Source organism: Hyalella azteca, unplaced genomic scaffold (genome assembly GCF_000764305.2).
Source record: "Hyalella azteca isolate HAZT.00-mixed unplaced genomic scaffold, Hazt_2.0.2 contig6845, whole genome shotgun sequence".
NCBI classification, from domain to species: Eukaryota; Metazoa; Arthropoda; class Malacostraca; order Amphipoda; family Hyalellidae; genus Hyalella; species Hyalella azteca.
In genome coordinates this window covers 117,644-189,732 of record NW_025936987.1, presented here as the reverse complement: position 1 = coordinate 189,732, position 72,089 = coordinate 117,644, and the positions used below count along the sequence as shown (strand labels likewise).

The window sequence follows — 72,089 nt, the reverse complement described above, 5'->3', positions numbered from 1 at the left end:
TGGCACTGCAAGAAGAGTATTCTACTGTGTCGTCTTATTGTTATTTCAACTGTGATCATTAAACGTTTTAGGATTGAGAAAAATTTGTCAATTATCATTTATCTTATTTAAATTTATCTTATACTTGGGTGCTTGTTTGATCAGTACGAGATATATAAAAAAATTATCATAGTATGATAATTTTAAAGAAAAAGTATTCTTTATTAATTTATACTGGAAATATTGATAAGATCTGAATCAAAAATAGCACAGCCGAGTTAAATTAAAATAGGCAAACTTATATTTAAAAAAAGCTTTTGCTAAGATTCTAAACTGACATGCCCATTGTTCAAAGTTCTGATTTATTATCATTTGATTTAGTTAATTAACGGATTGCATTGTCAAAAATGGTATATCATTAGATTTTATTCGAGGTTTCTATAACCTAACACTAATTTTCTGAACCGGTCTGAATCGTTCTCCATTATTCAGACACTTTTATTAACGTTCAACCTAATAACTTCGAGACTATTTTCCCATTATAAGACAAATCTTTACCACTTGTATTCATAGATGAGATTTTTATAATATATAAATAGATCAACATAATAATATTGCAGTAAAGAAGAAGAGCAATATAATTGTCTTCATTACCACAACGAAGAGCATTATTAACTATCGCAAACATGCGTTCTACACGAGTGCGCGCACCGATTAAATTAATGTATTTAAAATTCATCTGGTTCATTTGTAATTAAATTTTCTTTCGTAATTCGCACTCAATAGTATTCAGCTTGAACAATCTTACAGTTAATACCTGAACTTGTGCATTATTTTCATCGAATTTATTCCTATTTTAAACAAAATCTTGTTTTAGGAATTCTCAAAAAAAATCTTCATAATTGTTTTAGGATTGGTAATGTTTTGGTTCTGTGTTTCCTTTGCTTTATAACATTTTCTCTTCAAATTCTCACTGTTGGTTTTTACTCGCATATCATTAATACCAAACTGTGTGTTTTTTTCAAATACACATATTTAATAAACACAACTGTGATCTTTTCATCACACACACATATTTGTACACAAAACAATAATTTCATCTTCAGATACACATCTTTTACACACAAGACTATAATTTTCATATATATTGCATGTTGAATGTTAAAATTTTCTTCGAATTCACATGTTATTCGCCCAGAATCACTACTTAGAATACTACAATATAGTTAAAGTTTTGTAAAGCGCCCGCAGTATTGTCGGCTCGAGACCGCGTCTCACGCGACGCGCGCGCGAGGCCCAAGAGAGTGCTGACCTACAGCGCCCTGAACCCCTACAGCTGTACGCAGCACCTGCTGCAGCTGTACGCAGCACCTGCTGCAGCTGTACGCAGCACCTGCTGCAGCTGTACGCAGCACCTGCTGCAACTGTACGCAGCTGCAGCATTAACTAGTGCAAAAAAGTATCGCAGCAAAAGCAAGTATAGCAGCAACAACAGCAAGTATAGCAGCAACAACAGCAAGTTTAGCAGCAGCAGCAACAGCAAGTATAGCAGCAGTAATAGCAAGTATAGCAGCAACAACAGCAAGTATAGCAGCAGCAACAGCAAGTATAGCAGCAGCAACAGCAACAGGAAGCTAGCTAGTTCTGCTGCATGCAAGACGGCTGCCAACTGCTGAGAGTGAGCGTCTTTACTAAACATACCTAATTTCCTTTAGTTTATAAAAGCCATATGTCTGGGTATGGTGTTAAAACTATTACGTTGCCATCATCGACAGTCCCAGAATTTTTTTTCGCTAATCGAATCATGTTAACCCGAATCCTTCCATTCCGCATCCAGTAAAAACAATAAAGCCAATATATGCTAATTAAAGAAATATCAGTTCAAAGTAATATTTAATATACAACATTGAACTATCAAAGTTTGATATCGATTTAAATACGAATATAAATCTTTTGAGTATAGCATGTTTGACTCGCTGTGATTTGTTTGACTCGCTGTGATTTGGGCTTATTGAAGTCAGGCTTCGACTTCAATAACAAACTTTGACGAATATAGATATATAAGAAGCGAGAATATATAAGGACTACATGCAAATGTAAATTATGCAATATTGATCTTCACCCAGATTGCATGAATAATTACGACACGAAAGAGTGACATGTATAATGAAATTATTCTTCTAAGCTGAAACTGTAATCGATAATGATCACTAACTTCTCATGACTTCATCAATAATTTGTATACTGAACAGATATATCATTAATCACTTCAAAATATTTATTTTATTCGTTCATTAGTCATCCCATTTGCGTTTGAGCAATTCTAAACATTGCCAACATTTCAAACAAAACAACAATGAAAGATGTGCGTCAAAGCACGACTTGCAATGAGCCTGTCTTTGCCAACATTATTTGGCTCCGACCCAGAAATGTGTAGCAACTCTGTGTATGAACTTAAATATTGGTAGCAAACTCCGTAGACTTTTAGGACCGATATGAGACAGAAAGTTTTTAATATCTCGATATTCATAAACTATTTATTCTATGACGAAAAGGGACATGTTTATCTTGTACACAAAAGTTCATCATGAAATTTCAGGACTAATACAATCAATAATAGATGGTCAAGATATTAATCGTGATGACTTTATTTAAATTAGTCAACTTGTCGAGCCTTGTCGAGGAAATAAAAAACGTTACTTAAAACTCACCTCATTTTCTGACTCAGGAGTTTCGGCACGACCTCGTTCATTTGTTTCTACTTCTCTTCTTCTCCTACATTGAGATTTTTTGCTTTCTTTGTCGTCAACTATCACTTTTGAATCATCATTTTCCTGCCTGACTTCCTCTCTAGGAGTTTCACCTATAACTATTTCCTCCCTAGAGGTTTCACTTTCAACTATTTCATGAGCGATGTTAGCGGTAGAGATGGAAGTTCTCGGGCGTCTTCTCCTTAGCACGACGGTCACATCCGTAGAGTTTTGGTCGTTTTCTGCGTCCTGCGTTTCACGTACTCTACGTCGACGCACTCTAGTTCTACTTGAAGTTGTTACAACATCACTCTGTGATGAAGGATTTTGTGCTGTGTGCAATGAATCTTTTTCAGAATTTATAGGAACCACTATTTCATTCTTCAATTCAGCGGCTGATGTTTTTTCGGTATCATTACATGTTAAAGACGGCGATCGTTTTCTATGAATTTTAGCTTCAACAATCCCAGATTCAGATGCTTCATTTGAAGGGGCGATTGCTTCTCTGACTCTTCGCCTTCGTCTTATACCAGATTCCGATTCTGGTGCTTCTTGGTTCTGAATTTGTCTTGAACGACAACGACGTGTTGAGAAGCTTTCATTTTCTTCTTCCTTTTTCGAAACAAATGATGTTCTGTCATTAGGAGACAACACTTCGTTTCCTGACTCGTCATTTGTTCTGCCTTCTTTCGAATTCTGTTCTGATTGAATTCCTACCACTTCTCTGCGTCTTCGTCCAATCACTATATTTCCAGCATCTGTTTCTTCAATCACAATATTTTCGGCTCCTTTTTCCTTCGTTGGAACTTCTCTTTGCCTTCTTCGTGTTCTTGTATTAGGAGCAACAGTTTCATCTTTTTCTACCATTTCTTGTGATCCAATCCCTATAGGTATATACGGGACTGCAGATGTCGTTCCAATGACATCGACTTTGTTCGAAGTTTCATCGGTTTCTTTTTTAATATTGAGTTCTTCGAAATTATTTGCCTCTAGGTCAACGGATGGATAAATTTCTTGCAAATAGGACTTAGGCTCTGCAATGTTAACTCTTTCCGGAAACGGTGATTCATTTTTGAGTGAAAACGCATCACTTTCATGAATTTTTCCCTTTGAATCCGATATTTCATGAGTCGATTTATGCCTATTTTTTGATCCAACTACAACTTTTATTTTACAAGAATCAGAAATGTTCAGTGAACCGCACTCAATTAAATCACGATCATCTACAGATTTGGCATCACTTTCATATTCTTCCCTCACTTCACTTTTTGAAGCACCGGTATTTTCTGCACTAAACTTGTCATTCACAAACAAATCACGTTTCGTTTCACAGGCTTCTAAGCCGGGACAGCAATCGATACCCCGAAAATTATGCTCATTATTTTCAAATAGGTTTCCTAACTCAATGACTGTAATCTGCTCTTCACTGTCATTTCCTTCACTACCTTCTGGGCTTTCGTCGTCACTTTCAGAACTCAGATGCTGACCTACGATTGAAGAATCCTTGTCTCCAGTAGAATCTAAACGAGGGGACAGATCTACGGGGCCAGTTTGAAGAAGAGCAACATTGAGCGTTTGTTCCTTTACTTCCTTATGAATAGTGGTAGAATCATGCTTCTTTTCATCGTGCTCTGAGTTTTTCCCAAGGCTGTTTAAGCAGTTTACGGGAGATCCACGGTTCTCCGCACGGTCACTTTGCAAGTCACATTCAGACACAAATTCTACCAAGCATCGAGCCTGATGCTCCTCTTCCTGCGCTTTGATGCTTGAAGCTACTAAAACACCCTCTCCAATTTTACCATCTTCTGCAATAGTTACAATAGTTTTTCTCTCGGTTTTTAATATCGATCCGTTATTAGATTTAGTAGAGGCAGAAGATGTGTCACAACAAACACCTGTAAAACTTGAAAGAATCTCGGGTTCTTCATCCAACGAGCGTCTGTCGCTCTCTGAAACAATCGCTGCCGAATGAACGCACGTATCCGGATTCACAACTCTGTCGCAATGAGAAAAATTAGCGTTTTTTACTCTTGGAAGTACAGAATCTCTGCAAACTTCATCACAGTCTTGTTTCGAGGCTCGAGAAGTAGTTTCACTGCTGTTATCATCAAGTGGAGTCGAGCTGCTGAAGGCAGCGAGTTTATTTTTACGCGACCAAGTGTCGCCAGAGGATTGCCGATCATCTGATGCTCGAGCCTTGGCCGTAGCTCCACTGCCCTGCGCCTCCCTTCCTTCTTTTGTTTCCTCTTCGACCACTTGCCCTCCGGCGTCGTGTACTAAACTGCTGCTGTTCATTATTTCTTCAGGGTTCAGTGAGTGGTTGTCTACATTGGTTTCAGCTGGCTTTGAGGAATCTGATTTATTATCTGTATTATTTGGCCACTCTTTTGCGGTTGTTTCGTGGTTCTGCGAACGATTTTGTGAAATAATTACAGTTCGAGAAGAATTTTTTATTATTCTATGTAATTTAGTTAGTCGGCCGTTATTTAAGTCATTTTCTACTAGGATTTCATTTGTCGATTCGTTTATTCTGGGACTTTTTACCCCATCTGCACAGTTTAATGTAATAACCGTCCGATTTTCTTCATCATTTGTCACTAATTGCTGAAAATTAGATGCGGCTCCTTGAACTATATTACATGCAATGAATTTTTCAACTTCCTGAGCGCTTGTTTCGTCATCAGCTGAATTTTCTTCAGCTTCGATGCTGAAGTTCACATCGGCCTCTACTGAGGCGTCATCGAACGGCACGAGCATGCGACGTTCTTCATTGCTGACCGCACGGGCCAACCGGCCAACATCGAGTTCTGTAAATCTACGGTCGCTTCCCTCCCAATCTTTCACGCAATCGGACTTTGCATTGGCATTACATTTCATATTCAAATTTAATTTTTTTTCCGACTCGCTGTGATTTGGCACAGTGATCATTTCGATTTCAAATTTTACATCCGTCGATGTTTTGATGTTATTTTCCAATAACTCCTCATTCATTTTGTTGTAACGTTCATCGTCCAACTTCATGCCTAAATCATGGTGGAGATTATTTTCAGGATTGACAATATAGCTACTTGCAAGCTCATCTCCAGAAATGTTTAAGACATTCTTCACTGTTGTTATACTCGAGTCTGGCGGCTTATCACGTTGATTTTTGGCACCGATTTCAAGGTCTGACTGTCTCTCTACATCCAAATGATCATTAATCCTTCCATGACAAGCCAACGCACTAGACTCCGAGGCTCCCAAGTTCTCAACGATGACCGAAATTTTATCTGCCGGTTCCGGTTTAGTGGTGAAAACGTCTTCTCCATTCAAGTCGTGGGTGCTACCGAAACATTTGGTCTCTGCTTCAGCATCCATGATTGTTTCAGCAGGCTGATATCCGTCTATTTTGGAAAGATGCGCTGCGGTCTCATGCCTTGTCACAGGAGCATTTTCATTGCAAACGCTCAATGTTGTATTACGAATTATTTCCAGCTCGCCGGTTCCTTTTTTCGTGTCAAATATCTTACGTCCGTCTATTAATTTTGTTAAGACGGGTCGTTTCTTACTTCGACCAACGCAGTGATCCTTCGACGAGATGGCGCTCGTTCTAATGTGAGGTGATATAGAAAGTCCTTTAGATTGATCTATTATGACTTTTAAAATATCAGGTGGTGGTGCGGGGGTTTTACCTCTAGTTCCAGCTCGACCTTCTTGGGAAGAACTAGCTGAACTAGACCTACAGACACTTTTGGTTCGGTTTATTCCATCTGAAACTGTTCTTCGTCTCACTGAAACTCCACCGTCGTCCGCGGTTTTATTTTTATCTTCGCAATCCTGAAGGATTTCTCGCCTTGTCCGAATTGATTTTCTGTTAGTATTTCCAGTCTTTTCGACCTCAAGTATTGTAGATGGAAGCAAGGGGGCTATTTTTATCTTCGTTTTCTTCTTCTGACAGGAATTATCCACTGTCATCTGGACATTTTTTTCGCGTGAAGGCTCTTTTTGAGTTTCATGAAGGTTCGGTTTTTCGGTAGGTTTTATTTTCATTCTCTTAATTGAATTTTTCCTGTCCCTCTCCATCAACATTACTTCAGACTCAGGAGAAGAATAAGCGAGGAGACGGACGTAATTTTCGAGCTTCATCGAAGCACAATGATCAATGACAACTGATAAATCTCTTTTTGATGATTTCTGTTCCGTGCGTTCACTTTTTAAGGCTATTATGTCTGAAGATGATTCGCTACAGGCAGGAGCTTCATTATGATCATTCAAAAAAATGCATGACATTCTAGGATGCGTTGCCTTCAATGAACTGAGTTTTGCTGCTTGAGCCATTGTTTCATTATTAAGGTTGTGTGGAATATTCAAATTGCTTTTTCCGAGAACAATATTTCGTTTACTCGGGGCATTTATCTCTAATTGACTTAGGCTGTTCTTAGCATTCTCCGGAGATTCCTGGAGGCTTGCACTTGAAGATGTACGGCCGCGAAGAGGGAGCGCCAAGCTCGCTTTGGATAAGGAGGAAGTCGAATGAGCGTTTGCAATGGACCGAAACTGTGGTCCTAATTCTAATTCCATCTGGACTCCCAACGTAGATCGGCCTGTGGAAGTAATACCAGGATTAAAAGTACCTGAAGGCTGCCAACTTGGTACATGAGTGCTTTCCGGATGAACTAGATGTTCATTTGACGCGGGAAAAGGTGGTTGGCTTGGTAACTTTTCAGCTGAATCTAAGTAATGCACAGTCGTTCGAAATGGAATACATCTGGTTTCCTCGCTGCCGGGCTTATTATTTTGGGGTACTCTAACTTCATTCGCTGGAAGACGAGACGATTGTACTCGAGGCGTTCTGGATGACTGACGTAAGTGAAGCTGATTTGGTTCGGTTACTTGATTACATGAGACATATGCGGGAGCCGACTTTTGATAAAATGATTCAGTATTAAGACATTGGCCAGAAGGAACATTATCACTATAGTTTTTACGACTCGAACATTGCCGTTCTTGAGATTGACTCATGTGTAGTTGGTAAACCTTGGTTTGCGAAGAAGCCGATACACCAACATCATCAACCGCATTTGATGAATTCAGGGCAGAAGTTGAAGTTACGCCATTTACTAACGCTCCACCTTCCGGATTTCCGGATTTGAAAGATTGATTACATTTTGGTAGCTCTACATTTCTGTCATTTTGTCCCTGGAACTTTTTGGATTGTACTTTAGGATCATTTTCATTGCACTCCGTAACTCGTACTCGGGAACTTACATCCAAACTTCTTTGCTCATTTTCTCGTACACTGATTGGTGTTGCTGGTTGTTCATGAAGTTTTGGCTTTGGCCACTGTTGGTTGCCTTGACGCGGCAGCTTTCGTTGTTGTTGCGAAATTGCCTGCTCTTTCTTTGGATGCTGATTTCGTTGATGCTGTGGTGGCTGTTGCTCCTGCTGTTTCTGTTGCTGACATTTTTGCTTTTGCTGCTGCTGTTTCTGAGGTATAAACTTTAGTTGCTTTTGTTCCTGCAACTGCGAATGTTGAGGTTGTTGCTGCGATTGTAACAGCTGTTGTAACTCTGCCTGTTGCTGGGATTGTAACGCGAGCTGTGTTTGTTTTTGCTTGGGTTGTTGGTCTTGGTATTGTTGGGGAAGATGTATTTGTTGTTCCAGTCGTTGCTGCAGTTGTTGTTGTTGCTGATGGAGTTGTTTTTGTTCCTGTTTCTTGGATTGCTGTTGTCTCTGTTGCTTGGGCTGTTGTGGTCGCAGTTGCTGAAGTAGTTGTTGTCGTTTTTGCGAGGGTTGTTGTTGCTGTTGTTGGGGTTGTTTTTGTCGTTGATTCTGGGGTTGTTTATGGGGCTGTAAATCATCGCCGCGTTGCGGCAGCTCTTCATCCCCTCTCCCCGCCACCCAAGTGCGGGCGGTGTCACTAAGAGTTCTCCACAGCTCCCTCATAGCGCTTCGTCCGCGTATTTATTTATAGAAGTACGGACGTTGGCAGCTGTAGCAGGATTTCCGCTCCGACTGTTACCAGGTTCTCGGTGGCTGCTCCGCTAGTTTCCATTGATTCTTTATTTATTTAGCGGTTGTCATATAACACATCATATTCTATAGCGATGGTCTCATTATATGTAGAGATTTCAATGAAGTAATCCTTAACTTAGTTCGGTGTGCATCTCGCACTTACACGCATCGTAAATCAAATTGAATACGATTCCATTCAATGATTTTTAAATGCATATTCAAGCTAATTGTTTTCACACCACAATTCCTCCGTCCGTATTTAAATTAACTTATGAATTGATACTCATGTGTGTGCCGTTTCTATAGATTCTTTATTCAGTTCGGATCATCATGCCTAGTTTTAATTCCAATTATAAACTGCGTAACACAATTTTTCCACGCATAATATTCTATGATTTCCATATGGTGCCTTAGATCAGTATCTTTTCCGAAATTCAGAAAAATACGAATTACCAGTATTTATATGGTTCCAAAAACACCTAATTCATTTCAGGCTAAAGATTTTTTCTTGTTGTTAAAAAATTTATGAAATTACCACCCAATCTTTGAGGAAAACAACTTCATCAATTCAGTCTCACTTAACAATCAAACAGTCAACTGAGAAAAGCGATAAAGTGAATAAGTACAATAGAATTGGTCAACAGTTATTAATTCGTTGCAGCTTTTGTTTATACAGAAATGCATCACAAGCATGATGGAGGATATTATTGTTGAGTTATGCATGATGTAGGATATCATTGTTTAGTTATGTATGATGGAGGATATTATTGTTGAGTTATGCATGATGCAGGATATTATTGTTGAGTTATGCATGATGGAGGATATTAGTGTTGAGTTATGCATGATGGAGGATATTATTGATTAGTTATGCATGATGGAGGACATTATTGCTGAGTTATGCATGATGGAGGACATTATTGTTGAGTTATGCATGATGGAGGACATTATTGTTGAGTTATGCATGATGGATGACATTTATTTTCAGCACATTACTACCTAGCGAATAAAATTTTCAATGGTCAACTGTGTAAGAAAAATTTTGATTTTTTCAAAAGGTCTCCGCAAAGATTTTGTAGACAAAGAAAACACGAAGCTTAGCTCTGAGTCACAGCTCGCTCTGCACCTGAACATCTATTTTCATTGTCACTTCTTACATTTGCAAGCTAATTTTTATTAGTTAACTTAATTTCAATCATCCGCTTTGCATTAAACTTTTGTCAAGTTCGTTGATAGATTATTTATTAGATTGATCAAGTAAGCTCGTAACTTGAAAATCATAGTGTATTGTACAATATACATACTATTTAAACTTTGTTCCTAAAGTATTTTTATTGTAATTAATCATAAAATTCTAATTTAAAACCAGCCGCGCTGTCAGCATAAAACGTGAGCTAACAAAATCAAAGAAATTCCACGCGTCTCTGAAATGTATGACCGCAATCGTAATTAATTTCTTTACATATTTTACACTAGTATTTTTCCCACAAAAGCTAATTTTCTTCATTCTTTCATATAATGAAAGAATGTTTTTGGTTTACTGTTTTTGGTTTACTGAAAGCCCTATTGTTATCGATCTTCCACGATGCACAATAATTTTTGATTTACAGAAATCAGTATTGTTCCCAATTTTCCAAAATTTAATATTGCTCTCGATCTTCCACGATGCACAATAGTTTTTGATTTACATAGAGCACAATTGTTCTCAATTTTCCAAAATTTCATATTGTTCTCGATCTTCCACGATGCACAATAGTTTTTGACTTTCATAAAGCACACAATAGTTCTTAATTTTCCACAGTGCATTACTTTTCTAGCTGTTTCTCGTTCATAAAAGTTGCCGATGTTCGAGTGGCACTACACTACACCCACTCTAGACGGCGGCACCAGCGTCATGGCACGCAGTGCGTGTAGAGCAGCAGTGCCACATTGGTGCCACCGCCTCACGCCGCTGCCGCTGTAATGTCGCCAGAATGAGCCGTATAACCTTGGTCAGGGTGGCCCTCTACATCGTTCACTCATACCCCCTCTACCCTTTCTTCAACATTCATGCTAACATTTGTTTGTCCGTTTACCCTCAGTTCAACCCTCTCGCTAATATTCGTTCGCACCGTCTACCCTCAGTTCTACCCTCTCGCTGACATTCGTTCTTACTCTCTCTACCCTCAGTTCAAACTTCTCGCTAATATTTCGCTTGTGTTCGCTCGTACCCTCGGTTCTACCCTCTCGCCAGCATTCGCCTGTACCCTCAGTTATACCCTTTCGTCAGCATTCGTCTGTACCCTCAGTTATACCCTTTCGCCAGCATTCGCCTCTACCCTCAGTTCTACCCTCTCGCCAGCAATTGTTCTCACCCTCTCTGCCCACTCGGCCCTCTATGATATTCACTCATAATCTCTCTGACCACTCTGGCTCTCTCCAAATCGTCTCATGCCCTCTCTGCCCACTCGGCCTTCAACATTCACTATTACCCTCTCTCCCCACACTGCCCTCCCTAAAATTCGCTAGTATCCTTTTTTAACCCCCTCTAAAACCTCTCTGCCCACTTAGACCTTGGCATTCACTCGTACTGCCCCTACTGTACTCAGCCACTCAATTAATCTCTTACATTATTGTTACCTTCAATACTTAATTTTTACCATCTCAATGGTTTCCTGTGTAGCGGGTAAACAATGCTACTACCAGGAACCTTATAGTACTATATCTTAGTTTGTCACACTCTTGAGCTAACGGCTCCAATTAAGGGGAGCGTCTACCCTAAAATTGAAAATTTTTACTTTTTCGGTTTTCATACTAATTTTAAAGCTGACTTTGTGGTGCGCGCGGGACTTTGTCGCGCTCTCCTCAACATTCACACTTATTGTCACGGAAAACCTATCTCCTCCTAGAGTTTTGAAGCTACAACAATGAGACATATACCATTCGATTCGCAAAGAATAGATCTACAAAACGACTTAGCCGTTTTTTCAATTTCGTCATAGTTTGAATTTTATTCCTGAAAAAGGGGGGGTGGAAAGGGGTAAAATCGAAAAATTTCCGAAAACTTTACGAAAAATGCTCCCACACCCGCAAAAATTAGAAATTCAAAAAACGGCTAGGTAGTTTTATAGATAAAGATTTTACGCATCGAATGATATGTGTCTCGATGTTGTAGCTTGAAAATCCTAGGAGGAGATAGATTTCAAATGTACCCCCTTTTTTGACCGTTTTCTATGAATTTCACGTTTTCTTTCCTTTTTTTCGAAAAATTCACACGAACAAAATGTGAGTTTTTTTCCATTTTACATATGTGTACCAAGTTTCAGAGTGATCCGTTTGTAAATAGCCGAGATAATTTTTGGGGTAGACGCTCCCCTTAAGTTACTTACCATAAATTATACAAATGTCATTTGATACATTGTTAGAGAAGACCACGCAGAGCTAAGAGTAGCTGGTCGTAATGTACATCTATGAAGTAACATTTGGATATTCGATATTATAAGGTGGATCTTTAACCCGGTATTTTTCAACTTAATCTCAATGCTGATCATCTGGACCGCATATAAATGATGTATATACTCTGTGAAAATTCCACTGAAATTAAAAATGATTTTCCTGTTCGGTTTTGTGGTTTCCCTGTATTGAACACTTATACTACGATTTATTAGCTGCAACACATCTAAATGCAACTACTAAATTTTCACATAATATACGCAGTGCGCCTTAATTTAGTACTTGCACCAGATCTTCCATTTAAGCAACACTACACGCTCTTTTTCTTTGTATTTGCACTGAGCGATTCCTAAAACTTAATATTTATGAAATAAGGATGAGAAAACTATTCGTAGGTTGAATCACATTATTTTTATCAAGTTCTCTACATTTCTCCATCCTTTTTCAATTCTTCATGGCCTCTTCCGGTCATAGACTATATATTATCAAAACTCATCACATTCCTCGAAAATGGAAACCTTAATAATTTGCTCCTGTACAAAAATAGTGTCTTGCGTGATATTATTTTTGTAATTTGAGATTTAACTTTTTTATGCTAACAATCCGTTATTTTTAGACAATCAGAATTTATTTTATTAAATCTGAAAGTAACTAGCATAATCAGAGAATAAACACGGAATAAATATTTGCATTTCGCTAAAAAAGCATTATTTTCTTTCAAAGGAAGCAAATTTAATTTCGTTGGTCTTGATATCATCCTTCCGCTTCGTTCAATTCCAGTCACATGTAAAATTCTCTTTCTTGCCTCTTACTCAATCATAATATTTTATTAGGAAATAAAATTGAATGCTTATTCAATGCCCGGATGTTATGACACCTCGAGTGACAAACAACTTGCGGTTAATAGGGCTAACCTTTTAGCGCCCGCCATGACAAAGAAAAATTACACTTCTGCTCTAATTGACGATTATTTGCAATATTGTTAAAGTATATTAAGTTCCGGCTATAACGTGTAATCTAAACATGATTTAATTTATCGTAAAAATATGCTCAACGTCTTTGAAATCATATGTATTATGAGCGAAACCGTTATAGGTTATACCAGCAACTCCCGAGATACCCCTTTAATGAGCACACATATACAGAGCGCCATCTAGTGTTCAGCACTTCACATGTGGTGGCCACAATGGCCGCTTTCACTCGGATGCTGTAATGAAATATCACGCTCAGTTAAAAAGATTTATTGTCGAGTTACTGCATCGTCTTTACGTGTATTTTTTCATGCTAAATGAGGGATTAGAAAGCGCAAAATCTGAAAAGGTAAACGTTCATGTAGCGCATCGTTCTAGAAATATAATATACGAGATAAAACTTAAACGGCAATGATTGGTCCTCGACTTTGAGATTATTACTCATTATGCAGCGATGTGGGGAGGCCAATTTTGCCTCCTAATACACATATATATAAGGTAGGCATCTGGACAGTGTCAAGCCACAGCAGCAGCAGCATATGTACACTGTAAGTGCAGGTTGCCTTCTCAGCATGAGAGGCGGGCTTTGTCTCGGGTCGTGCTGCAAATGCCGCGTCTCTTATGAACTTATTAGTGGTGGTAGAACAATGTTGTTGTCAATGATGACTTAAAACACTGAGTATGAAGCCTTAATAATTAAGGGTTAAAAGCTATGTCGATTTTAGGATTCATAAAGCGTTAAGCGAATTTTTATTGTAGACAAGTCCACAAAGTGGAAATGTGTCTCGCCAAAAAAGAAATGAATGCTTTACCGTAGAATGCGGTTAAGTACTATAAAATGAGTTTAACGAATATGGTGTATTTACTAAACTAAATTAAAAAATCAGTACGTTGGTGTTAACAATAAGTACAAAACACTCACGTAAATAAGTGAGATTAGTCCACATTATGATGCACTTCATACCGCTACGTGGGTCACCATATAGCTCAGTTTGGCTCGGCAAAAAAGGATGTTTCAGAACTACGATCGCTCTCTGCTTTTGATGTGGATAAAAAAAGTGTGTCTATTTTAACAATATGAACCATTAATTTTTTTAGTGAACGATCAAATCGCCAATAATAAACAGGCAAAGATAACATCATTGCCAGTAACTTTCGGTGTAAGCTAAGTTCTAATGAGGTTGAGGGTAAAGTCTAAATGGGCTTGTAAACGACAAGAGTAAGAAATAAAGTTGGCCGAGATGGCGCTAACACTCCTGGCAATGATACTGAATGATACTAAGCGTATAATGACGTTACGCGGGGCATAATATGTAATCAAAAATGAAAATAATTTCTGTATTAAATTATTTTAGATTTATAAAATTTTTGAATTAGAAAATCTTTGAATTATAAAATTTTTGAATTATAAAACTTTTTAATTATAAAATCGTTGAATTATAAAATTTTAATATTATAAAATTCTTGAATTATAAAATTTTCGAATTATAAAATGGTTGTATTCATTTTTTAGATTGTCGAACTGATGATGGAGCTGGACTTCGAAACGTTCTCAATATCGATATGGTGAATTTGCTTATCGTTTTCTTTGCTTTCAAATTCCTTGTGAACTTACGATTTAAGCAGACTGATAATTTATAAGCAATAAATAATAATCTGATTTGTTAAGTGGAAAAGAAGTGGACAACACTTTATATAAGAATAAAATATTTATTACAAGAGGAAGAAAATGATCCATGAATATTACAATTATAACTAAAAAATTATTGTTCGAAGCAACAAATGTAAATCTCAATTACAACTGGTGCATCTATTAAATGATCTATTATTGCTTTCACAGCGGAAGGGATCAAAGATTTCATGAACTTAAACTCTGATTACACTGCTGACGTACGTACGACATCGTAAACTTAAACGCTGATTACACCNCCTGTCTCTTATACACATCTAGATGTGTATAAGAGACAGATCATTGACGGTCTTTCGAGCAAAATCCACCAATCATAGACAAGAAATTAGAGCGTAAGCACTTACGTTCACTTAGCGAATTTTGAAAGTCAATCATTAACGGTCTTTCGAGCAAAATCCACCAATCATAGACAAGAAAATAGAACGTAAGCACTTACCGTTCACTTAGCAAATTTTGAAATCATGGCCCCTATGTGCATACGACAACTTAAACTTAAACGCTGATTACACTGCTGACATACGTACGAAAGCGTAAATATAATAAAAATATATATGTACCTACGTTTTTAATAGTATTAATATTCTATTCTCAATTTATTGAGCATTGTTGATCAATAGTTATAGATATTTGGATGATAGGTGATTATAAGATCTATCTTGCTCACTAATTAGTAGCAGCAAACTTATTAATTATTTGTCTTATTCATATTACTCCAAAACATAATAAAAATTTATTCATTTATTTGTTTTTATATAAATATAAAAATATTTATTCTTATATACGTATATACTGTCGAAATACATATATCAACTGAATATATTAATCACGTTGTCACTTGGATACCACAGAAATGACGGGTTAAAAAATTATCACGTGACTCATGTTATTTAATTAAAGCAATGACCAAATTTCCTTCAATAAATGCCCTGATGTCGGTTCAAACCCTGTCATGCATTCGTGTGATATTTTTGTAAATGACGCACTACGTTAAAGTGAGTCTTAATGACGCATATTTTTGCCCCAGGCGTCATGCGACGTTATAAGCTACTCGTTCTCATTAAACGCTTTTCTTCATTCAATTCGTCATTATAATTTTATTTATTTTCATTTAATTCATTTAAAAAACTCTCCATATATTCAGATCTAAAAAAATGTTCGTTACGAAGGATGACTTACAAATTTTAAATATAATTTAACGTTCGTCCGATTTTGATGTTAAATTTTTATTTTTACGAAATAAATCCAGGTACTTACCGGTATATGGCAGGCACTTTATATTATGTGTAAAAAAATACGATAATCCGACGATTAGCCGCCGATGTTACTGGTGTAATGCAATTTATAAATTATATGAGCGTTTTACGGTTTCCGATAATTAAATTTCTCGCTTGTGCTGCGAGAAGCCTTAGGAAATACATAATAGATTTAATTTTAATAAAAGTATATGTGTGACGTTGGTTAATGTTAAAGCTTATGCCGCCCATTCGTCCAAAGAGGTCCACGTTCTACGTTTGGTGATTTGATTTGTGGAATAATCTTCATAAAAAACAAAAAATGTGAACAGATTTTTTTCCTTGTAATTTCTGTTTCTTTCGATTTTATTTTAAAAATGATAGCAAGGTTGCTGAAACAAGTTGCGGATGGGATTTTAATATTGATTTCTGCATTATATACTTATATTACTTGTATGCAACACATCCATAAGTAAAATTCCTATTCATTTGAATCACATTCGAATAAATAAATCGGCTTCAATCATTTCATAGATAAGTTCACATGACATAAGACTTATACAGATTTTTTAATACGTGGATATTTGTTAAATAATTTTTGCCTAACGACATAAAACTTTTCCAGATTGTTTAAAACGTTAATTAATTTTTTGCATGACGAAGATATTCATACAAGACAGTTTCGAAAGCAGGGCTGTTTCAATGCACTTTGTTTAACGTAAAGAAGCAATTTGCTACTTAAAATAAAAAAAAATAAAATAAAAAAATCCCTTGCCAACAAACGTAGGAAGCATTCAAAACCAGCTACTTACCATTTAAAAATAACATAGACGTTTTATAATTATCTAGCTTAAAATAAACTATTTCATGCTTAACATGTCTTCAGTGAATATGCACAAAATAATTTTCAAAATTAACTACATAAATTATTAATGTTAATTTAATTGCGTTAATTAATTATTACGTTGAGTTCCCTTTTTATCTAAATGACACAAAAGAAATGGCTTAAATCTATTCCAATACTTACCGAAGTATACGGTCTTCTATAAGATGACATATTTTATCGTTGTTATAATGTTTGTATTTGTATTGTTTCTTGTATAGGGAATGGTATTTGTATTGTCTTCTGTATAAGAATTATTTGTGCAGCAGCAACCACCCGTCATTGAGCTCCTCGTCGATGACGTCACCTAAAAACACCGCGCAAAAGTCACAGTTTTTCCGCGAACGTAAATAACATCGCGACGAGAATGACACCTTTGTTGAAACTGGGTTACGAACACGCGTCTTAAACTGGCATGAATATTATAATAATAAAACTGAATATATTTGTGCTATTGAAACGTGGCATTGGGAAAATAATTCACTTCCGATATTGAGATCAAATGCACTTGAATATATTAGAATTGATTATATTGAAAGTGTTCAACATCCAACCTCTATATTCGAGACAGAGTATGTAATTTTTAACTGGAGGTGACTGGGTGAAAATTTAAAGATTCCTGCTAAACAAAATCACGCACAAGCCGAGCTATTAACACTCAAAATAAAATTATAGTAAAGATTCTCACGAGGTTCACGAAAATTATTTGTAAACAGAGATATAAATTGTGAAAAATTAGATACTTATCAAAGTTGCTAAAAAAATTTACCGTTAGAGTCATGATCAGAAGCCTTATGGTGTTCTTCGTATTAATTATCACAGTTTCTGCCCTGCCAATAACGAAAGAAAATATAATCGAATATTACAAATATATAAATCAACAACACAGATATCTACAAGAAAAATGTCGGTCATTCCTGTAAGATACTCTTTATCCATGCTTATAAATATCCGTTAACACATATAAATAACGCTTACGAAATGAATCGAGAGATTAATAGGGGAGATGAATGGGGGGAATGAATGGAGAAATGAATGAGAAGATGAATGTGGAGATGAATTGCAGAGAGATGAATGGGGGGAGATGAATGGATAAATGAATCATACGGCTGTATGTAGGCTGTATCATACGGCTGTATGTAGGCTGTATCATACGGCTGTATGTAGGCTGTATCATACGGCTGTATGTAGGCTGTATCAGGCATACGACAGTCGTAAACTGGGATCCGCATCCGCGGAAGATGCATTCAATTGTTTTTTTATTATTAAAACAAATACTTTAATCAGAGTAATTAATGTAATGAGTCCCGTCTTATATAAACCTGCATCTTCAATTTGGCGTGAATCAAACAGAATTTTTATTGATTAAATGTAATTTTTTAAACTCAACTTAAAAAATTTCAAGAACGATCGGAATGTATAATACTGAATGTTGCAGGTCTAGATAAGTTTAAATCGTAAGTTCAAATACGTATTTCGATCATAAATCATATACTATAATTACAATATCATCTTTCATGTTGGTCATTAGCGTGATCCTAATTTTATTAATAAGCAAATGATTAAATATTAAGAAATGAAGCTCGAACATAATTTTTGAATGAACAATCACAATGACATCTATTACATATTAGAATCAAGATTCAACTTTTTTATGAGAGTCTGAACCAATTACATCTTCTAACCTGCGACAAATAAACAATACTTGCGATTTGTGATAGTCATCTTGGAATCAAGTATGGCAATGCAAAAGAAAAAATTGCTCCTGTGAAATTTTGCACGGTTGTGTTAAATTTCTGTCCTCCATGAACACTCTCCATCATCAAACATTATATATGTCTCGAATTGCTTTGTTTTAACTATAATTTGTCAGATTGCCTTCTTCGTTTAAATCCGGAATATGTACACAATAACAGCCACTTACAATACACTTTGACATAGATTCTAGTTTAATTTTCTTAAAGTAAGCACAGGGTAAGCAAAATCTGTCCTTGAAATTATAGGCGAAATCAAATGCTAGCCAGTTTCCTAAAAAAATAATTTCATAATAAAACCACGATAACTGAATTGATCGCCTGGAAGCACTGCAATAACAATATATTGCAAGGAAAACATCCATGTATTATTGTACAATGTGCGTGCAATAATCATCCACTTCAACACCGCAGAATACAATCTCCGAAAGTCTGATCGACTAAGTCGATAATTAATTCTGAAAAAATTAATGAATTCTGAATTATCATTATTAATAAAATTAATAATGATAATTTCTCGAGTTAGTACTTGCACCAATATAAAAGCAACTGTAAACAAAATTATTGTTACAAGAATAACATCCATGTGTTATATCACAACGTACGTGCAATAATCATCCACTTCAACACAGCTGAAGACAATCTCCGAACGACTGGTCGACAAAGTCCCGGATGAGAATTTCTAGGGTTAGAATTTCCACCAGTATAAAAGCAACTGTACAACAACATTATAATGACCGAATTAATGAATTATGTGTGTAAAGTTTGCAAGGGTCACGAGCATGACACAGGTGTCAGAGGAGCACCATAGCACAACCGCCACTGTGGTGGGTGGGGTTATATTTAGTGAACGCAAGCTGTAGCTGCCATGGCGTGGCCAGCACTGCAGCGCGGTGCTGCACGATGGTATAGCGGCCACCGATTAAAGTGTCCACGTTACATATATAATTTTCTAGATATTATAAATATCAATAGCAAACATAATCATCATAACAAATATCAGATATTATCTTTTTCAATTCATAATTGTACTTGTACTTTTCATTTTTTAACGTTCCAATCTTTTTCTCTAATAATGATGTTGCAGACTTGCAGTAAATACGAATAGGCCTTCGGACAAGACTTTGTTAGATGGTAGCGAACACGCAGGGGTCGCCTGCCGAAGACCACAACTGCCCTGGATGTAATGGACCATCATGATTCCTGCCTTCCGGAACGTAGCCTTCAACACTTCAAGCCGTCCGTATCTAGGCCGTGGGTCGAACCAGCCCTCGGTCGAACGGCAACTTGTCGAAGGACGATAAATTTTGGAACAGAACTATGCTAACTGAAACCTAACCTCGAATGCGGTGAACGTAAAATTACGTAATTTAACGATGCCCAGGAGTCAGATTCGATCCGCGGCCTGGTGGTGCACGGCAGGTGGTGGTCAAGGCCGGAGGAGGACAAAGCCGAGTGGTGCACGGCTGATTGGTGGATATCGGGAGAAATCCAAGGCGTTCTATCCAAGGCTTATTGGTGTACAAAATTGGTGGTGCACGGCTGCGCTCCCAACACGTGTTGCTTCCAGATCTTTTTTCTTTTAATGCGTCTTTTGTTTCATCATTTCTTTTAATGAAGGTATTTGATAATGATTTGTAGTGTTGAAACTCAATTGCGTAAAATTCAACGAGGCTTTCGGACCAGACTGCAAGACGATAGCAATCACCCAATATCGCGTGCACGTTGTATTCAGACCTCAGAATAATTTTTTTACTTCATAACGGTATTGTTTAATATATTTTTTAATATTGTTTAATAAATTAGACTTTTACGCAGCATTGCATACAATACAAGGCTTTCGGATCATACAGATAGCAGGTAACCAACTGCGACGTCTCGGACAATTTTACGGCCGGACTCGCGGGCGGTCTCCTCGAATTCAGTGAACGAGAAATATCTCTCAAACTAATGAACGCAGCTCGATGAAACTTGGTACACGTATTCATTAGGACTCAGCGGTGATATTTAGCTCGTGAAAATTTGTTAAATTTCGCCTTCAATCGTGAGTTATATGACGATACGTGCCCGGCCGTAAATTTGTGCGAGACCTCCAATTGCGTGTGCACGTTGCATCCGGATCGCAGTTTCTAAGATAAAAAAATGTAATTTGCAAATGAATTTATAATATTCAAGGTGCATTACACTTATTGCAACAAGGCACTTGGACCTAACTTTGAATGGCGCTTGAACTACACGATGAAATTTCGACCTACCAAAATACCATTAATGTAACCATGATTCACCAATGTTTATATTGCAATTTCTATACATCATTAAGTCTATAAGTCTAAGTACAACGTATTTGTTGCAGCATGCTTATAGACACTTCTTTTTTGAACCATTCAATGACATCAATTAGCCAATATTAAGTTGTTGATATTCAGTTTATACTTCAATGTTCAATTTTACTTATATTTAAGCCTTACGCCATTAGAAAAGGACACGCATTTCGCTTCATCGATGCAGTGACAATTACAAAACTTGTCTCTTTAATATGGTCATATTTCTTGCTAATTCGAGTTAAAGTGTTACCATCGAAATTTAGATTTTTACTTATTAATTCACGTAATAATCCGGTATTGATGCACACATTAGTTTATTATTATTTATTGAATTATTGAATCATATTATTTATTGAATCAGAATTCTACGCAACATCCTCATGCCTAGATGGCATGCAAATTAGATAGGAAGAAATTTTATTAAATTAATGCGTGCAAGCAAATGTGTAAATGACATATTTTTATCATAATGATATGATTTAATTAGGGCCATATCCAATTTGAGCCATATTTTGCCAGCAATTCCAGCTTTAAATAAAACATTATTAGGAATTTTATCATTAATCAATAGTTTTTCAAATATTTATTGTGTGTCCCTATTTGAAACAGATGATACTGAACCGACCCAATGATCAACATTTTACTTTTTTTGTGAACCTATAAGTAAAAATTATTCAATCAAAAAATTTCCTGACCTAGTTCGCTGCGGCAAAAACCTTAAAAAAGATTTGAATTTAACGAATTATCATTAAAACTATCATTTCAGAATTTCAGTATTTTTTCACAATTTTTACGCGTCCAGGACGCCCACGATAGACAATATTTTAAGACCATAACTTCAGAGCATAGTTTACCTCGGGTCTAAACACAGGCTCTACTGTATGAAATTACGGAAGGCTGTTGACCACATGGCATCGGATCGTCCAATCATGATCCTCTGCGGTGTTCTTTGGGTCATAGGTGAGTGTTAGCGTTCATTGGTTACAACGGTATTAGACACGTTTAATTTAGGAAGCCAGTCATCGGCACTTACCAACTTGTAAGTGCTGTATATTTAACTTGTAACATTCGTTAGGAGAGCAGATGACGACGATCAATCCTTGATGTTGGATACTGTCTGGCCAACTTAGCCTAGAGACTAAATCGCACTAGAAAATTTCTGTATACCATCCGTTTCTAAGCCCTAACTTACGGGCCTAACTATTGTTAGATTATTATATGGGTAGAAATTGTGCAACAGGATCGAACTTGAATTTGATTGAAGATTTGGGATAGACTCGAAAACTAGTCCCGTAACGAAAAAAACTAGCGTTTTTCTGCTGTATTGAAACTAATTATCGAATCAGAATTCTATATTCTGAAGATAGACGTTGGCGTTGGTGACTGAATGAGTTTGCGGGCTTGTGAAAATTTTTGGCGCTAGCTGATAGTGATACTAGGCTATACCAAATTATCTTCGGTAGCTCGGAAACGGGACGTAGTTTCAATTGAGCTGAATAGGTCCGCTGACTTGTTGAAGTCAGACGGTATGTAATTAGCGGATCAAGTTATCAATAACTCCGTGGTATATGATTCATTTTCAAACTATCGCGAGATGAAAGAATAGACATGTATCCATATTCGTGCGTATCTAAATTTATCATTAATCCGATAAGGTCCCGGAACCAGTGCAAAGGAATGATGGGAGGTCTTGATTTACATTTTTATTTTCAGGCATGAGCGTTTTCGGTGCTGCTGCCGATACCAGTGTTGAGCCGGAAATCAATCCAGGCTCCGCCTTCTCCCAGTCGGATGGCAAATCCCAATTAGATTATTTGCGAGGAGTATCTGCGGGTTTCGTCAACGTAGCTGATGGCTCAACAGCTCTGCCAGATCCGCTTAATCCTCCCTCCGTCACGATTCATCGCGCCGAAACTGGCTCCGCTCGTACGACCGAGAGGTCCCCCGCCACTGCAAGTAATGGAACTTCTCAACCTCAGACAGTTACCTCCTCTACGCCATCTGCCGCCGACACGGCAAAAATATCTACCGGTACACTACCTACTGGAAGTTCGTCCGTAAAGCCTAAGCCGATCAAGATGCCGGATATTCACGTGTACGAAGTCTTTCCCAGGGTCGACTGCCGAGGTGGCAATTGCGACGCTGATCCCACAGATGAAATGGGGAAAAGAGACGTAGCTTACCTTGAGATATACAGAAGCTCTGAAGATTTCCTCTTGGCAAGCATGAAAGAGTACCCAAAATATCCACGAATTGTCGTCAGCGTGTATTCAAAAAGATATGCAATACTCCCTACAGATGTTGATGTGGAGGGGGACGGTTCTGCAGGATTCGTTCTCCGGATAGCCAATCCAGCTGTCCGCGTCGGCCTAAATGAAAGATTCGCAACGGCAGCAGACGGTGATGAAAATTTAGACTACGTCGACGTACATATTGACGATGAATTCGCTTATGCAGGGGAGGGCTATAGTGTTCCAGGTTTCGGAATTAACGAAGAAACTGCACCAGCGGAAACTCCAGAAAGTGGAAGCGCCGCAGACCAAATGATCAGGGAGTTCATCGCGTCAGATACGGACGACGGTTCCAATTTAGCAGCGCAAGATTATGAACAGGCTATTCTAATCGATCCATCCAGCGATAATTTAGATGAGGCCAGGTCTTTGGATAATCTAGCTAACTTGGCAGAGCGTCGTCGCAAGAGACAAGCCTCAGGATCAGGTGCAGCCGTATTCCCTGGAGCGGCGGGGGTAGCTGCGGGCGGAGCTGCGGCTGTATTTCCAGACCAAGCTGGGGTAGCTGCGGGCGGAGCTGCGGTATTTCCAGGGGGAAATGTGGTAACTCCGGGCGGAGCTGCGGTATTTCCAGGGGGAAATGTGGTAACTCCGGGCGGAGCTGCGGTATTTCCAGGGGGAGCTGGAGTTGTTACAAATACTGGCGTTACATCGGGAATAACGACTCCAATATTTCCAGGAGCTGGAGCGAATCCTGGCGCTACATCGGGAATAACGACTCCAATATTTCCAGGAGCTGGAGCGAATCCTGGCGCTACTTCGGGAATAACGACTCCAATATTTCCAGGAGCTGGAGCGAATCCTGGCGCTACTTCGGGTTTCATCGCGGGGTCATTTCCAGGAGTAGTTGTATCGGGAACCAGACCTACAATTGCATCGGGATTCAACACTCCGATATTTCCAGGAGGAACAGGAACGAATCCTGGCGCTACTTCAGGTTTCATCGCGGGGTCATTTCCAGGAGTAGTTGTATCGGGAACCACGCCTGCAATCACCTCGGGATTCAACTCTCCGATAATTCCAGGATTAGGCAGAAGGTTTAATCCTTTTAGAGGAATTGGAATACCATACCGTGTATTCGTATCCTCTCGATTTCCAGTGAACAGACGTTTCCCCTTGTTTAGAGTACCCCGTAGATTTTTCTGAGATTTATATTTCGTCAACCTTGTCTTTTAATACTGTGTATACGATACCGACGACAAATTATTCTTTCTAATCTTTCGGCGAGGAACGGAGGACTCCTGGTGTTGGCACGGAATTTCTTCGTATTGTATTGCCGGGCTTGTAGATTTGTAAAAGCATAATATAGCCTTCGCTAAAGTGTATTTCATAACTTTTTTTGTGTAGCTCGTACATACACGGGATGAAAGTCGACCTTGTATTAAAGATTTGAAATCGTGTAACATGCGCATTTGTAACCCCCTAGTCAACCAAAAAATACGTCATGATGATTGGTAAGAACTCTGAATAGACGGAGGATTTGAAGAGTGGCAGCAATGAGGTGAAACTATCACTTTTTCAACCTGAAAGCCTATGACGTTCAATCTTGGTTCTCCAGCCAGTGAATTCAGCCCTGAATTAGAGCTGTGAGCGCTGCTAAGAATTGACCTCGTTATTATGACTGGAGTCAGAACTAGGAGCTTCTGAGAACTTGTAGGACTAAGCGTCCTTGCTTATTCCTGCTGAAATTCAATTTTGGAGGCCTGACGTCATGGTATTAACCATTTGATGGTTTATGTGCGTGATGGTATTGAACCATTTGGCTCGTCCGCTTAACCACGCATTTGAACTAGGAACTAAGGATTCTAACCTGGAGAAATGGCATCTTACCACGTTCAGTCCAGATTCACTTCTGTTTTTAACTCTAATTGTCTGATACTTCAAAAAATTACTATCGTGCAGACCTTCATTCACTTTGCAAGATGTTACATCTTGTTGGAAATTGCCGCAAGTCGCTGTTAGGAACAACTCTTCGATGTCAACGAATGACTATGCACACCTACCGTAGGCAATGGATGGCTTTGCACGCCTAACAAATTCATATATTTTCTAATTAAGTTAGAAAAGGGCCACCTCTGGGTAGGGTGGCCCAGTGTTTAAAGTTCAGAGTACCAAGATTGATGCACTAGAGAGGCGCGGGTTCGATCCCAGCTCTGTGCGACAGTTTCTGGCCAGAATCGGCAAGGAGGCCGGGCGGTTAAGCACAGCAGAATTGTAGCAGTGCGTTGCGAGTTCGAGACCTCAAAAATGCTGTGAGTGTTCTGCGATGTTAAGAATCGGCGACAGGCCTACGGCCTAAAAAAACGCTGAAACCGCTATTATTATTATTCACTCGCACGCAACGGGTTTGTCAATGCATGCTTGATCCTAAAAAAAGATTTAGAAAATATTTTTCTATGGATTTCTGAAACTTATTGATGGCTTAGCGTCCGAGAACTTTCCTGCTGTGTTCTCCATCTGAAACCTTTGCTTTGGTTGCGGTCACGTTATTCCGTGTCCCGGAACGTACGGCGCATAGATGGCGCTATCTACCTTCCTGAGCATCATCCGATCAACAATGTAAACGAAAGGACTATGTTTACTGATAGCGCGGTCCAAGAGAGCGTGGTTAGGATAGTCGACCCGGTGGCCGAGAAGAATGACTTCAACTGGAAAAGCGCTACAGTGAATAATATTGACTGTCATTGATTTTAAATCTACATGAATTCGTGGTCCTGTGATGTATGTGAGGTAGATCCTGAAGTTCTGAACTACTACATCATTACATGCACAGTTTTTACTTGTCAATTCCTGCACTCTTGCTCATCTACTAGTGCTGGAGCCTTGACCCTGCTCATGCTCAATATAAACTTTAAATTATTTAGTAGGCATATAAGTTGGTCATTTGCTAATTTTTGTGACCATTTTAGTATTCACTATGCCCTAGGGACTTGAGCCATGAGTGACTACCAATTACCATGCTGGTCAGTGGTCACTTGTAAGTTGTAAACCTTACTCCTTAGCTCAAGAAGTTAGCCTAATCTTAGTGGTAGGCTAGCTGCTGTAGCTGGTAGTTTGTAAACTAGCATGTTGACTGTTACTTTAAAGTTTAAACTTTATTTTTTATTTCGTTGTCCTATAACCAAAAGCATATACTTATTTAACTAAATACTTAATACTAAGACCATATAACTTAAAGTTCCATGGACACTAGGTAGGGTAAACGCGGTATAATAACGTATATTCCGACACATTAAGGACGCATCAAGAAATGAAAAACTATAAAAAAATAACCGTTTGCGTTACTCAAGTTCTGTTTGCTTTATGTGACTCGCAAAACACAGTACTACGCGCCACGCGCCAGCAACGATGAAACGTCACAAAATGTTGCCATAGGGTAAACGCGGTATATTCCGACAACGCCACACTCAGGATGATGTATGTTTTCGGTGAATTTTCCCGCGCATTTTCACTTTTTTTAAGCTATTGCTGTGCACAGTTGGCGCAATGTAATGAAAATTGATTATCTTCGCGCACGTGTTTGCATAGTGGCAAACCAGTGATTTTTTAGAATCAGCTCATTTTTAATTTCCTCATTTACTCCAGATTTTAACAGATTTCTTATGTATGAAAATTCTGGTATCCAAGATACTTTACTTCGTTTCATTGTTGCTGACGCGTAGTGAAGTGTTTTGAGAGTCACGTGAAGGCAACAGAACTTACGTAACGCATACGTTTTTTTTATAGTTTTTCATTTCTCGATGCGTCCTTAATGTGTCGGAATATACCGCATTTACCCTATTTATTTAAAAGCCTTTAGAATGCAAACCTACCAAATCCCTATATTCCGACACTGTGTCCACACTCAGGATGATGTATGTTTTCAGTGAATTTTCCCGCGCATTTTCACTTTTTTAAGCCATTGCTGTGCACAGTTGGCGTAATGTAATGAAAATTGATTCTCTTCGCGCATGTGTTCGCGCAATCCCAGCCATCAATTCTACGTCGCGCTGCCGCACACGAGCAGTTTGTGGAGGAACAGACGTAATACTCAGTACAGTATGCCTTTAATTATCTTTCAATAATATATGATTTTTCTTGATACAGAAATTTGGTGAATGAGAAATCTAGAACTTTATTTTAGAAGAAATTTTCTCCAAAGTCATATGGCAACACTGAACACCATCTGTTTACATTCCGTATGTATAATAGCTGCAGTTTACGATTACCGTACATTCCGTATCCGACAAGCGAAGAGTCAGAAGTAACCCGGCCAGGTTTCATAAAGTGGCAAGAGTCGTTGGAATTTCAACGACTTTTTGTAAAGTTAACGACCATTTTTTTGGTCATTACAACGACTCCAAACCTGGATTAATATTTATTTTTTATATTTCAACAACTATGAATAATTTAATACACGATCTTTCTAAAAAATAATACACTGACTGTTATCACTCCGCATTTTTTTGGTTTCAGATGCCAGTCACGCCACCGCTGGAAACAGAAATGTAGAAGGCAGCATCCGCCGATTATCAGTCACAAGTTTACAAAATTCTGGTTCTGTCTGTCATATGTGTTCAAGCTTGGAAGAAAAATCCGACAGATGGTGCTGATTGTTGACTTCTTTTCAAGTTGAAACTTTACTACAATAAAATTTTCTGTGTACCTCTTCTGTAACTTTCATACCACTCGTACAAATGGAGGTAGTTTTTGCACAAAGGGCAAAATTAATTGCACAATTATAACCAATATCAACTGATCACAACGATATTCAGAGAAAATTTTAAACTATTACATTCGTAATATGCTGACTGTATGTAGCAGTTAATAAATTTCTAGACCTCAAACTTGAAGGCTCGAAATTTATTCCTTCCCTATAGTTTATAGCTCTTCTCGTATGAATGTCTAAAGATCAGCCATATAACATGAGAATGCAGCGGTAATCGGAGAAAATATTGCGATCTTAACACATGCGAAAAAGCTTTAGTGAGTCCGTGTTCTACGTCTCGGACAAATTTACGGCCGGACCTGCGGCCGGTCTCGCGACTGCAAGACTCCAAACATAGAAAAAACCTAGCCAATCAACAAAAACCTTGCACGTGTTCTTGAGTTTATTAAGATTTGTTAAGTAATTCGGAAAAATTTGTTGGCCACAGGAAATTTGTGCACGTATTGCTGTGTGACATGTGATTTTAGTCGAAATTATAAGATTTGCCGCAAGCTAAACACACCAGAATAATTATTTAATTTCATGCACAAATTTTCATTGAAATATGATCAGTAGAAGGGGATAAAATAGATCTGGTCACTACAACCATGCCACGTTACCTGCTGCATAAATGTTCAAAGTGTCATTTTGCTAGAAGGAAAGCACTAGCAAATGCTTTTAAATGATCAGTAAAAAGCTACAAAGTGCAATTTTTTTCAACCAGATAAGTATCGAGATCACGAAACCATGTTGACCAAACCAAATAAAGCAGCACAAGCATTGGAAAGAAATGTATTGTTTTGATATACGATTGAACAGGGAAGTCATAAATTAATTCATTCATTCATTATTAAAGATAAAGATTTAATTTTACTGTTATACTGTATATTTCAAGTTCTGTTTACACGGAAAACATTTTCTAATATTTATAACGCAACGATCGATTAATTCATGTATTTAGTTTTCCAAGAATTTTCAACCTGTAGATCAAGGCAACATTTGCAATTTATTTAATCGCCATCATCGGAAGATGCAAGCCCGTTCGATGCGACATGCTTAGCTTTGGATACGTGATTTTGAAATTGGATGTTCATTGGAACTATAACTGTGCAAGAACCCAAGAAGTGCTACTGGTTATGGCCGTAAATTTGTCTGAGATGTCAGGACTGGACCCTAAACTAAAGTTAACTAAACTTCACTAAAGAAAGCCCTTTTAATAGCCAAAGAAGTTTGTCGTGGCTTGTTATACATTGCACAAGCTTCATTTGCCTTTTCTGTGCTTCTTTTTAATTTCAAGTATTCCTGATTACTCTAACATATTGGAATGTGCTGCATTGATGTCTTTCATTTTATTGTCAGGTGCAGCTGACAACGCTGAAAATGAATAAATTCTAATGAATAAATTTGATGCAATCTGCATAGGATAAAGTTGAAAATGAAACAAAAATTCTTAGTTTTTGTATTTAGAAATGAGTTTGCCATTCCGAGAAAGCTGTGTCCTCCGTATTTTAGGGATAGCTTGCATTTGATTACGCGCAATAGTTACGTATCACAGAAGCAGTTGTCGTGAAGTTTCTAGGGTAGTCTTCATATGTACATAGTATTCCGTACTGTAGTGGATGCCAGTAAGTTACTTTGATCGAAAAGTATTGACTATCAGCAGAACTGGCTCGACTCTTGCAATGTTCACAGCTATTCTCATTCTCTGTAAGTATCCAGCTATTTACCGCTTTACGTGTGACATTTTGGGCTTTTTTAGAATCAGTTCATTTTTAATTTCATCATTTACTCAAGGTTTAAACAAATTTCTTAAGTATGATAATGCTAGTATCCAGGATACTTCACTGGTCTACCAACAGGACTCAAAAATGAACTTGAGGGAGAGTCTAAAAAAACTCTCTGCTCTGCCACTACGGTGTACGGTCAGTGCGATTGCGTAATTTGCGTTGCCGCGCGTCCATATTTAAACTATTTTAGCTTACTAAAGTACGGCGCACGGCGCATTTTTTTACCAGCATAGTACGGCGCACCGCGCAGGTCGTTAAAATGACAAATTAAATTCCTGCACACCTGGCACATCTTCCTGACCATGGCACTGTGTGTGGCAATATTTGGCACGTGGTGAGGCGTATTCCGTCCGCGCTTCAAATTCTACTAATACGTAATGCCATCATCCACGTGTTCGAATTCCGTTCGCTGTGTAAGACGTNGAGCGGTGTGAGCTGTATTGGAATACAACACGGCTTTGAATTAGAACACTAATGAATATTGAACACTACTTAATTACGCTTTTAATTAACAACTATTAAGCTTTTAATTAAGCAAATTTTAATTTTTGTACATAGCTTAGAACGATCTGTGTGTGTCCAATTCAAGTTGTGACAAAATTAGTTTTCATGTGTCTAAATCCAATTCTCAACTTAATCATCTATTAATTTATTTACCACTTGAAATCAGCGAATACAAGTATACTTAAAGGATTAATAATATATTCACAGACGTATTTAAAAGTCTCAAACCATAATATTCTTCCTATACAAAGTTATTCACTATTTGGTAGAGCAAGGTCAACTGTCAAATTTGACACATTTTTCGATGATCTCACTGGGTAGCGTGCATTGTCTCTCCTTGGATCTCAATATTTTCCCGCTAGATGGCCAAGACCTAGTGTTTTGGCAGTAGTTCAACGTGCAAATGTATGACGTCACCATTTCAATCCTCAACGAACGCATGGAACTAAAACAAAGCTTAATATAAAGGAAAAACTAGAGAGGTGATGGAATTACCCACGATGTCGGAATATACCGCGTTTACCCTATGCTGTATTCAGAAAGATGTAATTAAATATTTGATTTCATGATGAAATTAAGAATTAGTAGCATCATTAGCATGTAATATTTTTTAGCAACTATGTTACAGCTAGTATAGAAAAAATCTACTCTCCTAGCTGCAACTGAATTTTTGAGCTTTGAATACTTTTTCCAGGCCATAGAAACCTTGGAACCCAATTGGAAATTTCACTATCCTCACAGATGTGCTAATACTAAATTTTTGGACATGCGCGGACAGCACCCGGCAGAGTTACCCTATGGCAGTTTGGCAGATGACCAGACTGTAAAGCATGGCACAACAAGGGTCGAGGATGCCAATTTCATGCACCAATGACTCTGAGGTGGATGCCACTGGACACCAGTTGCCAATTATGCTTCTCCATAAATCACGATTTACGATCGATATGGTCGATGCGCAGTATTGATCTACACGTTACACTTACAATCATAACTACGCCCTGTAGCGCGCAGTTCCAATGTCTGTGAGAGCTACATTTGATCACCCAAGCATACGCGCTCATAGCCACCTGAAATACGCGCTGTAGCGCGCAGTTCATGCGGCTGTGAGAGCTATATTTGAGCACCCAAGCATACGCATTCATCACCACCTGAACTAAGCGCTGTAGCGCGCAGTTCCGATGCCTGTGATAGCTACATTTGAGCAGCCAACCATGCGCCCTAACAGCCACCTGAGCTACGCGCTGTAGCGTGCAGTTCCGATGCCTGTGAGAGCTACATTTGAGCACCCAGGCAAACGCCCTAACAGCCACCTGAACTACGCGCTGTAGCACGCAGTTCCGATGCCTGTGAGAGCTTCATTTGAGCACCCACTCATATGCCTGTCTCTTATACACATCTAGATGTGTATAAGAGACAGTTGCTACCGTGGACCTTGAGTGGTGCAGCAGCCAGCTGGGGTAGTCTGTCTGCCTTCAATCGTAGCACTGTCCGTGTAAAGAAGTTTGGGGAGGAGGTGGTCTCAGCACAGCCTAAAACTCCGAGCTCTAATTAGATTGTTTTCTTTCCTCAAACGAAAATATTTAGCTAGTAAGAAAATGGCATCATTTATAAGAAAAAAAGTGGTCTAAGTTACCCCATTTTACGGTATCATGGTTACTCCCTCCTCTGAGAACGACTCCAACAGTGTGTTGCAGCTAATAGCCTCCATCTTCCAGTTATTGTTTTCAAAACATAAGTATTCTAAATGGTATGTTATGCTAACTTCTAGGAAAATGAACTTCCTTCTTTANGTTAGAACACAATAGATTGCGTTAGAACACAATAGATTGCGTTAGAACACAATAGATTGTGTTAGAACACAATAGATTGCGTTAGAACACAATAGATTGCGTTAGAACACAATAGATCGCGTTAGAACACAATAGATTGCATGAGAACATAATAGATTATGTTAGAACTAATGAGATTGCATTAGATGATTAGAATACACTAGAACGCATTAGAACGTATTGAGGCATCATTTGCTTACAATACATTATGGAAACGGAGACGGCAAGTTTTTTCAGCAGTAGCATTGGGCGCACCAGACGTATGCACATTGTGATCGGGTGACAGATATAAGCAATCAAACAAGCGATGCACACGGTGACGGCGGAGCTGATCAAGCAATCTATGGTTTATGATCGGTCATGGCTGCCAGAGCCATAGTTTATGATCGGCCATGGACGCCAATTTAAGGTCGAGGTGGCTGATGGAGAGCTTGAAAAGACGCCGATATCTCAAGCTGAAAGGCCCTACTTTACAGACTGGGCAGATGAGTGCAGATTTGGGAGGAATATCTATATTCAACCACGGATCTGGGTAATTCTCTTGAAATATAATGTGTCACTTCAACACAACTAAAAAAGTTGTTGCACAATGATGTGGGACCCACACAGGTTTTGTAGTGAGCTCTCAAGTCACAACCTTCATTGCGCTGGATTGTACTTACTTCAGGAAGTGTTAAGAGTTTCTAAAGCAATGCTTTTATGTAATAGATTATACATTTATACAAGAATAACAGGATGCAAAGAAAAATAAAGACTAGATATATTATTTAGCATTTTACTGATCCTTTGATGATTTGTTCAAATTTGTACAGTAAAATGAAATTATGCAAACCTAATATATGTAACTGATGTAAGACATATATGGTAGTTAAGATGGGATCAATCAATTGATCAATTTATAAATCAGTGATCAATAGTTTAGCTTTAATTATTTAATTTATACCGGTATTCAAATTCAAAGATGAAATATTAACTTGTGGTATGTATGATGGTGTAATAAGCAAACTACTGTACAGATTTGAATGAAACATTGAATATAGAAACATAACCTCTTAACAGTGGTGTTTTATCCACTTTAATTATTTTCATTTCCACCTTTACCTCATTCACAATTTAAATAGCAATACATATTACATGCTTAAATTTGCAGTGAGCACAAAATTTCCTCTAAAAGACTGAAAAGATTTTAACAAAACTTTGTATGTGAATACCCAACCTCCCAACAATGATGTTTAGCTGGTGACAATTTTTTCGATTTTGCCTTCGTTTGTGAGTTCAATGCAAGTTTGAAAATCTGCATTAAATGCCTGTTGTTTCTCCATATATCCGTATAACTTGAAAATGAGGGCAAAATCAAAAAAATTGTCACAAGCTAAACATCACCATTGGGAGGTTAGGTTAAAGTTTTGTTCAAATATGTACAGTAGTTTGAAAGAAATGTCATGCTCGCTACATGTTTTGGCCAGTATTGTCATATAACTCACAAATGAACTTGAAATTTGAAAATTTTTCACAAGCTTAACATCACCATTATGTCCTAATGACTTGGTGTGCCAAGTTTTGCAAAGCTACTTTCATTACGTTTGAAGATTTTCCATGCTCACTGAATTTGGACACCCGCCGCAAGTCCAGCCGTAAATTTGCCTCAAGAGGTTCATTGGTGGAGCTCCAGCATCTTGCCACTTGAAGAGCTTGAAGCATTATCTTTATGTACTCACGTTTGCCGTTTCATTAATTTTTCAGTCAAATTGGTGATACAACTCATGTGCTACATAACCCACATTAATGATCATTTCCTCTTATTGGCCCAATGAGGGATACTCTGACAATTATTACAAATGATGAATTAACCCTCTATTGCCGTGTGTCACTCCTCCGGGAACAACTTTCAACTTACATTTCCCTCGGGGGGACTTCTGACGCGTGTCTGCGCGTCAGAAGTCCTATGGAATTTCGCGTTCCTAGGGGGATTGTTCCTGAGCACCCCACCGTTGAGCTCGCGGTGTCTGACTGTAGGTCTCAGTTGTGGGGCTAAGTTATTATGTAGGTAGGATTCCTTACATTTCCCTTCTGTCTCTCTCGTGCGTGCGGCCAACGTCCCGTGTATGCAACCTCTTGTTCGAGTGTCTTTGTTTCTGTTGCTTTTTACCTGTCCCTCCTTGTCTTTTCGTCTTTTTGAGATGCTAACGCTGCTTCTTTCAAGCCAGCTTCAGCGGGCTGGACATCTGAGACCTTCTGCCCTTTGTGGGTGATGGATAATTGAGACCTTCCACCTATATGGTGATATTCATCTTGACTTTCGGTGTGAGATAGCTAAATAGCTGAAGTGCTAGTAAACATTTGGCTACTAAACTAACTAACTTCAACTTAAATTATACGTAAACTATCAAGTGTAGCAACATGAGGACGCTTGTATGCAACAGAGAACATTTTAAAGTTGTATGTGGCGGCAACCATCAGTGCAAGTCATTTTGCGCTCATTAGAACATTTCCTTTTTGGGAAGTAGGCTTGCAGCAATATTGCTCTGGTTACTAGTTACTAATGGCAGTAGAAAGATAATATTGTTTTTATCACCCGCAAAACTCACAATTTAACATTTTATTCAAAATCTGACATTGATTAATGATAATAAATTCTTGAGAAGGTAAGTTTCACAAAAGAAAATAAAAGCCTTTTTCTGATTTTTATATCTCATATCTACGTTTTATAAACAGGCACTTTTACCTATGCTCACAAATTTGTAGGACATGAATAGCATTTTCAAACATGCACACAATGTGCATGTTGACTTCGCACATTGTCATTAATCCATCATGTTTTCCAGCACTTGGAAAATGCATTTCTAAAAAGCTATTACTAATTCATGTGATACATATAGTGCCTAGCATTATGTGAAAATTTTCATCAGTAGCAAAACTTTGAATAAGGATTTCATGTCATCATGAATCAAGTAATAAATGTTGATGGTAGAATTAGCTGTCATGAAATTTAAAAAAATTAAAAAGTTAGTGTGGAGTATCGTCAATCATGTAGCTTTTCAAGTAAATCTAATTTTATAACTTAAAATTACTAGATTCCTTAAATCACAAGTTTATCAGGAATTTAAAAGCAAAGAAAACAGCCAGAATATTAACCATTTCTTAAGAATGAAAACGTTTTGGAGTCCAGCTCCATGGTCAGTTCAAAAGTTCAAAACCTATAAGAAATCAGAATCAATTAGAAAACTAAATTCACATCGAAGATAAAAACATAAATTGGCAAAAATAAAAACAAATACACATAAGGAGACAGGCCTATATCTATTTACAATTTCAAGGGGATAGGAGCTGAAGGCTGCATTTAACCAAGGTTTCTGTTAAAAAATATACAGGGATTCTAAAATCCCAAGATCAGTAACACCGGTCATGTAAGCTAGAACTCTAAAATCACTATTGGACACTGTGTAGCAGGGGAATGGTCCCGGTTAATATTGATATTAAAGAGGTTCACAGTATGGCCCTGGATACTATGGGCAGGGTAGGTTACTAAAACCACCTGGCGCTGCCAAGGAAGATATATTAGGAGATGCTAGTGCCACTGACACCACAGATGCTGATATGCACTACAGCACAGGATGAGATGGGGTTAGTAAGGTTAGGATGATACAAAATATATGAGATAATTTGGCAAATGATGCACTGTTCACCCACAATTGGATAATCCTAGGTTCAATTACTCAGATATTTGAGTGGTCCAGCATGTATAACACAATTAACCATAAGCCTCCCTAAAACATAACCACTAAAGTGTTCAAAGTACTAGTCGATACACCCAATTAGGTTTGTTGTCATGTGCAAGTAAAATGATTGATTTAAAGCACCATTGGTAAGAGATAACTAACCACACACCCTGATGCAGACAAGGAAATCAGCCTATCACTCACAGGCTAAAATTGGGCGCTTACTTGGCTATTGGGTAAAACACGCACACACCGTGTCAGATGAAATGGGTGCCTTAAAATCACAGTTGCTTTTGTAAAACTAGCTTGCACTCCATAAAAGCGTAAATTGCACAAATGAATTGCCCTGTAATCAGCACACTGTCACAACTTGTTATTCGCATGAAGAGTGGGCATTCCTAGGACTGGCAGGATGTATTCACCCGGTGGACCAATCAACTCGGTTCCTGGGTGTTTCACTGAAGTTGCAAAGTCAGTTGCAGTAAAAATTTCACCACAAGGAAGAATTCCACCTCACTCAAGACTCTTGAAGTTTACCAAGGAAGGCCCATCTGCTCGGCTCAGTGCTCAGTATTTTAACTAGACCCTTATGCCCTATAAGTAAATAGGAGGCAGAAACCAGCTATCAGTGTGTGACAGGTGTGCAAATGGATAAGACACAGAAGTATGCAGTATCGTACAATAAAACATAATACAGCAATCCCTTGATTAGCACGGTTTTGATTAACGCGGAAAAAAAATTTGCAACCTACCCTTAATCTACGCGGTGCCAGTTTTGATTAGTGCGACTTTTTTTTCACAATGCATCATTTTCCTGCCTCTAGCCAGAGGTGTTACGTTCGTAACAAAAGTGTTACTTTTTGCTTATTAGATCTTATGTTCTTACTTATGTTACGACTTTTGGAAAAATTCGCCAAATGTTGTTACTTTATGAATTTCAGCCAATAATTCTTTAAATAAGGTCCCGTTCCATAGGCACTCGTGCTGACTACAGAGTCGGTTTAACCGCACCTTGTCTCGTTCATAACTTGAATGGTCGAGTTCGGCAACGTTTGCCAGTAAGTGTGCCATGCCGGTGCTCTAATTACTCGTTTGCATAATTGCTCTAGTTACTCGTTTGCTCTAGTTACTCGTTTGCAAGTTACTTGTCCTGCATAATTGTGCTATCGCACAATTATGCAGGAGAGAAAGAAATCTACTGTGCAATTTAAATTGGATTCGTTTTTCAGTAAAAAATAAATGTTAATTCATTTGCATTTCTTTTATTTATTTCCCCTATTATTTAGAAAAAAATATGATGAATTTTAGTGGAAAAAAAATTATTATGTAACTTTGCTATTTTTGAGTATTCATTATAATTATTCCCATATATTCTTAAGTTTGATTAGCGCAGTTTTGCTTAACACGGTAAAACTCAGGGATTTATTAACCGCGTTAATCAAGGGATTGCTGTACACAGACATTGGCACCAACACCTATTCTGGCAAGGAATTCAATTACATTGATATATACCAAAGCTTGGGTATTACAAAAAGTATTGGCATGTGTCATTACTCACCCATAAGGGGCACCAGCCAGGAAATGCAGATAACCAGTGGACAGCACGATCAAGCAAGGCGTGCAGCAGGATAACACTGTGCAGCCGGATCAGGATGTTCAGCAAGGTCAAGACACACAGCAAGACCAAGGTGCATGGCAAGACTTGTGTTAGCTCCAGAGACTAGGATGCAGCAGGACATAACAAGACTCATCAAAGTACATGCATTAGGTCTGAAAAGCCTAGCTAACCAAGAATCCACATTCATGAGTCTGGAAAGAGAGGACACAGGTGAGTGGAAAGAATGCATGGTGCAGTGACATAAATAATGATACACAAGCCACACCACTACAACTGGAACATTGCACTGCTCGGCATGGATGCGCACAGCTGAATGAGGAGGATGCGCAAGTAATGTTCCCATTCTAAAACTTCTGCTCTTATGCTCCGCCAGCCTAGTGTAAGAATTGTGAGATGTCATACCAACGTACGCTGATGCGCACTGCACACAACTGTATCTATATACTAGGGACGAATGCATAAAAAGAGGGAGAGCATCTTTATACTTGAAGAACAAACCAATTTTGAAATTATTCACCAATATCACCTGCAGATTTACATTCGGAAGGTATTTATTGATCAAATCTTTCAATTCCTTAGCCATAGTCTCAGATGCTTTACCAAAGTAGGGAAAAGAACAGTAAATTAGGTTCCTACTGTCACAATTGGGAACAACTTCATTATATTGCCTTGACATGAATTTCCTAATTTGAGTATAAACAGGGTTGGCAATGATTAAATCATGTGATTAAATCACTTGAATTTTTTATAAAAATCAAGATTTTTTTCGATTTATTTGATTTTTTCATATATTTAAATATATTGAGTGGCAGTCTTTAATTTATATTGAGGTATTGTTATTCTTTGATTAGTATAAATGTGCTATGAATGACAAATTGGTGTATAAACTTGTTGCCTTTAGTGTGTATTAGGTTCCAATAAATTGAATGTTTTTGGTACAGAGGCATCGTGAGCAATACATTGTACGTAGTTCGCAGTTTAGCTAATTCTTATAAGGCTATAAGTAGTCTTTAACTATTTGTTATATATTGATTACAATATACAATTTGAATGTGTTAACTAGCTTATACAGGGTGGGGAAGAACTGATTGAACAGTTTTGAGGCAAAATAAAAGAGTAATGGAGGTACATAAAGAAAAAAGTTAATATTCCTCAAGATTAGCATAACATACCATTTAAAATACTTATGTTTTGAAAACAATATCAGGAAGATGGGGTTTGTTAGCTGCATCACACTGTTGGAGTTGTTTTCTACAGCACGTTGTAGCGGTTCCTGGTAAGCCCGCACAAATATGCGAGACTGTATCTCTTGAGTCCCTGATCATGGAACAAATACTGAATGTGGTCAGAAGGAGTCACATTCAGGAAGGCATGAAACAGGGAAAACACTAAACAATTTACTACTAACAAAACACAAAATACAAAATGGCAGATACAACAATAACTGAATGATACCTAGTCTTACTGAAGCACTAGCAGGGGTGTCAGTTCAGCCCACTTGGTGGTCTGGGTAGAGAATTCTAATGAGTGGATCACTGTGGCCTCTCAGCGTTTTCGTTCCAGGTAACTACAGTAAAAAAGTGACAAATGGAAAAATAGTGATTTACAGCTTCTGCTGCCAGATAATAACGTCTCACTCAAACATTAGCCACGGCCAACTATGGTTTTAGCATAAATCAAGTAGTAACCATCCCTAGTAGTATTAGTAATCAAGTAGTAATCATAAATCAAGTACCCAGTAGTAACCATCCCAGGCTTCAGGTACAAGCCAAGGAGTGATAGTTGGCAAGGCAGAACTTGACCACCAGTGGAGGGATGGAGATCAATGCTGAGTGGCTTGTGGACCAAGTCACACAAACTCACATACCACACCCAGGCACACCACACTCCACACTGCACTCAACACCATCACTCTTACCTTATGGTAAGAGTGATGGGTTAATTATGCCCAAAGGGTTGTAGCCATCTTACCATTTCCTGGGCTGTTGGGAGAGCTAATGATTATCTAGGGCCTAGAGCACACTTTGATAGCAAATGGTATGTGGATAGCAAATGGAAACAAATAGGTGCCAAGCACAGGAATGCATAAGTGGACTAGGTCACACCATACCTAAATTTTGAACACCAATGGAAGTAAAGCAAGAAAAAAGCAACAGTTATGCAGTTCAAGAATTAAATCTGCAAATCCTAATTTTGCACTTCTGGTTTATTAGCTAGTCAGACTAAAGTTTCAATTACTCTTGACACAACAACATGATTCCCTCACTGATGTATGGGGCATTCATGAGTGGATTATGAGAGACAACTGGTCCTACTAAGTCGCACAAGTCATTAAATATACCGTCAACCGGGGTAACTCGGGACTGGCGGGGTAATTCGGGACAGTCCTCCGACACGGCGTAAAACTGTTATAGTAGCAAAACTAATTGGAATATTGCAAAACTAAAAATAGTGGAGTAAACGTCAACATTTTTCCTATCTATGTAGTATAAAGGGAGTCGTAATACAAATGACTTCGCTGTCATTCAATGATATTAGGAATTTTAAGATACAGCATAGACCTGTCACCTATCATCCTGTGGCCCTCAGGTAAAGTGATTATGGATTTATTTGCATTTATTTATGTTTTTCTAAAAAAAAACAATAAAAAACATGTTTTTTTAAGCGGATGTTTTTTATTAAAAAAATTGTTTTTTATTAAAAAAAACATGAGTGTTTTTTTACGTCACATCTCTAATTCTAAATGGTATGTTATGCTAACCTCTAGGAAAATAAACTTTCTTCTTTATGTACCTCCATTACTCTTTTATTTTACCTCAAAACTGCCCAATCCTCAACCTCTAGGAAAATAAACTTTCTTCTTTATGTACCTCCATTACTATTTTATTTTTCCTCAAAACTGCTCAATCAGTTCTGCCCCACCCTGTATATTGAGAGGTTGAGATTGTATTGACCTTTTAGGCAATTAGAAAGATTTTCCACCCTAATAAAAGTATTCTAATTATTTAATTTCAATCTTTAAATATGTGAATTTAAAACTAGAAACAAAACAATTACAATTATAAGACTACATATAAAATAATTAAATGCAGTGAATGGATATAAAATATTTGAATTGTGCACGTGTTTATTTCAAAGTGTTCGCTTTTCTCATAACTTAAGTTTCATTTCAAGTCGTTTGAGGTTTGTTTGGTTATCGTTTAGTTTATGTTTATTATTGGTTTATTGGTCTGAATTAAATGGGAACAGTGCAGTCAGTCACTCAGTCACTACTAGTTGGTGTGTATAGAAGGTTGAGTCTGGTAGATTTATAGGACATGAAACTAGTAGATCTATTGATAGTGCTGTGCACTGTGCTATCAGCTACCTATCTGTTATGTGACTCTTCAATGTTTAGGAGATCTGCATTCCTGAAGTGTTTTTTGTATATTGAAGCCAGTTAAATGGTCAATATTTAGCTCATTACCTTGCTCCATACAAACTTTACAAAGCTAATGAATATACTTATCAATAATTGTTTACCCAAAAATCCCAAAGTGGTAAACACCACTAATGGCCTGTTGGCCATTATTGAAGACAATAAGTGCCCTTTTTAGCCATCCATTATGATCCATATACTATTATTGTTAGTAGGCTAATTGCAACATAAAAAATAACACCTAAAAAAAAGCTGAAAAAATAAAAAATAATAATAATAAATAAAAAAAATCATGAAAAAATAAAAAAATTATTGATTTTTGATTGTTTTGATTTTTTTTAAATAAAAAAAATTGCCAACCATGCTATATCTGTTGACTAATTTATTCCACTAAAGATAAGAGAAATGTCATATTTTACCTACAATTTTCAAAAATTACCCTTGAAACTAGCTTTTCTTTACCTCTATATTTCAAATATTTTGCACAATATTGCAGATTGGATGGAAGACACATGGCTATCAATGACTCAAGTAGTGGCTTCAGTTTTTTAGAGTAAAACAAACCAGTATACGTGATAACTTTATTTATCCGCAGTTTTATATTTTTTATTTGATGGCTACTATTGATAAGATATGATTTTTCTCTTGGTACTGGTAGGCATGCAATATAACTAGGTACTTTTTAAGATGCAGAGCATTCCTGTCATTTTTGAACCACAAAATTCCAAAGTCATCCAAAATACATCACTTTGGACCTGTGAGATATCAATAATTGGAAGAAATAACAAATTTAGTTGAGAGGTTTTAAAAATAATGCAGACAGATCTTCATTGTTCAATGAGCTTCTTGCTACCTACAACACATGTACTTTGATGTAAAAATGAGGCTTTTTGTCTAAGTTGCTTTGCCAGTTTGTTATCTTTACTTTAAATTTAATCCAAATGCATAACTTCAATGTCGATTGCTTGGCTCCTAAGTGTTGATAATTTTATTTATTGAACATTTCAGCCATTTCTTTGTGGGTCTTATTGTTTCGTCATCTAAAAACAATTATTAAGCTGGTTTCCAACTTTTTCTTACAAAATTAGAATTGCTCTTTCTTCAATGTTTCATTTAACTTTAAATTAGTCTACACAAAGGACATCATAGTGCCTTATATGCATTACATTACAATAATTATTTTGTACTTTTATTTCAGGATTTAAAGCATTCCTCCATGCTATGCTTTTGGAGGATCAGAATAAAATATTAGGATGAAGCTCTGAAGGCACCAGACCCAAGCTGAGTGCATGTTTGGAGATCATGTGTGTCTCCTCGCCACCATTCACTCCTAGATTTTATGCCGTCAAATCCAGATATTGTGCTGAACCCACACTCACCCCAAGCATTAGCAAAGTGTTTAGTTTCAGATCATTCAAGAACTATTGTGTCCCAGAAACTCAAGTGAGTTATGATTTTTGTGAGAAAAGGAATCTTGAATTTAGCAGAAAAATAAATGATTTTGACTTTAATAATTGTTTTTGGATAAATTATAAACTTGGCAGCTGTTCTAATTTGCACAAATCAGTTGAGATATCAGTTAATATATTGATAAAACTCATCTACTTTGGATTTATGAGTGACATTGTTTACATTGTGGTGTATCAGAAAAATCAGTTTAATAGAGATTGTGTTCAAGAGGTTTGCAAGGAGTTTTGCAGAATTGATACTGATGTTACTTCATCTGGGTTAATTACAGGGAGTTGCCAAGCTCTCCCATCTCTTAAGCTAGAATTCTGCAGATTGAAGAGCGGTTTTTTGTGTCCTGATTTCAATACCTGCAAAAAATTAAGCTGGCAACTTTGGCTGTTATTAATTTTCTTCACAGCATGTGAAAAGCTTTTGTGTAAATCAACTCGATGCGCAGCTGGTTCAAGAACGGCAACTTGCATTTTATTACCTTGTGATTTCCAAGTTTTTGATGAGTTTGTGATGGAGCCTGAGTCACAAAAGGCATCTCTTGATGGGGGTCTTACCTGTGGGACAGCCATCCCTTCCCCTGTTTGTCCAACTCCTCCATTGTTGGCCTCTGTTGGAGCCTCATTGGACGAGGCTGAAGTGGAAAGTGGACTTTCTGCACAGTCATCCTGCGCAGCTTCGCCTTCAACCTCTGAAAAGTCTGGTCGTAGCTCAAGAGCTTCCCTATCTGCTACCCGGGCATCCAGGAAGAAGGATGTTTCAGATCATCCTCTTAGACCTAAAGTTTTGTTGAGTAAGCTAGCACTGAGTGGAGTTGACGATGCTGAAGATGGCCGCAAAAGCAGTGCCAGTAACCCACATTCTCGGTCCAGCACTCCTGACAAATCTCAAAGCAATTCAGCAAGCAAGCGGAAAAATAGTTCAAGTTCAATTAACCTTGAGTTGTCTGCCAGCAAGAAGAAAAAGACTAACAAATCTTCTACTCTTGGAGCTTCTGAGCAGGTTTGTTTCATGGCGATCCTACTTGCAATTTTTATGCAGTTAGAAGTGTGACTTGAAGTTTCAGTGGCAAATGTTGTGTATCAAATTTATCTGAAGTTTTCCCCACAATTCTATCTGGTTTCCATACAAATTTTGAAGATTTTTTGTTGCCTATTCCAATCATTGGATGATTTTAAAGCTAGTATCCACAACCAATTATTTTAAATGTAGTCTTGAAAACTGATTTTATGTTTGGTTTATATTTTCGCCCTATTATTTCATTGACTTACGTTAAACTCAGTCAATGACTCAATTGTGGCACATTACTTCTAGGTACAAAATGGGACATTAATTGTATTTTCAGTGTGGTGTATTGAATATAAGATGTACATATAACAAAATATGCAGAACCACTACAAGTGGTTCTATAACAAAGTAACAAGTACCGTATGGTTCTATTTTAATAAGTAGAACAAAATATGTAGAAATATGAACATAAGATGTACAAATAACAAAATGGCACGTAACCTCTCCATTTTCAGTCAGGGTTGTCATTGATTAAATCAAACTGATTAAATCATGTGATTATATCATTTCAAAAAGACACAAAAGCTGAAAAAAATAAAAAAATGGAAAAAAATTGTGAAAAAATAAAAAATTATTGATTTTTTATTTTCTTTATTTTTTATTTTTTTAAATCAAAAAAATCACCAACCCTGTTTTCAGTGTGGTGTATTGAATGACAATTACTGCTGGGAGTGCCATCGAGATGGGGAGTTCATCTGCTGCGAGATGTGCCCTCGTGTATACCACTTGCGCTGTGCCAACCTCGAGTCTGCGCCGCCTCAGGACTGGGCATGTCATCATTGCCATGCTATCATGCTGGCAGATAATGTGGAAAACAGGTCAGCATCTATACACACAAATTCTTATTAAGATCACTTGGCTGCTTAAGTTGCAAATTTACCAGGAATTTGAAAGTAAAGAAAATAGCAAAAAAGTTCACCATTTCTTTTAAGAGAAAACGTTTTGGAGTCCAGCTCCATCGTCAGTTCAAAATCTAGAACGCAGGTACAAACAATTAGTAGCCTAAAATTCACAATCAATCAATTCACCTAAACTATTATTATTATTTCTATTCTATTATTATTATCTCTTGTACAGTATTATAAATTTTTGTTCTGGTTATTTATTGATAATGTTTCCAGATGCCATTAGATAACTAGTGTATTAATATGATTTTTAATTATAAATAGTAATAAGATTACAAAGATAAATGTAAAAAATGACTTAATTTGACAGCTTGACTGAATTAATTTTGCAATTAGATTGGGCAATTTGGAAGACAAAATGTACGGCATTCCTACATTACAGCATATTGGGGCTGGGTTTGCCAGTCATGTACCAGGCTTATGACAGTCACGGTCCAGTCCAATATTATTTAATGCATTTCTGAAGAAGCATTCACCTGCCATGTCCATAGTGTGAATGCTTCTATGGAAATGCATTAAAAAATATTAACTGGACCGTGACTGCCATATGATGCTCAGTTCTTTGAAGATTGAACTGCCTGTTCATTGTCAATTTTTATTCAACAGGTCTCGAGCAATGCAGCTCATATCTGTTGACCAGTTGGGAATGATGCTCAAGTTTGCTCTTAAAAGAGCCAAGAAGACTCCCATGGTAAGTGTATAATGGTTACTCTTCAAGTATGATGCGGGTGCTATGCTATATTATGCTTTAATTTAGGAATAAATTGATAAAAAAAGTTTGTATACATATCAGTTGGTAAAATTGTGATCATTAATACCAACAAAAAGTTTTAATTTTAATTCATGCACAAAATTTTATTGCAAATTCAAAGGATGTAACAGAAAAATCATGAATTCTGCTGAATGTCCATGAATCACATTTATATTCTTCCTCCTTGTTGGTATGGAAGACTTGCGCATGCTTCATTTATTTAGAGTGGCAAAAAAAATTGTGAATGGTTCATTTTAATGTTGCGGGTATCAGATGGAAAATGTTATTGACAGTTTATGTGCAGTGAATCTAGTGCTTAGTCATTTTATCCATTCCTATCCTTTCTGGTTGCGTCATTCATGTGGATGTACCAAAGTACAACATTCATGTTGATGTACCAAAGTACAACATTCATGTTGATGTACCAAAGTGCAACATTCATGTTGATGTACCAAAGTGCAACATTCCTGTTGATGTACTGAAGTGCAACACTCATGTTGATGTACCAATGTAAATATCAAATAACATTTAATTCATATTGCAGATGGAACCCTTCACTAAACCAGTGGATGTGGTACAGTTTCCCACATACCACGAAGTGGTGCTCCATCCTGTTGACTTCACCACACTCGAGGCCAACATCAACAACAGAGTCTATGGCTCTACTGAAGCTTTTGTTGCAGACGTTGGCTGGATCCTTCACAACTCTGTCATATTTAATGGAGGTTTGTCTTTTTTTTATTTAATGTTGGTTGGATCCTTCACAACTCTTATATTTTATGGAGGTTTGTTCCTTTTGCCATCTAACGTTGACTGGATCCTTCACAACTCTGTCATATTTAATGGAGGTTTGTTCCTTTTCCCATCTAAATCTTCATTATATTCAGACATATTTTCTAAGTTGAATAAGCTTTTATAGTTATAATTGGTGATAAAATTCAACTTATAAAATTGATCCTACAAATCTGGTGGTTTAGAGATGTTTGATCATGATTTCTAAATCATGAATTTCATAATTGGTTAATGGTACTGATTGGAAGAGGATTGACTGTTAAGTTTCTAATCAATTCCAATGACTGGAGAGCAGGTCAAGTTCATATTGAAGTGTAACTAAGATTATTCATGTATGGGAATATTATGATCAATGTGAAGGTCAATTCTTAATTGCTTGTAGCATTAACTTTCACAACTGTTCTCACTCCTTTTAAAGTCAAATAATTAGATCTATTATCTGAATTAATTTAGGTCGTATTATTATCAGTTTTCTGATCTCTTAACTATCTAACTTTTGTTACCTTGTAATACTAGATTTTTCCATGATATAATCAAAATCATAACTTCTATCTGAATTTTATTCTTGCTTATTCTTTATATAGGTATTAGTTCTGTGGTCCATTTAATTCCTGATTTCCATTGCATTGTAATTCAAATACAAGGTGATTCGCACAAACTTCTTGATTTGATAGCTCAATAAAAAAAGAGCTAGTTAAGATGTTCTCAGAATATAATTTCATTGAAAAAGACATTACCTACCTGAATTTTTTAATTTAACTTTGTTTTAAAGATGACGTCAGACAAATGACGGCAACCAAGACCCAAAAATTTTACTGCATTCAGTTAGTCAATTTTTGAAGTTCCTTTAAACTTGCTGAAGCGTATTAATGGGTATGTTGGTGATGGCTTGGCGTATGTTGTTCTTCAAAAGTGGTAGAGTCCTTGGACAGTCATTGTAAATAACAACATGATGGGGTCAACAAACAATAACATTTTTATGGGGTCAACAATTGACCCCATAAAAAATCACTTGGAGGCAAATTGTAGGATCAGGCCGGTCAAAGATGGTCACCCCTCTAGGAGATGAGGCACTCTGCAAAATGTTGTCTCAGAAGATCTATTGGAACTCGTGCTGTGTGGGCCATGGCTCCATCCTGTTGGAACCAGACATCTCTGACACTCATTTCAGCCAGTTTTGGCCAAAAAAAAGGCATTTGCATGTACTGAGCTGAAGTCACTTACTGCGCGTTCGTTTTCCTCAAAGAAATAACGGTCAATTATGCCAACTTTTGACTCTACACACCACACAGTTATGCCTTCACAATGAAGTGGCCGCCTTTCTAACTCTCTTGAGGTTTTTGGGTGTTGTGGTAGTCTGCTAACCCCCACACCCTCTTGTATTTGCACTTCCACTTGCCCTAAATGTGTTCACCCATGTAACAGTCAATTTTTGATCAGGAACCCAACCTGAAAGACAAATACAGAACAAAGTACAAAATGCTTGTTGAGTAGCGATAATAGAATGGGCATTGGAAAAGTATGCCTTGACAGCAAATACACGCTGCTCACTTGTCCGATGCATAGTGGCAACTGACTAGGCAGGACACAAAACTTTATGACCTTGCCTTTCATATGAAATATGTACTCTCTGCCTTTTTTCTATAACATCTGACTACTAAATACAAAATAGGATGTGTCCGTGAATCTCCCTGAAGTTTCTGAATTATGATTAAATATCTTGTCTCATATCTGAATTTTATTGCAGCTAATTCTAAAGTAACCAACTTGGCGCGCACGGCAGTGAAGATCATAAAGCAGGAGATGAGCGAAATAGAAACATGTCCCGACTGCTACATGAACGCCCACCAGCTGCCCGACACCTGGTTCACCGAAGCCTGTGTAAGTGCTGGTGGTTGTTGTTGCTGTAATTGCCCATCCTGGTAGTGGCAACTAGGGGGGGAGGGGGGTTGAAAGGTCAGTTTTTGTGGGCACTTGATGCCACTGGTAGTTCTACGACCATCACTGGCTCGCTGACCCGCCAGAACCATTTTATTGCATTACACAACACCCTGGACAAGCCAGGTACTCATTTATCAACCAGAGTTGGATGAATGGCTGAGTTGACCATGAGCTGAGCTTCCCGATAGAACTTGTCCTCAGTGGGACTCAAACCCGGGAGCAGGGTGCGAGAGACAGAGAACCCAGGAGCTGGGTGTGAGACAGAGAACCCGGGAGCTGGGTGCGAGAGACAGAGAACCCGGGAGCTGGGTGCGAGAGACCGAGAACCTGGGAGCTGGGTGCGAGAGACAGAGAACCCGGGAGCTGGGTGTGAGAGACAGAGAACCCAGGAGCTGGGTGTGAGAGACTGAGAACCCGGGAGCTGGGTGCAAGAGACAGAGAACCCGGGATCTGGGTGCGAGAGACTGAGAACCCAGGAGCTGGGTGTGAGAGACTGAGTCTCTCACCACAGCTCCAATGAGTGCTGGTAGAACTGTCAGGCTGTGTGAGTGCTGGTAGAACTTTTTGTTTGTGGTTTCAAAATAATGTATAATGACTGCTCTTGTTAGCGGCATCAAAACATTGATTGTGACTCGAATCTTTGGATTTATTGTACGATTTTTTTTAACTGTTATTGATTTAAGATCAAAACTTGAAACTCATATTATGTAATTATAGTTCAGCAGGATTATTTTTGACTTGAACTGCAATTTTTATTATGCAATACTCTCAATTATTATGGTTTTTCTCTTATGTAGTTGTCATTTCAAATATTAATTGAAAATTTTCTTCAGCGACTGGCGCATCCCCTAGTATGGGCTCGACTTAAAGGCTTTCCATACTGGCCTGCCAAGGCTGTCAAGTGGCACAACAGCAGCGTTGACGTGCGCTTCTTTGGCAGACATGACAAGTGAGTAGTCGCATGTTGGCTGGACAAGGTAAATGAATGTGCGCTTCTTTGGCAGGCATGACAAATGAGTAGTCACATGTTTGCTGGACATGGCAAATGAATTTTTGCTTCGTTTGCCAATTTTTGAAAGACATGAGTGAGTGCTCACTTCTTGGCAGCCATGACAAGTTTGTTTGTTGTTTTCATACCTGAATGAGGAAAAGTAGATAACTTCTTCAGTTAACGTTATTGATAGTTGTTATTGCAGAACTTATGAAGCACCTGAAGTTAGTATTTACATCAATATTTACAATATTCTTCATAGTGGTATGTACAGGGTCCGCCATATTTATGGCAACGGATGTTTGCTATATAAAAATAAATTGGTTTCTAGGAGACTTTTCTTTTATAATGAAGCTTAATATCATCTATTAATTCATCTATTTTATATTGCAAAAAAGCTCCAAATTGTCGTGAAGCTGTGTGGAAGGTGGTAAAAAAATCAAGGGAAACTGGTGAAACATGCAATCGACCTGGTCAAGGAAGGAAACGAAGTGTCCGAACAAAACAATTGGTCAAAAACACGAGGGAGAAGTTGAGAAACCCTCGTGGCTCAGCTGCAAAATTGGCTGCAGGAGCAGGAGTCAGTCAGACATCAATGCATATAGTCCTCAAAGATGACCTCAAAACCTCCCCTTACAAGATGCAAACAAGGCATGAACTAACAGACCGTCATGAGCGAATGAGACTCGAAAGATGCCAGCACATTCTGGATCTCATTGAGGATGGCACGCTGCCCAACTTGGTGTTCAGTGACGAGAAAAAATTTGACATTGAACAAAGCATTAACCTTCAAAATGGCGGAGTTTGGAGTCGGGATGGATCTGTGGCAACCAGAACAGCAACACGACGTCAAAATCCCATGTCCGTGATGGTTTGGGCCGCGGTAACCGCCACTGGCAGGTCCCCATTCGTTTTTGTCGCCTCAGGAGTGAAATTGAACAGTCTGCGATACATTTCGGACATTTTGGAAGCTGTGTTGTTACCTTGGGCCCGTAAACACTTCAACGGCTCACCATGGAGTTTTCAACAAGACTGCCCCATCACATGGCTCAAACATGACCCAAAACTGGATTCAAGGTCACATCCCAGCGTTCATTTGCAAAAATGAATGGCCCTCAAGAAGCCCTGATTTGAATCCTCTCGACTTTCCTGTGTGGGCTATTTAGAGAGTAGGGTCTGCAGAACACCTCATGATTCTTTGGATAGTTTGAAGTCTAAATTGACACGAGAATGGGACTTGATCCCTCAAGAAATGCTGCGTGTCTCCTGTGAAGATTTCCGCGTAGATTGGAGGCCGTCATTAAAAATAAGGGTGGTCATATTGAATAAATTGTTTACCTAAAGAAGAATTACCTAAAGAATTGTTTAGGTAATTCTTGGCTACTAGCTCATCTAATAGAAAAAAAGCACCTGTTTTTTTCATTGAGAAATAACAAAAAACATGCATTGCCATAAATATGGCGGACTCTGTATTTATTCCTATGGTCTGGGACATTCATTGCTTTCTCGAATTTGGGAAATCCATAGCCAATTAAATTATAAATTTGATAAAAGCAGCAAACTTTGTGTATTTGCTCCGTATTGTTCTTTATGGCAGCTACTGAATAGTCTTAACTTAAATTTGTTTTAATAAATTTTTCTCAATTTACGATATATTACTGTGTTTTCTCCATACAGGGCGTGGGTGTCGGCCAAGGACTGCTATCTCCTCTCAGAGAAAATGCCCGTCGCGCTGAAGGGGCGGAACAAAACCCTGGAGTCCTGCATGACTGAGGTGAGGTCCGGGGGACCGAGGTGAGGTCCGGGGGACTGAGGTGAGGTCCGGGGGACTGAGGTGAGGGCAGGGGACTGAGGTGAGGTCCGGGGGACCGAGGTGAGGTCCGGGGGACTGAGGTGAGGTTTGGGGGACTGAGGTGAGGTCCGGGGGACTGAGGTGAGGTCCGGGGGACTGAGGTGAGGTCCGGGGGACCGAGATGAGGTCCGGGGGACCGAGATGAGGTCAGGGGACTGAGGTGAGGTCCGGGGACTGAGGTGAGGTCAGGGGACTGAGGTGAGGTCTGGGCATTATTTTAGATCATATACGCCATTTTTTTGAGCTATGGATTCTTTGTGTACATTGCCGTAGATCTTCGTAAAAGTTTTTTTTAGAAGTTAAATTAGTTTTTGTTAGAAAGTTTGCAGCTCAGTAAATATTTTGACTGTTCCTGTAAAGAAATTATTAGTACAAATATAAATTCATCAAAAGTTAATTCATCATCATATGCCTCTAATTTTTTTATACACGCTTTTCATCTCATCAACATGTTCTCACTTTTCACGTCTTCAACAAGTTCTTGCTTTTCACCTCTTCAACAAGTTCTCACTTTTCACCTCTTCAACAAGTTCTCGCTTTTCACCTCTTCAACAAGTTCTCGCTTTTCACCTCTTCAACAAGTTCATATTTTTCATCTCAAATAAGATATACCTTTGTCAGGTGAAGGCCCACATCGAGTGCCTGAAGAAGCGCTTCGGCAGCTTCGTGTACGCCCCCCACAAGCTCCCCTTCAGCCCCAGCGACCCTCAGCAGGTGCAGGTCCTACTTCCCCTCTACAAGGGACCTCCCCTCGCCCTTCTTCACGCACTCAACCCCTCTTCTGCAGCACCTAGTGGTATGTTCAATATATTTATTTAATATTTTTATATTTAATTACTTGATAATCGCCCGTAAGGATATGTTTCTCGCGGGAAAATTTTGTATTAATATCACTTGATTGCTTAAATCGCAAGTTTTTCAAGAATTTAAAAGTCACGAAAACGGCCAAAAAATCACAATTTCTTGAGAATGAGAAAAATCACTATTTCTTTCATAAGAAATTATAAATTTTTTGGCTGTTTTCTTTGCTTTTAAATTCTTGAGTAAATTTAGTTCGTATGTCATTGCTTGGGTACAAATGTGATTGCGTCCATTTCAAGTATTCTATGAGTTTATTGGGATTCTCGTAATTTCTGCAGATATTTAGTTACGCACTATCAATGGATGCTCTAAATGGTCTGTCTGTTGATGATTATAATATTATGAATTATCAACTGAAATCTTAAAGTGCATTTTATTTCCATCATTTTTAATGCATTTTCTCATTAATGAAAAAAAAACGCTATTGTGCTCGTCATGTCCGTCCGTCTGTCTGTGACTGGCCGAAGAGAAAATGCGCTCTCTGCCACTCACTGCAATGAGTACTGATCAATTTTTTTAGGTTTATCATGATGTGATCAGTTTAGTTTGTTTACGATTTGGCTGTTTGATTCGTGATTGAATTATTTTGTCTAGTTTAGTTTTAAAATTTTGAAAATTGAGATTTAAAACTTTTGCCCCGATTCAGATGACGAGACGTCGTCGGTGGGATCTTCCGACAGCGCAGCTTCTTCGAGGCGATCCAGGAGGGAAAAGAATATAAATGAAATGTCTAGCGATGTTCCTGAGCAATCCACTCCTTATGAATCAATAAGCAACCAACCTGAAGAATCTATGTCCAACTTTGAACCGGAGTCTGAAGGAATAGAAATTACTGAGCACCAAACTCAATGTTTGGTTAGCAGCAAACTCGATCTGAATGAAGATTGTGAAGTAACTGATGATGAAAAACGTCAGGATATGGCCGGTGGAAGTAATATCGAAGCTCAGAAGTTCAACAAATTTGAAGAGAAAGATGAAAATGATGAGCAGGAGGCAAAAAATACATTGCAAGATGAAGGTGATGTTGATGCTATCGATGGTTCAGCAATGAAACGTGTAACAACTGTCACTAAAGATCATTTCGTTGAGACTCTAAACACAGAAGATCAGACTGGTCACACCTCAGGAAGCGTGCTAGAAGTACATGAACAGTCTTCACTGAGCTCTAGGTTACCTGAGACTACTAGTCACCTTACTGAAGAAAATTATACTCATTCTGTATCCGGTCACATAGTCTCTGAACATACGCTAACTGTCACTGAGGAAGGAGATTTACACACTGAGAATAATGTTTCACTTGCTCAGCATGAAGATTTGTGCTCGAAAGATGTAGATTCTTGTGATAAAACTTATAACTCGATTGCTTCCGCATCATGTGACAAGTTTGCTGCCACTAACAATCAAGTTCACGTTTACGAGGAAGAAGATGTGACCAAGGCAGAAGAATCTTTTCTGTGCGGAGATGAAACTGGTGGTGGCAATGTGGTATGTGAGGTAGGAAATGTTGATGATCATCAACTTTGCGAGGAAGAAATTGATGAGGAGACAGAGCGGAGATTACTTGATGCAGGCACGGAAGAAGGCAACGATGATGCTAATGAAGAAGAAGAAAAGTTAATGGGAGAGCAAGTTGAATGTGCCTCGCCTATTGCCTCTGGAAGCTCCACGACAGAAGTTCTCAAAGAAGAAGAAGCAACTGATGCTGATACAAATCCTTTAGTCAAATTGTCTAGTAAGAGCGATGGTACTGAAGGCCAGGCTAGCGGGGACGGCACTGAGGTGAACATAAATTATTTAGAAGAGAGCTTGCTGGCATTCGATCGAGAACAGGAACAAATGGCAACTCAGTCTTGCAGCTCAGATGAACTGAGTGATCACGAACAATCTTCTCCTCAGCTAGCGAAGATGCAGTCAGAAGCTTCTGGGATGTTTAAAGCATCATCGAGTGTTGCTGCTGAAGCTGAAGCCATGTTCTCATTTGGGTCTCTTGGCTGTACTATTTCAGCTGTGACCGCTAACAAGGATTCCATTTCATTTAAACCTCAAGGGATGAAAAAGTTCCCATTGCCGGAGTATGGAGAGTCAAAAGTCAAAGAAATGGCAGGCGTGGGGAAAGGTGAAGGAGAACAAGAGAAGAACAAAGGTTGTTCAACAGGACAGAGCAACGGTGGCCAAGGAAGTGATGGAGGAAGCAGTGATGATGGTGGTGGTGGTGACCGAGGTCAGGGTGTTGGAGGACATGGAAGAAAAAGCGGAGGGGAAGATGGCGGCGAAGAAAAAAAGGGTAACAATTTCATCAAGCCCGTCTTACAGGACGAAGAGGAGGTGGAGGAAGATGAAGAAGAGGATGATTTCGGCGATGAAGATGCAAACGACGACGCTGATGAGAATGTCAACTTCTCAGGCGAGTTACAGGCTCTACAGAAGATGACTGAAAGTCGGATAGAATCTTTGTCTCCGTCTATTGCCGCTTGTTTACCTTCAGGAGTTAGTGCTTCAGTATGTATCAGTTCGGTAAGCGCTACCAAATCCTACTCTAAACCACCAGATGCTGCTAAGTACCCCAGTTTAAGTACTGATGTGTCTAAGTACTCGGATGACGTTGCTGACGAGACTGCTAGAACTGTGTCTCGGTCCCTGGCTCTAGGCTGCACCATCACACCAGCTCTACTTGGTGGCTCAGTTTCAGTGGCCGTTTGTGGAGCCAATAAACGAAAAGCCTCTGATTTAGACGATCAAGAGGACCAAAGTCGAAGAAAGAAACTCATGAGGCTCAGTGACGCTGGGTCCAATGCCTCCAGTGATGAAATGAACGACCCAGAAGAAGAAGAAGATTATGAAGATGATGCAGAAGAAGAAAATAATGACCAAAAAATTAGCGATACTGCTAGCCAACTGCCGTCTTCTGTAAGTGTAACGACGCTTCATGCATCCTCGAGTTTAACTATCAGAGAGACGAATACGTCTAGGACTGGCGCACATCTTCTACCAGACTCTGTGTCCGTGACAAGCGTGTCGGCACCATTAGAATCATCAAACTTAAATACCAATGACGGAACTGAGAACAGCAGAGGCAGTGACGTTAGTTCTAATAACGAGAAATCTAATAACAAATCGTATACTATTTCTAGGCTGGAAAATACCTGCACCAGTCAATCAAGGGATAGTCCTGGTTCTCAAGGTAGCCCAACTTTGAATCTGAAGTCAAGTTCAACTGAAGACTTGATAGAATCTGTGCTGAAGCGTGGCTGTTTGGCAAGATTAAGTCAATCCGACGACTCCAATGATTCAGAGAACAAGCCATCAACGCCTCGACGTAAATCTTCAGACAGCAACTCCGACACAGCCGCGGATACTCTCAGTCGAATCAGCAAGCAGGTTTCAATAAGTTCTGTCAGTGCCAAAGCACCCAGCAAAAGAGACTCCAGTAGTCCAGACTCAGCCCTTAGCTCGTCGTTGTCTGCGTTAGGTTCTAGTATAAGTATCAGCATTAGTAGTGCTAGTGTCAGCAACACGTCGTCAATGGTGTCATCTAGCAGTGTCAGCGTCATCAGAAACCTCGAGCGTAATACCGCCAAGTCACAGAAATCTTCTAATGATGAAGTTGCTTCTGAAAAATCCAATGATACATCACAGTCTAGTAAAGCTGCTAAAGAAATACCAGGACTTGCTCGAGATGTAGACATCAAACCGACACTGGACGCAAGTGGTCGAGTCATCACGTCAGGAAGTGTCAAAGAATCCTCGCCCTCCACTGCCACTGCGACCTCCGGCAGCAGCACAGCCTCTGACCAGAAGACTCGCTCGTCTCCGAAGAAAGAAGATCAGTCCCCAAATTCTATTAGCGGTGTTGATACTTCAAAAATCAACGCTTCTGTTTCCATAATTGCCGTGAGCACAATGGCGGAGAAAAGCCGTGCTACCTCGACCACTGCTTCGTCGCGGCCTTCGTCAGGCACGTCTGCTCGCTCCAACTCCTCATCGCCGGGACACAGCAGCAGAGCCTCGCCTGCTGTGGGCAATATAAGCATAAAGGGCTCGTCTCTACTGCAGGAGACGCTGCCCACGGTACCTCCCCCTCCTCCTTTATCCCAGGCACAACAAACCGCAACGTCCATGTCCCGGGGAATGAACTTCGCAGCCCCTGGGGCGATCAACGGACCTGTTAGAAATGTCGCCATGATGCGAGGTATGGCCCCCGGCCTCGTGGTGGGGGGCGGTCGCATGGCATGCCCCCCATTGAGGCCCCAAAACATGCAGGGGGTTGTACCCCCTCCAGAAGCTGGGCATTTATCACAACAACTTCACCAGCACTCGCACAAGCTCGCGGAGATCATGCGGGCGAGTTTAGAAGAAGTTTTGTCGGGTCTCGTGGTCGCCGGCACTCCAGAGGCAAGGGTTGCCGCCCTGCAACTAGAACTTGAGCGCAGCAATTGGAGGCATCAGCAGGAGGTGCGAACAATAAATAATGTTCATGCTGAATAATTTTGATCTAACGAAATCAACGCGTTGTTTTCGTTGAAATCAGCAGGAGGTGCGAACAATAAATAATAATGTTGATGTTGAATAATGTTGATCTAACGTTTCAACGAAATTAACTCGTTGATTTCGTTGAAATCAATGGTTCAACTTTAAATCAAAACACCCTCTGATTTACCGCCACTTGCTTTGCTTGTAGGGTGTATAATTTTGAGAATTTATTGCTGCACGTAATGTTTACATGGTCCCTGAAAGGTCCGCATTAATATAATAAGAAATAAGCCCGGACCTTACTTCACTGAATTGTAAATGTAAGGATAGAATGGGCTTTGATTTCTCTCACTGGTAGAGAGTTTAGCATAACTTTTATATAACATTGAGTAACCATAACTTTCATGTTTATGCCAGGTGATGGAGGTGCGACATAACTCAGACATCATGCTGGGCGAGATGAGAGCAAGTCTCGAGGCTGAGAAACATCGCGCTGTTGAAGAGGTCAGGCTAATGTTATTGATTGTTGGTTACTTATAATGTTATTAATTAGTGGACTAATGTTATTTATTGTTGGTTACTTATAATGTTATTGATTAGCGGACTAATGTTATTGATTGTTGGTTACTTATAATGTTATTAATTAGCTGACTAATGTTATTTATTGTTGATTACCGTACTTATAATGTTATTAATTAGCAGACTAATGTTTTTCATTGTTGATTACTTATAATGTTATTAATTAGCAGACTAATGTTATTTATTGATGATAAAAAGTACTTATTCACCTTTCTTATTATAATAATTATAACTATTGTTATTATTATAATTATTTATTATCATTTTTAGGCACTTTATGTGAGAACGTATTATTAATTTTTATTTACTTGATTAATACCAATAATACTGAAGTAATACTGATACTCAGCAAATATGTCAACAAAAAGATTTTTTTCAATTAGAGGTGAAAGAATTATCTTATATTGTATTTTGTAAATACATATCATATAATATAATTATTAATGTAATATATTATCTTATATTGTAAAATTATCTTATATAATTATCATGTTACTATGCTGTATATTCCAGATACAAATTTTCAGGTTTCAGCCCGGTTTTATTTTTATCACTTCGAATTTCAATGTAATTTGTGCTGAACCCACTTCTGTCTCACGCTGCTGCCCAAATCATTCTTTATTTCAGAATTTGACTAATTATTCCATGATTTGAGTTTTGGGGCCGTTCTTAAGGTGAAATCTATTCATATCAGAATTTCAACTTCAGAATTTTGACTAGTTTTTTCTTAATATTATCGTTAGAACCGTTGTCGAGAGTAAATCGTTCAATTTTACACTCAGAATCTTTACTTGTTCTTCCCTAAAATACCCATTATGCCGATTAGGGCCTTAATAATTTATACCTTCATTTACAGAATTTTGACTAATTCTCCTTAGATGTGTCCGTTAGAACCGTTGTTGAGATGTAATTCAACAAATTCACCCTTATAATTTTGATTTTTTCATTTAAATACTCATTAAGGCAGTAATTTCGATAAAATTCATCCACTTCATCATGATCAGCAATTTATTTATTCATAAGTCCTGCAAAAAAATGCGATATATATTCCTAATTTACCGGCATAACAGATGCGGTTACCATGATCGACAAGTTATTTATTCATAAGTCGTGCAACAAAGAGATATATTTTCATAATCTACTGGCATTTCAGATGCGTCGTTCAATGGAACAACAACAAGTAGAGATCCGACGTCAAATGGAACGTCGTCTCAGCGAGAAGATATCAGAAGTGAAGCGTCAGTGCGACGTAGAGAAGCAGCGCGCAGTCGAGGACACGAAGAAGAAGCAGTGGTGCGCTAACTGCGGCAAGGAGGCTCTCTTCTTCTGCTGCTGGAACACTTCTTACTGCGACTACCCCTGTCAGGTTAGTGGTAGTGGTTAGTGGTGGTGGCAGGTTAGTGGTAGTGGCAGGTTAGTGGTAGTGGCAGGTTAGTGGTGGTGGCAGGTTAGTGGTTTAGTGGCAGTGGTGTGGCAGGTTAGTGGCAGTGGTGTGGCAGGTTAATTACCTCATCCACCGTCCCCATTCCTCCCCCACCCCACCCATCACTCCCCATATCTCCCCCAGCAAGCCCACTGGCCCCACCACATGGCGGTGTGCGGGCAAAACAGCGACGGCGGCGGCGGCGGCGGGACTAACAACGGCGCTGTTAACAGCCACGAGGCCGCTACAGCAGCTGTAACGGACGCTGTTAACGGCGATATAACAGCGGGACAACATGGGTCACGGGGACCCACTCCCATACACGGCATCGTGTCCCAGGTGGGTCAAATATTGGGTCCCAGGTGGGTCAAATATCGTGGCCCAGGTGGGTCAAATATCGGGTCCCAAGTGGTTAAATATTGGGTCCCAGGTGGGTCAAATATTTGCTTTCTAGTGGGTCAAATATCGGGTCCCAGGTGGGTCAAATATCAGGTCCCAGGTCGGTCAAATATCGGATCCCAGGTGTGTCAAATACCGGGTCCCAGGTGGGTCTAATATCGGGTTAATATCGGGTCCCAGGTGGGTCAAATATCGGGTTCCAGGTGGGTCTAATATCGGGTCCCAGGTGGGTCAAATATCGGGTCCCAGGTGGGTCTAATATTGGGTCCCAGGTGGGTCAAATATCGGGTCCCAGGTGGGTCAAATATCAGGTCCCAGGTGGGTCAAATATCGGGTCCCAGGTGGGTCAAACAGTATCGTGTCCCAGGTGGGCCTATTTTTATAATCTTTATTCATCATTCAATAAAATAATCTGAGTCTTCATTATTTCATTTGATGTATTTTCTGTATTAATATTTTTTGCGTTAGTTTTAACTTTCGACTTGTCCCATTTCTACAATATATTGATTGTTATATTATTGTCAAAAGAAATTTTATATCCGCTTAGGAAGAGCTTGGTTTTCAAGTCCCGAGTGAGTTAACAACTGCTTTATTTGATTCATTAAAATTTTTGAACGTTATCTCATATGTTTAATAAAATTTTGTGCAATAAAATTTTAATTAATCAATACTTGATTAATTAATTAATTATACTCGCGGTTTTATGTTAGTAATTTATTTCGTTTGCTTATTAAATTCAATGCTACGTTCATTTGAATCTTTTTCCGTTGTTTTAAATCCATGTTGCCTTGTGTTACTGTGCCTGTATTTTCTTTGGTATGAATCGTGTTATTATAATATTTAATAAAACTCGGAACTTAATATATCAGCTTAGCAAACATAGATTTCGAATATGTAACCAAGTATCAAGATCAAATTATAGCTCGATTCAACTAACAACTCGATTGCAAAAAAATTTGCAAAAAAATATTCAAAATTTGCAATCTCATTTGAAATTCGAAAAACCCCTTCTTTGTTTTAGTATTCTTAGAGTTTTCGAATGGTTTAGCATGAATGTTAATTGTGTTTCACTTGAATAATATTGGTTTTAGTTGAGTTCCTACAATGTTTTGGTTTTTATGTATAATTGTGGTTTAAAACTACATAGTGTCGCATGCGTTTGATTTATTTTGTAAATAGTTAAACTAATAACGTTGTAAATAGTTATACATACATATTTTGATACCTGCAGCTTAATAATTAAGTAAGTGATTCGCCTGCCAATCAAAAAATTCACTTGTTGTAAAAACGTGTTGCTTTCAAAGTAATTGCAACGATTTACTTTGAAAAATTACGCGTGTATTCACAAATTTATGAATGGCCGGACAAAGTTGTTCCTGCCATTAGTCGCGATCATTTCTTTATATGTTGTGATGTTTAAATGGCAACGAATAGTTAGCTTGTTAAATGGCAAAGAATAATTAAATGGCAAAGAATAGTTAGCTTGCTTAAAAGGCAAAGAATAGTTAGCTTGTTAAAATGGCAACGAATAATTAAATGACAAAGAATACTTAGCTTCTTTAAATGGCAAAGAATAATTAAATTGCAAATACTAGTTAGCTTGTTTTCCGATGTAATTTTTATATAGTTTTCTTCATCTGGGTTGAATAAGGCAGGAGCTACAAAGATAAGGACGTTAAAAATTCATAAAATGACTGAAATATTGTGATGTCTTTATTCTATCGCTAAAATAATCATAATGAAGGTTAGGTGTCGGTAACGACAGAATTGTTTTATACGTTTTTTCTTCATTACTCCATCGATAATATCGAAAAGAAAATCATGTGAGGCATAACACTGGATAATTTCTTCGTTTAGATTGATTTTGTGTGCAAAAATTAATCATTTCATCTTCGCAATGATTGCTTAATAAGCTAAGAAAATACCTGTAAGTATTTCGGAAATTATAGGTTTTCAGATTTCGTTTTTCATGGTTTGAATTTCAAGTGTGCTTGTGTTACTGATTCTTAAAAGCTTTCTTTACTGCAATTCAGATCGTGTCGTTCTCTTTCGTCTGTAATTTATAACATGGAAATTTGTGTACTGTTCGGTAAAATTAAGTCTTCGTTGTTTTTTTTTTTTGTGCTGGAAGTTATGATGTATATTCGCGGTTACGTATATATATTCCCACTCTTATGTTATTCGTATTATTGTTGGTGTATTGTTGGATTATAGTGAATTATAGTGAGTGCGTGAGTAGCAGCGTGTTATTCATGTGTTGGCCTTGTATTAATGAATGTATGGCGATGGTCTCGTATGAATACTGTATGAATGATCGTGTGAGTGTTGCGTATTGTGTGGGCAGAAGCGCAAGGCAAGATGGATTTTACGTCGGTCAGACTCCCAATTATACGGACAGCAACAGCCGTTACGTTTATCATAAAATAATATTATCTTGCTACTTATTATCATATCGATAAACTATTCGCCAGTTCCGTGCTGTATAGATTTTATATTCGTGCTGATTTTATTCACGTAACATTTATTGGGCTCGTTGGCTTCAAAACAATAACTTTTCCAAAATTATTTCCGAGATCGAATTTCATGGTTAAATTTACCTTGAAATTTTAAATTAAAATCAGTATCGGTGTACAATGATTCACAATTGGAGACATAACATTGAAAGGGCCTTCATAATATCTATATATTTCCATCGGTTATATTATGTAATTAGTTTCATAACAGATTCCTTATAAATGGTGAATAAACGGCAGATTTATTCTCACATTGCCAAATATTAATGACGTTGTACATATATTTTCCTGAGCGGACTTGAATTAAATTCGATATTGCCTGGGTGGACTGATCAGTAAAATCGATGTTGTCGTTTTGCAGGGGTCGTGTGGTGGTGGTGATGTAAGTGTTGGTGATGATGATGGTGGTGTGCTTGTGAACGAAGCGGTTCAAATACGTCCTCCGTTGTTGGTGCGACCTCAGCCTCGTCTCGCTCCTCTCGTCAAGAAGAAAAAGAAAAAGAAAGTTCATGGAGCTTCACATGGAAATGAAAATCCGAGTACCTGTTCGCTTGCAAAAAATAACATAACCTCTGTTGGCCAGCTGGGAGTATTTAGCGACATGTTAAGTAGCCTTTCTTCATTCAAGGACAAGAATCTTGATATAATCAGTTCATCTTTAATGTCACATTCATCTAATGCGGCCATATTGCCGCCTATAACTTCCAAGTCCAAGATTATGCCGAGCAAATCTTCTTCCAGTAATTCTGTTGCTTCAAGTCATGCCAGTAAATTCCAGTCGTCTAAAAGTAGCGAATCGCCTCCTGCGTTTATTAAAAACAGTCCTAAAGCTTGGATGGACTGGTTCATAGAGCAGTCAGGCTCTGAAGGCATCAAAAGTAATCTCCAGGCAGGAAAAACCAAAACAAAACCGACCATTCATGCCACGCCAGTAACGTTTCTTAGTTCTGACGCGATGCCGAAGAAGAAAAAGCGTAAGAGCACTCCATGCGTACGTCGTAAAATGGACCACGTACTTACCCCTGAAGAGATCACACAAGAAATGCTTGACCGTGTCGCCAAAACTCCTAAAGAGAAAACGCATGACCAAGAAACTGGGACCTCTTGCCATCAATGTCGCCAAAAAACCGCCGACTTTAAGACCATATGTCGGTCGGGGAGTTGTGTGGGGTTGCGGGGGTATTTCTGTGGTCCGTGTCTCAATACTCGCTATGGGGAAGACGCTCGGACTGCTCTGCTTAACCCCACCTGGCACTGTCCCGTTTGTCGTAAAATATGCAACTGTTCCTTGTGCCGTAAAGCCTACGATAAAGACTCGTTAGCTGGTTTCAAGATCGGGATTCAAGGTCGGGGTTCGCCCACCTCGAATCCCGACACTTCGAAGACTAAGAAATCTAACAAATTGGCCGAAGTATTCCGTAGAGATCGCGTCTCGATTGATAAATCTAATGATTTATCAATCAGTGAAGCTGGTGAAGAATCAAGAGGCCGTTACGAAATTGTTAGTCATGATGAAATCGTTGCAATTACCTCGACCAGTCAGACTTCTGTGGCGTCCGACGATGGTTTAGGACAAGCGTTGGGGGGAAATAAACTCTCTATATCGGCAATGGATGATGGACAGTGCATAATTGACGATGCTGATGAAATTACAGTTGAAGAAATCAAAGTAGAAATACCAGAATAAACTTAAAAATCGAATGCTCGTTTTTTGAATGTATTTTTTGTTCTCCGTCCTGCTTGACACAAATCTCTTTGTGTCACGCAACAATTGAATATTTAATTTAATTGATTTATTTAAATGTCAAACAGTGTTTTGGTTCAGCATAAACATACCTACAACTTCTATATTTTGAAATGAAATAAGAATCACAATCTTAATATTGTTGTAGTTCGATAATTTCCTCATTGTAGTCAAAACTTAATCAAATAATAAAATTAAATAAACATTATGATTATTTATTTAAATGTTTTTTATTGCCGTTGAAATTGTTCGAACTACTTTAATTTAAACTCGTATTCATATGGGACTACAATCTATCTAATCATGACACTTTTCGAGATTATCGTCCAAGTGATATCAGTTTTACCTATACAATTAATTCAATTATTAAAATAGATTAATTGATTTCCAGTTGATGACAAAGAGAAGAATTACTTTGGAGAATTTATAATTTTAATGTTTTAAATATAATTTTAAAATTATTTTCTTTATATGGAATAGATATTTCTTTTACGATAACTGACGGAATATTTTTTATAATTGACTTATACCTTCACGGAAATGTGTATTTACTTGTCCTCTTATGCATAATTGTTTTCGTCTTGCTCCTTATCTCTAAATTAATTGTTTAGACCAATCTATGTGTAACATAGATTTTAACATATAAAATAACATAGATGAGTTTTTACGTAAATATAACAGCTTTTTTAACTGTTTCAATAATGTTTGAATATTAGACATTTTTTAGGAGTTTCAATGTAATATTTTTGGAAACTAACTTCGTGGTGCCTTTTATGTGCCCATAAAAACCAATCTTCCTGTTTTCAATAAATGATGCAGCCTTTTGAATAAAAAATCATTTTTGACCTGATAATATATCATTTTTGACAAATGTGCTTTCCTTGTTGACTCTAACCCTGAAAACTTCGCGGTCTCAATTAAGTGATTTATAGCGCATTTTCTCATTTATGGAAAAAAGATGCGCTATTGTGCTCGTCATGTCCGCCTGTCCGTCTGTCTGTCCGTCCGTCTGTCTGTCCGTCCGTCTGTCCGTCCGTCCGTCTGTCCGTGACTCCACGTTTTCGTCGACGAGAAAATGCGCTTTCTGTCACTTACTGCAGTGAGCACTGAGTTCTATATTTTGGTTATTTGTTTGGACTTGCACCTAACGTCGATGAACTTTTTGCGCTTGTGCTGGTCATCTTGATCCTGAACGTTCGCTCTCTGCTAAGAAATTTTCAATATTTGAACGTTATTACACATTTATTTTTTGACTGATGTTTTACTCTAAAAAATATTTAATGCTTAACAGGAGAAGTCAGGCGATGATTTACAGTGGCCATCGCACCTTACCGTTAAATTCAAACGCTGCTACATTTCCCTATTGTCCTAATTAATAATCAGTGTTTTTATTAAGATAAAGTGCAACTATATAAGGCTAATTATCAATGGTTATCATTATAAGTTAGTGGGTTAAAGGACAGGCAGCTGCTCTCGAAATTGCCAAGTAAGTTTTTTTTAATCCAAAAGGTAAATTTTATCAACTTCTTCTAGTAAAGAAGTGTTATTTAAGTCTATATAAGTGTGTGTATCCCTTTAGAATTTTGGTGTGATTTATAGTTAATCACATTTTTCTTGCGGTTAAATTTTCTAGTATTTGTAGCATTAGAAATTCAACGCAAAAAAAGATAATTTTCGTGTTTTTAGCTTCATTAAAATTTATTCATATGACGAATAGGTGTAGAAAACCTTCCATGTTATGCAGTTTATCCTTGAACAGTTTCTTTGTAGCTCTCAACAAAGTGCTGATTAAAGCATCGTTGATTTTGATGTGAACGCACTCACCAACAACGTAGCATTAGCTACTCACCTATAGCACCATGATCGAAGTTTCAGTTTCTGAAATAAATCAACAATATCTATTGTATCTACAACCAACTAACCTCCTTGTCATTCTTATCAATGACATTAATTGCTGTTAGGCAGGTCACAACGGTGATGAGTCAAATGTTAATATAGGTTATCAAATGTTAATTGTATAGTATGGTACAGCGATGTCGGCATTGATCAGGTCATTTGAACCATTTGCCTATATTTATTAACCTGCCTGTAACCTTGCCGATTGCGACCAGAATTTTTACAATGTGGTATGGTTTTCGAACCCTCAACACGCTGCTCCAATTCCTTAGTTCCTTAGTATATGTTTGGGACGTAGCAGTCCCAGGCCACGATTGATCGCCGCCTCTGATTATCGCTCATCCGCCCTCATTTGGGCCAGCTGATGCACGATGCTGTTGCTTGCTTCTCGCCGCTGGTAGTGTTGCAGGGGAGGTCGATCTGGGATTGTGCTCAGGAACACGTCCAGTCGTCTCTTGGAGGTCTACAGGGTGAACTCCCCCTCTCTTAGATCACTTGGTAGGAAGTTGAACAGCCTTGGCCCTGCCAGGGAAAGTGATCCTTCCAGCAGGGATTGAAATCTGACTGCAGATCTGTTACGTAGTGGGGGATCTTAACCACTCTGCTATACCTTGCCGATCTCAACCAGAATTTTTACAACCTTTTATGGCTGTGGAACCCTTAACTCGCTACTCTAATCTTGGTGATCTTAACCACTCTCACTGTAATATACCGAGCTCAAATTTAAAACATTTCTATTCATGTTTCAGAATCCGTCACCAAGCTCAATGTACCAGAGCAGCAACGAGTTATCAGCCGCAGCTAGCATGCAGCAGCAACAACAACAACAGCATTCGTTATCTGTTGGCATGAGTGGCATGGGGCCAATGGGTATGCGAACCTCCATGGGTGAGTCATGTCATATATACTCATGATCATGTCATCTATATTCATGATTATACATATTGATAATGGATGATGGACAGTGCAGAAGAGTAGATGTTGATGAAATTACCGTTGAAGAAATCAAAGTAGAAATACCAGACTAACTTAAAAACGGAATCCTCGTTTTTTAATGCATTTCTTATGGTACCTTATTGTTATGTTTCAGTCTACAATTGATGCTACGTTCACTTGCTCGTATATGCTCGTAATGAGCGTTTACCAGGAATTTAAAAGCAAAGAAAATACCACAAAAATTCACCATATCTTTATAAGAGAAAACGTTTCGGAGTCCAGCTCCATCGTCAGTTCAAAACACAAAATTCTGTTCAGAAAAACCCTGTGAACCGTTTTCTCAGAAAAACCGTTTACCATGTATATTGTCATAAGTATGCAAAAATTGGTCGTATATTTTAATTATCTAGCATTTGTGTGCTGCTTTTCATTTTAATTATAATGTTCTTGTCTCGCACCCTGTCTCTGAACAGATTCATATCAGAGGATAATCACTCTTGATTGTGATATTTTATTCCTTACTAAATTTTTATTCCTGACCTCAATAGTGATCTGAGTTATCATCTGAGATAATGAAATTTGTTAAATAATGTGAGCGTCTTACCATTATATTATATAAATAATAATTGATGATATTACAATAAATATTAATTGATGTGGGGTGTGCAGGTGGTGGCATGGGGGGCGTGATGGGGGGCCCCGCGATGGCAGCAATGGCGGCCATGGCAAGCAGTGGCGCGGGTAGCGGCCAGCCTGGCCTCAAGATGCCATCTCGCTACATGCCACCTGCCATCATGCAGCAGCAGGTACAGTTGCNGCTGGAGCACCGCAGTTTGCTGATGATGATGCAGGGGGGCGGCCGCGCCCCCGCCCCCTCCCACCACCCCCAGGCTGGGTCTCCCCTCATGCGCCCCCCCATGCACTTCAGACCTCGCTTCATGTAGACCTTGGGCTGGAGGTCTGCGAGAGTTGACGTGGTCTTCAAGCAGACCTTTGCTTGGAGATCTGCATGAATTTTTGTCTGTGTAGAAGCTCCTCGTCTGAACAACAGACCTCGCTTCATGTAGACCTTTGGTTAGAGGTCTGCAAGAACTGACGTGGTCTTCAAGCAGACCTTTGCCTGGTAGATCGCGTGATTTGACGTGGTCTTCATGTAGACCTTGGGCTGGAGGTCTGCGTTAATTTTTGTCGGTGTAGAAGCTTTTGGTCTAATAGACCTCGCTTCATGTTACAATAGACCTCGCTTCATGTAACCCCGCTAGGTGGACGACAGACCTATCATATAAACTAGCAGACCTGTCATTTTACTGGGCCACCTCATCTAAACTAAAAACTGGGCCCTCGACAAGATAAAAATCTTGTATACAGAAACTCTGCCCCAAAGAATTACTATTGGTGATTTCCACTGTAAATATTTTGGCCCATCAATACAAATTCTCTTCTAGAAAGTGGATCTTCACATACACGAACCTTTTGGTCCGTAATGTTCCTTAGGTTGACTTCTTGATCCAGGAAGTACCTTACACATAATTTTTTTTTTTTGTAATTTTTCTTTACGTGGATTTTTTAGCCCGAAATATTTTTTACACGGGCTTTTTGATCCGAAAATAACAAGTGCAGTGTTCGATAAACTTAGCATTTTGCTACCACTTCCTTTGAATAACAGTCGCCAAAAACTTAAGCTAGATTTTCTTGTATGAGTGACTGAGACTTGCTGTTATTACCCGACCGTGAAAGATTATTCCTTATCTCAATGTTTGTACAATAATTACGCGGATGTAAAAACACAAAATTGTTAATTCAAGTTAAATGTCGTCTGTATTCAGTGTATTCAAATTGGATTTAACCTAATTTCGATGTGATGTCTTTCAATTCCTGTTTTGTATACAGCATAATAATTATTACCTGGATAAATTAACTAAATACGACGCTTTAGATACGATGCATTTATGAATTCCGACGAGGAGTAATTCTCGTAATAAAAAGCAGCTTTCATTTCATTTTTATCTGTTTAATGAAGGTCATAGTTTTAACAGCAATTTAGGTGACTTGCCGTCGTTAAAAATAATTATTTCACAATAAGTTGTCAAATTGATAAAAATGCATTACAACAGAACATTTAAAACTAATTTGAAAATTATGTAAATGAAACTGAATCGCTTATTTTGTAAATCAGTTTAAGAATTTGAGAATTTTGTAAATGAGACTGACTGTCACTAATTTATATCCTACATGTAAATATACCCGGATATTTGTCGCAACAAAGTGTTGTACATGAACCATATTTGTGATTCATGTAATGAATAGTAATCTCTTTCCCTGCCCATTTCATAAACATCAATGATACAAAGCAGATTATTTGCTCCCAATATTACCGAAATAATTTCTTAAAAAAAAACGCCTCTGTTTAATAAGTCTTTGGTTTACGTTCATTTTTTTAGTGAAATACTTTCACTGGGATTTAGCCATGGTTTTAGTGAAATATTTGCCGATATTAGTGAGTGTACAAAAATAATGGCTGTTTTATCACGTGAGAGTGAAGTTGATCGTGTAAAAATGAAGAAATTTGAAAAGAATAGGAAGAAGTTTGTGAAAAGGTTTTTATCTGATAACAATCGCACTTTGTTATTGGTGCTTAAATAACCACATTTACTTGAGCACAAATATCTTTAACTTAATCTGTTATATTTGTACTAAAATGTGAACTAAAATTTTTTGATCAAGTCAGTTTCGACAATCGTGTTGAATTGTCGTTATAGGAATGAAGCAAACTCGATTAACGTTCGGTGGAATGAAATCATTAGCTTTCGTTTAATAAAGAATTCCCCCTACCCGAGGTTATTGGCCAAATGAATTGGAAGTTGAGAAAGCAGTATATTTTGTTACAGATGTTATGGAAATGTGCGAACTAAAAAAATGAGCTTGTTAGAGGTTACAGAGTTGAAGTTTGTGAGAGGTGATTTAAGCAGATGTCACGTTATTGAATGTGCACGGAACAAGGGTCTGATTTTTGAGAACTTTACAGCTGTATTCATGTTTTTAATGTGCACATATACTGTAGATATTTACTGTCAAATTCTGGTGCTAATATTGTTTTTTGTGTCGGTCGGCAGGACTCTTCGCGTAATGTGAGAGTTTTATCGATAATTTCTAACCTGAAAGATCTTATTTGTGATGAATGTCGCATTGATATCGTCTTTGCTTCTGTGTGGACTGATGAATTTCACCTCAATTTCGACTCTATTTGTCCTGGAAAAAAGTTGTGTATATATTGTGTGTATGAATTGAGCTCTGTTTTAAATTTGAGAAATAATGCTGCTGGTATACGAGACGAGCTAGTTCCTGTATTTTTTACAATCCTGCATAATAGATGATGCGAATTGGCTAATAGATTTAAAAATCTCATTGTTTGTAGCGGTTTTGTGTTGACTGGATTACGTTTATGCCTTTACGCTGAGCAGCTTGCTGGTTGTGTAGAATTTCAAATTTTATTCAAATCACGCTCAAAATAAGATTATACTTTTCATGTTATTACTTAGTAATGAAATCATGATGTTCTCCCATGATTATTATTGTTGTCTAACAAAGATTTATTGCTCGCGCCAACCTGTATATAAATACTCGATGAAATGATGTGCATATGACTGAACTTGTACATGTACTGACTGAATAGCTCTCATCATCATTGCTTTAGTGTTAATAAATCTGTACTCGTAGATATCAAAGTACGTCTTACTTACGACACACAATTAAATCAGTGCCACAAAGCCATAAATAAGGGTTTTTACTGTAATGTATTTTTTTTCTTTACATACTGGTTTTTGATACTCTCCGTTTTTCAATTGAAAATAATATTTACTGATTTTTACATCTATTTGAAATGTTGAGAAATAGTTTACATTTTCATTTGCTTCAAGTTGGTAAAAATAGAAAACATTGGCCTATGATCACGAGCCTTGATTCTATCAGCTGTGGAGATGAAATTTAATACACTAAATCTTTTACTCGCATCTTGTTAAACCAGAATTCCATTATCATATTTGAATTTGTTTAAATTAGAATTTATTGAAATTATTGCTTTTTGCATCCTCATTATCTATTTTATTGTCGTAAAGCGAGTTCAGTCTTGATAGTATTGCACGTTTCAATCGTAGCAGGTTCTCATTTATGTTGTTTGTATTCCTACTGAATCTTTTTGCATTTCTTCAAATGTTGGAATTGTCGTAAGCAGTTCATTGGATTTAAAATTATCTTGAACCAGTTGTGACTGATATACTGCTCCTTTAAGTAGATAATTTCGGAATAATTTTCCGTTTAAATTGTTCGTCAAATTTCTGTTTCGCAGAGGCAACATTAAAAAGTTTTTGGAACAACTGTCAATTAAAATGTGAATAATAATGTTAAGAAAAATTTAACATTATGGTTATGAATTAGAATAAATGCGAAACGTTATCCTCGTATAAAAAGTGTGCGTCAAGCCGGCCAAGCAGACGAAAAAGTTAAATTGTGAAATAATTGGATGTAACCTTTGGATAAGTCTGCTGAGAAAGGCGTTAGTAGGTCTTGTAGTCGTTTGACTGTAGTAGAGTAGGGAGGTAGTGTCTAGTATTAGGTAGATGACTAGGTGCTGTAATTACTACCAGCTATTATATAAGTCAAGATAGCAATTGATAGTTTAGCTTAGACCCCTCCTAGCTCTTCAGCTGTGCTTTTATTACCTAATTAAAATAGTTAATATTTAAGAGCTAAGTCCTGTGTGAGATTCATTATGAAAATTGTCTCATTTATGTACGTATCAATTCAATTAGGCTTAATATACCAGAACTAACGGCTACCAAATATACTTTGTATTCTCAAACAACGTAACGCCCTTGTTCGTGTATTATACTCACTCTTTTTCTGCAATGATATAACAAGCTTTATAACTTGCCCATCGTATTGCGCTATTTTCTGGCCCCTTTTTGCAGCCTGGTTACGGAATTATAACAATCAAATTTATCATTGCGAATAGTGTTTCATAAAACCGGGTTCATGGGCTATGATTTAGTTGTTTAATTATAGTTTTCTTGCATCCGACCAAGTTTTAAAAAAGTTTGAATATACTTCGTGGCGCTGGGATTGTTGTTGTCTAGTAAAATGTGTCTTCTCTGCATAGTTTCTACTTGCCATGGCTCCGAGTTATTTGTTTCTAAGGTTGATTATTTAAGTGGTTTGATAGCTGTAGCTTTCCAAATTTCTGTAAATTGAAAACAATGCAATTTTTCGACTGAACTGTTAAGTATTTCTTCTTTTTATAAGCCTTTTGCCATTGACGGTCATACAATTCAAAATACGTGCTTAGGTTCGAATCATTCTAGATGCGATACGAAGTTTTGATACCGACACACGCTCATGCATTCGAGATTCTCATTAACAACGATCGTTAGGTTATCTCTACTATGCTGTTAGGTTATCTCTCTACCCCTTCCTACTAACCTCTGCTGTGGTGTGAAGTTGAAACATCTTGTTTCGAGGGTTAATTTTCTAGGTGTCTTCTGCAATAACGTGTCTCAATCATTTGCGGTAGACAACACGAGCATTGAATATCTCTCTTATATGGATATCTCTCTTCATCTTGACAAGTCTAAAAATATGCCACTGCGATGTTTGTATTTTTTCTATCTATATATATTTTTTAACATTTATATATTGAATAACTCTGGTTTTTCTGTGAACGAGTTGTGAAGTTCCTACGTTATCATTGTTTGTATTGTGTCACAAATAACTTCGACACAAATTAGATACTTTTTTTAATGGTTTCTTTTGCTTTAAGAACAATTTTTTTTATCTCGTCACCTTGCTTACACACTTCCGTCTAGTTTTGAAATTTCAATAAACAACTCTTTTGGAAGTGTTTTACAACGTTTATTATTTTGCGTTTTATAAGCCTATAGCTTCATCAACACTTTTAGTTTGAATTCACAAGACTTTTTTTCTATTTCTTTTAAGCATTTCCAGATATACGTACAGTGGCCAAGTACAAGTTATTACAAGTTTTTTTTCTTGTTTATTACCGTAATCGATTATTAATGCCCGGTCAGACGTAATTGGTTTTTACACTGCATTTACATAATCTGCTTGTACGGAACAGCCTACCATTTCTTCTAAAATGACTGGTTAAGCCTATCGGCATTTTTTTCGGTTATTTAAGAGTAATTTGTAATGAATTGGGAGAAATAGAATTGTCTGTACCTATTCGACGTGTTAAATATTTTCTCTTCTCGTGTATAGTAGTTATACGGATCCTTTCCCTATAAAGAATGTGCATGAGTTTGCACTTTATTATCCTTGGCGGTCTAATGTGTAGTATTATTTAATTTCTTTACCTGAGGTGAGAGATTAATTATCTTCCTCATTTCTTGGGCTATAAGAATAAGAGCGGGAATAATAAGTAATCAAATTGAATATTCTTGTACTCATTGCTCCTCACTGCTGTTGAGGGGCAAGTTGTGTGTGGGCAGGCCGACGTCTCGAGTCAGCTTCATCACGTACGAGTATCTACGCTTATTTTGATAGTTAATCCCCCTTTTATCTCTTGCGTTCTTTTTGAAAAAGAAATCGAGTTGTTTATCGGGAAATAACTCAAGAACATCTTCCGACAGTTGAACGTGC

The 72,089-nt window shown here is 38.0% G+C and overlaps 2 protein-coding genes across 6 annotated transcripts; both read left to right on the top strand.

Moving 5' to 3' along the window:
• The first annotated feature begins 21,889 nt into the window (after positions 1-21,889).
• LOC108677770 lies at positions 21,890-24,697 on the top strand. 4 transcript variants are annotated; one of them, XM_018166049.2, is made up of 4 exons: positions 21,890-21,966; positions 22,720-23,871; positions 23,914-23,947; positions 24,002-24,697. In XM_018166049.2, the coding sequence occupies exons 1-4, from the start codon at positions 21,915-21,917 to the stop codon at positions 24,441-24,443; spliced, it is 1,680 nt and encodes a 559-aa protein (XP_018021538.1). In that variant the 5' UTR covers positions 21,890-21,914; the 3' UTR covers positions 24,444-24,697. The 4 variants fall into 4 exon arrangements, with proteins under 4 accessions (XP_018021538.1, XP_018021536.1, XP_018021537.1 ...); XM_018166047.2 differs by having other exon boundaries at positions 23,914-24,697; XM_018166048.2 differs by having other exon boundaries at positions 22,720-23,947.
• A 17,365-nt stretch (positions 24,698-42,062) lies between these two features.
• Positions 42,063-62,991, top strand: LOC108677761. Of its 2 annotated transcripts, XM_047881013.1 has the most exons (14): positions 42,063-42,302; positions 42,598-43,319; positions 44,025-44,203; positions 44,897-44,981; positions 45,586-45,766; positions 47,581-47,714; positions 48,608-48,723; positions 50,443-50,539; positions 51,239-51,413; positions 52,125-55,930; positions 56,366-56,452; positions 57,681-57,893; positions 58,095-58,289; positions 61,224-62,991. In XM_047881013.1, exons 2-14 carry the CDS (start codon positions 42,831-42,833, stop codon positions 62,547-62,549), a joined length of 7,083 nt encoding a protein of 2,360 aa, XP_047736969.1. In that variant the 5' UTR covers positions 42,063-42,302; positions 42,598-42,830; the 3' UTR covers positions 62,550-62,991. The 2 variants fall into 2 exon arrangements, with proteins under 2 accessions (XP_047736969.1, XP_047736968.1); XM_047881012.1 differs by having other exon boundaries at positions 42,063-43,319.
• Positions 62,992-72,089: the final 9,098 nt, after the last annotated feature.

Coding starts and splice junctions, on each gene's coding strand:
- LOC108677770 (XM_018166046.2), top strand. CDS start 21,915: ATGGCATCGGATCGTCCAATCATGATCCTCTGCGGTGTTCTTTGGGTC. Junction 21,967..22,719: donor CGGTGTTCTTTGGGTCATAG/GTGAGTGTTAGC, acceptor TTTTATTTTCAG/GCATGAGCGTTTTCGGTGCT.
- LOC108677761 (XM_047881012.1), top strand. CDS start 42,162: ATGTGTGTCTCCTCGCCACCATTCACTCCTAGATTTTATGCCGTCAAA. Junction 50,540..51,238: donor TGGAGTCCTGCATGACTGAG/GTGAGGTCCGGG, acceptor TACCTTTGTCAG/GTGAAGGCCCACATCGAGTG. Junction 55,931..56,365: donor ATTGGAGGCATCAGCAGGAG/GTGCGAACAATA, acceptor TGTTTATGCCAG/GTGATGGAGGTGCGACATAA.